This window comes from Dipteris shenzhenensis, chromosome 19, assembly GCF_047967505.1.
Source record: "Dipteris shenzhenensis isolate YYH24624 ecotype China chromosome 19, Dip_SZ_1.0, whole genome shotgun sequence".
Lineage (NCBI taxonomy): Eukaryota > Viridiplantae > Streptophyta > Polypodiopsida > Gleicheniales > Dipteridaceae > Dipteris > Dipteris shenzhenensis.
The window spans coordinates 49,252,666-49,313,610 of NC_141614.1; the positions used below are offsets into that span (position 1 = coordinate 49,252,666).

Here is a 60,945-nt window from a genome sequence, read left to right on the forward strand (position 1 = left end):
GCACACTGTTTGAAAACCTAGCTCCAAAATATGCATGTTTAGATCATCAAGATACTTGTATGCAATCCATATAGATGGTCCATCCTTGTGGCGATGACTAGTATAGCCACTATTTGCCATAGCCACCTTGCAATGCGATGGTTTACCACCACTTCTCTTATAAAGCATGGAACACCAAATGGGGAAGAATAATAAATTAGAGAGAATAATAAAGTGACATATTTTTAAACTCCAAGATCCCCTTCATACAGGGCATTAACACTCTCCCAAGTCCTCTCTACAACCCATCATATGTAGGATAACTCCTCTTATGACACATGGAATTCTCCTCCAATTCCCCATAAAGGTCTCTCCTCTATTCTTCCAAAAGGCAAGGTAACACCGTACCCATAATACAATTTCCCATTCCACTAAACCATTCATGATCCCAATGAATGCAAAATAATAAGATAAGTAAACATGCTTACCTCTTTATAGGATAGACACAGGAAAATGTCGATGCATGCCCACAAGCTAGCACCCTAAAAGACACATGTTTCAAACAAAAAAACACTTACATCCCAAACGTGCATTCACCATCCCAATGAATGCGAAATAACAAGATAAGGAAACATTCTTACCTCTTTATAGGAGAGCATTAAAATTGAAGGTTGGCTTGGAGAGACCACCACACTAGTTCTTGCCATGATAATTAGACGCAATCTATCATTCTGAACATCGTCACAGTGCAGTCTCTGGCATGACCATCTGTCATCATGTAGCCTTTTTTCTCTTCTTTGTCGGCAGCCCATGCAAATCATAAAATGGCTTAGAGAGACCACCACGCTGGTTTTTGTCATAACAATGAGACACAATCTATGATTCTGAGCATCGCCTCAGTGTAGTAGTCTCTGGCGTGACCACTTGTCATCGCTCAGAATTCAAGGTTGTCTTGGAGAGACCACCACGCTGGTTCTTGGAGTTATAGCTCCATTACCTATTTTTACATATTACGGGAGGAGATCTATGAAAACCACCATGCTGATTCTTGGAGTTACATATTTGTGTACCAAGAAAATGTATTTCGTTGTGCAACCAAGCAAAATGCAAGTGATAATATGGCCCTTGAGGGGTCCCCTTTAGGGGCAAGGGCCATATCTACATGCATTATATAATATCCAGGATGCCACTGGATAGAAATGGCATGTCATTATGTCCCTTGCTCCTAAAGGGGACCTGTCAAGGGCCATATCGTCAATTGCATTTTTTTAAAGTTTAATTGTATTTTTCTAGATGTATCTCCATGCAACCACAATGGTGGGGTCGTTGGAGTTATTTTAGCACTATTTTGGTCATAAACCAAGGAAATTGTCATCCTTCTTTCTTGGTATTTTAGTCCTTGAAGCAGTAAATATAAATGATGAAAAAAGTACAATTTATTGAGTGAAAATTGAGCAAAAGAGATTACAATGTACATTTACGTCCTATAACAGGTTACATAAAAATTATCAACTTATATCGAGCAAAAGTTGAGCAAAGGATCTTGCATTTATAAAAACTCGGCAATTGCTGAGAGCCTTAAACAAAAGATTATAGGTAGCAGCCATAACCATTCAAATACAAATATAAAATTTAACAACAATGCAAACTAAGAGCCTCAAATTGAACAAAAAGAGATTACATAACATTACATCCAATGAGCCAAAAGATTGTTGAGCTCGCCCAAAAGAATACATCCAGCCATTGCTGAGAGCCTCATCTGAGCAAGAGGGAATTTGTACAACTTAGTTTTTCGCCTATCTAGCTTATTGCATTAAAAACTTTTAGGGAGCCAAAGGAGGATACGATGGAGAGGTCGAAGACCATGCACATTGCGAGGACTCAGATTATGGCCCCCCCAGCAAGTCGAGAGTACTCTGCTCTGAAAATATTAAGGGCTTTGTCAACATCTAGGGGGAACCCATACATCACAGCCATAAAGAGGCCCTTTGTGAGCATGTTATCTAAGGTGATGACATTTAGATGTGTGGGGAGTCGCCTGTGGGAACAAAGGGTCTCCACTAGTGTGAGCATTTCTACTCCACGTGAGTGCAACACAATCACCTTATATGAGATGGCAGATATTATTGGGATCATAGAGCATCGAGTGGGGGACAACTAGGCATGCTGAAGATGAGTGGGTGAGGAGAAGATGAGCAAGGGAGTAGATGTAGTGACGAGATAGAGGAGGGGCGTGGAAAAGAGATAGAGGAGGGGCATGGAGCAAAGTAGCATAGTAAAATGCCAAACGCCACAGATCTTATATATATTATAAAGTTCGAACCACCACGGCGGTTGGAGCCTGGGGTTCCATCCATATTAATTGTAGGCCACTGCGATGGAATGCCCCAGACAGCTTGTAATCATGAAGAAGATGCCATGTGGTGCCACTCCGATGGCTGGTAGTTAACTTAGCCACCACGACAGACATGGCTGATGAGAGCCACCACCACCAGGCAGCAATTCTCATTACCATGTCTAATCACTCATTACCATGCACGCTAGTTCTCTACTGAGCATGTGAGCCTGGTGACTAGTAATTTTTACTGCACTTGTAGTGATCATGCATGCTAAAGCGCGGTGGTGGGTGAGCGGTGGCACGGTGGAATCATAGCTATGACAGATGTCACTGATGACCGCCACCGCCATCCGGTAGTAATTCCCACAAAAGTAAATCATGAAGCCTAAACACCTCTAATCCCTCATTACCATAACTTACTACACTCGTAGTAATCATGCATGCAAGCCCGGTGGTGGTAACTAGAAGTTGAGTAATTGTGGGCCATTGCAGTGGCTGGTAATTAACTGATAGCCTGATGGATCTTAGCTGCCACCACAAACATGGTTGGGAATCTTAGATGCCACCACCTCTAATCATTCATTACCATGCAAGTCAGTATTGCCGCCTTGAATTATTCAAAATTCGGGCCAATGACCATGGTGGCTCTCACCTTGACAGTGTAGTCGGCTATTCCATTCCCTTAACCATTTCCTCTTATATCCCTCTTGAACGTTTCATTCTCCCTTGCAATCTCAAGCCTGTGGCTATTCCATTTCCTTTAGTGCTTAAAAGTGCTTTCAATCTTCCGCAAATTTGCAATGTGCTACAAGATGCATATGTACCAATGCCTACCATTGAAGTAATTGAGGAGACATATGATTTTAGATCATATGCAACTGGACAAGGTGTCTATGAAGCATCATTTGTGTAGATCAATGATCATAGCTTTCAATATCAATCTAAAATAGAGAAACAGGATGGAAATACTCTTATGTGGAGCAAAAAATATTCCAACTTTGAAACTTGGCTCCCACAAGAGGGACTCAAGTTCTTATTATCCATTCTAGCATGTGCAATAGTTTGAGCTAAGCACATGCTACTCTCTTCCACAAGTGAGACAGCAAGGTCCCAAAAAGATAATTGTTCAATGGATTTTCCTCAGTGCTTGAATGAAATTAAGGAGGTAGTGTGGGGTGCACATGCATATTTTCCAACAAGTACACTACAATGGTGGAACAATTTTTTGTACAGGAATAGAGACTCATTGAGGAGTTCAAAAATGATGCAATTCAGCTCAATGTACCATTTTTGTGGTGTGAAATCAAAGTTTCTAACACAAGCACCATGGATTGTAGTGCAATAGTCAATGACATGCCAATTAGAGAAGAGTTATTAGCAATGGTCCATGGAGAAACAAGGGAAATGTATGTTGGCCCTAGCAAATCAACCAAACATCGTCTACAAGAGAAGGAAATGTGGGACGGGAATGAAAATGAGCTAAATGAGGGCACAATGATAGCAGCTCTTGCTACTGATCATGAAAACAATGATCCATTTTGGTTGGCCAAAGTCACAAAGCTTATCTATGAGGCAATGTTGTTACTGTTGTCGAAGTACATTGGTATAGAACTCATTCAATTGATGCACTAAAGGGAAAGTATGATCCAGAGATGATTCAACAAAGAAAAAAAGGAAAGAAAAGTGGGATGCGTCAATTTTACGAGCAAAAACCTATGAGCAGGTTTATCCGAGCGTGTTTTTCAAGAGATTTTTAAAAATGTTTTTCTTTAGGAAACATGGTTTTTACACTTTTATTTTCACTAGAACTAGATCCCTTTATCATAAAAATATACAGACTAGTCACTCATTCATTTTTACACAACATAATTTTCTTATTTAGAGACATCGCTTTGTACCCCTGTTATTACCTTAAAAAAGTATTGATTCCTTTAAGAAACATTCCTCATAATCACTCTCAATGTAATAATACTATGCATATATAATTACTTATTAACACATTTATATCATATGGCAATATCTTTTTAGTGTTTTTATAGCATATTTATGGACATGTTTCTAAAGAAGTTTAAATTACTATAAATAAGTATTAACTTGGGCTTATATATCACTCTCATAAAATACATGTAATATTTAATACTATATATGAAAGATTTTCCAAAATATAACTCCTTAGATGTGCTCAAATGGGGTGTTCCGATCAATTTGAGTGGCTGAATGACTATATTTGGACATTGGATATGAAAGTTATGTCACTTTTGAAAGTGCTGTCCAAGGTAGTTTCGCCAGCGAAACTACCTTGGGAGACTTGCTTCAAAGGGGTTTCGCTGGCGAAACTACCTGGATGGCTTGCTTCAATGAGTTTTCTTTAAACAAACTCTTTCATGAAGATAGGTTGATTGAGAGAGGGTTTTCAATGTCACCCCCTATTAAGTAAAAGTTGTAAGAAGGATCATAAGGGAATTTTCATAGAGAAGTCTACTCTACATGTGGGTTTCTTCAAAAGCCATCCCATTATGCTCTCACCATTCCTACAGATTCACCTAAAGATTTTTGTATAAAATAGGCATTGCTATAATACTTTGCATATTTCTAAGTGAAACTATGTTTTCTTCTGATCGATTTTCGCCATATTTATGCATAGTTGGAAGCTTTTTTTTTCCTTCGCTCGGACGCTCGGAAGATTTCGCTCAAAAAATGCTCGTCCCCAGAAAAGTGAAACCCATTGCTGTGTGGACATTCTTAATTTGTAGGATGTAGAAATTATTGTGCATGGATTTGAGTTAAAAAGTTCTGGACATTTGCACCAAAAACCATTGATATTTTAGGTTAAAAGGTGGAAGGACTCTCCTAGTTCAATGGAAGAGATTCTTATTCTTTGTAATTTGTCCTGTTTTCCAATTTGAATAATACAACTCTTTTTGTAATTCAAAATTTTAGCATTTTTGGGTTCTACAGTCAAACAAAAGTATTTTATGCATTCTTTTCTCATAAAAGTAGTGGTTTTTAAAAAATGTTTCACATGGAAGTATATTTTTTGTCCCAAAAGTATGAAAAAAGGTACACTTTTTGGTGTTTTCCCCCAAAATGGAGTTAAGTTGTTGTTTGCATGATTTTGTTATCATTTTTTATAACTCGCTGCTGTTAAGGGGGTTTGAGGGACTTTGGGGGATTAGGGTGTTTGGGTGTTTGACTTGACTGGGGGGTTGGTTTTGGATGTATTCAAGTGGACAGGATGAGTAGTGACAACTCATCAAATAGGGAGCCACCTCTCGGGAGTTTGGAGTGCCTTTGTGAGAGATTGCCTTGTCCTTGCATGCATTGTAAGCAAGGGGTTTGTTATAAGTGCCGTATTGTCATGCGCCACTTGCAAATGTATGGATAGTTGCCACCAAAAGAGGATATGGATTATCATGCTAGTGCATGATTGGCAAACCCATTATATTTGAATGATTCATGGATATTTATATTGTTTGTCCTTGTTGCACACACTAACCTTGCATCATTATAATAGGATGAGGAGAGCAACGAGGGAGCACGTGCACCATTACCATAGTTCGAGCAAGATCATCTTGAGGACGATCCTCTAGAGGAGGACGAGGGTATGGCGGACATGATGGATTCTAATTTTGGAGGCATCATGGGAGATGGGGGTGAGATGTCTAAGCATGAGACTACGATGCAAGATTTGGCATCAACATGCTTGTATGGTGGTGCAAGGATGACAAAACTACCAGCTTGCCTCGTGATCTTGAATTTGCAAGCAAAGTATGGATGGTCAGACACAAATGTCTCAACCTTGATGAGGTTTGGAGCGATAATCTTAGTATCTCATTCCTAATTGTTTTAATTAATTAGTATCTCTTTACAAGTTTTCTTGGATATGAAAATTATAAGAGGTTGCTCCAAAAGATGTTGAATGTCCCAAATACCATGCCCAATTCTATAGACGAAGCAAAGAAGATGTTGATGATGGTTGGGGTGGATTATGACACCATCTGCACTTGCCCTAATGATTGTTTTTTGTTTCGTCATAAGTATGGTGATTTGGTTAATTTCTTGGAGTGTGGAGCACACCGCTACAGACAGGACTTGCTAGGGGAGACAATCCCAGTGAAGGTCTTGAGACATTTTCCAATCATCCCCAGAATACAACACATGTTCATTGTGGAGGTTCCCCAAGGTAAAGGGGTTGAAAGAATGATGAGCAAAGAGAAAAGAGAGAAAGTCGATAAGTTTTGTGTCCTTAATATTCCTCAGATGCAAAGATGGGTGGAGACCATGTTTGCCTGTCAACTTAGAGGGAAACATTCACCAATCCCCCAATTCGCTTTGAGCCATGTCACCATTTATATATCAAGGCTAGCAATAAGACTAGGAAACCATAATTACATTTCTCTTAAAGAAAATTTTCCTAACACTTTGAAGATTTGTTAGAGAGGATTATGGTTTTGCCATAATTTAAATGTAAAGGCCAAACTCTTCCTACTTTAAGAGAATAAGATCATTCCTTAGACCACTGTACTGTAGTAGCTCAAAGCTGCCTTGAAATCAAGGAGAAAGGATTGGCAAAATCCGTCAGAAAATAGCCCACTGTCTCCCCAAAAGTTGGTACAATTTGTAGACAAACCACTCCACAAATGTAAAGTGAAAAATTAGAACAAACTAGAGTAAAAGGATGGACATCCTAAAACTAGTAGAAGTACTAGCTTGATATTTGCTCCAAAAAGCGGAAGGGAGCAGTAGCAAACTAGTTGCCAAAATAGAATGGTAAACTAGTCCATCTAGATGGTAAAGTAATGCCTTAACCGATTAAAGTCTAGATGGTAAAGTGTGTCCATCTAACTTAGCCATCTTAAATCTCTTTGTATCTGCGAAGGTATTCGGATCTTTTGAGGTAGTGGATACATGCTATTTCATTCTTTGATACTTTTTGAGGTAGTGGATACATCCTATTTCATTCTCTAATAAAACACCTAGTTTCATGGGCTATCAAATCCTCAACCACTAGGGTTACAACCAGTTATAGGAGACATGGCAGAAGTTTAGCAGTAGCAACACAGTCCATACGGCAATCATGTAGGCTACCACCTCAACCAACGATGATACATATCACAAACAGTCAAGTATGGCATTAGGGAAATTTGGAGCTCATTTTGGGCCCCTCTAAAATCTTCCCTTGAGAATATTCTCTCAAAAATGGAGGCATGGATAATTTTTTGTAGACTAGGTCATACTTGTCAGACTTGGCAGTTTTAGAACCTACTCTTTGAGGTCTTTCCAATGATATATACCATGATGGCGTTTGGACATGGGAATGGAAAGATACAGCGAAGATTCCTTTCTTATAGGAGTATCTTTAGTCTGACAAGTTTTGAGCTAGTCTGCAAAAAATTATCCATGCCCCCCTTTTTTGAGAGAATATTCTGAAGGGAAGTCCTTAGAGGGCCCCAAAATGAGCTCCAAATTTCCCTAATGCAATACATAGCAAAAAATAGTAAGGGAATGACCCTGCCATGCTTTTTTACTACAGCAGTATTGTTTTCCAAATTAAATATCATAAGGATCCTCCTCCTTGCTCCCACGCATACAATAATAACAAATATATCATAAAGCTTGTGTTGCCTAATCCAACGCGTAGTGCTTTCAAAGGTAATGGGAACAACATGGAGCTTCTTTAGTAATAGGGAGTTCATCTATCAAAGGAACTGCAATAAATTTAGAGTCAAGGGACCCATGCTCCCTTTCAAAGCCACTCAAGACCTCTCAATCAAAGGTAGCAGCAGAAGGAGAGAGCACTGCCACAAGTTATCCTACTGGGGGCTAACATGGGGGGAGCATGGGGAACCAGTCAAGTGAAGAAATTTGCAACTACTATATTTTATAGGCATGTTCAACTTCCCAAAGTTGAAGCTAAGGGTGGATTGAAGTGGCTCCTAAGCCATGAAGAGGCTCTTACCTTGCTCAATTCCGTCATCCAAAGGGTTTCTTGTACCTTTCCCTTTTTCTTGCTTCTCCTTGTTGAGAGCCCTTGCTGCAGCTCACGTCTCACCTTAGGGCTTAATGCTATTAGTTAAGGAAGCATGATGCTCAAAGACCAATGAGCAAGGTCTTGAACGATCGAATAGTCTTCTTGCCCTGAGCCAATAGGAAAATTCGAGGGTGACCACTTACTCCTACGAGATCTTTTAGTCTTCTCTGTTGGTGGGTCTGCCATCTCAACATCTAAGGGCTCTAAGAAGGACACCTTCTTCCTGGGGCGGCCCGGTCCACAGTTTGGAGAGGGGTTCGAGGTGGTACAACTTCTCTTCCCGAGGTCAAGGATCTCTACATCAGAATCTTCGGTGCCTGACTCACTTAGAAGATTCACCCTTGGAATATTGGGACATTCGGTGCGATAATGACCCTTCTGGTGGCACTCATAGCACACAACATTGGGACGTTCTCTTGGAGGGCCATTGGCTTGATTTCTGATGCCTACCACCTCAAGCCGAAGATCATTCAGGGCCTTAGCTAGGTCATTGACTCTGGGTTCTTTAGTAGGAGGGGCCGGGGGAGTAGGAAAGAGGGGGGCTCATGGGAAAGGTTGGAGAAATCTTCCAGGCAGAGGGTGAGGATATACACCTTGTTGAGGGTAAGCATCTAAGGGAGGACCATACATTTGAGGTGGAGGCAGTGGATACATCCTTGATGAGGGGTGGGTGTATGCCCCTGAGTTGGACCCCCCAATTTATTGTTGCAAGAATTGAGGGGGTTGCGGAGGGACAATCATCTTCTTTGAAGCAGGGTTAGATTGAACTTTATCCAAATTTTGAGCAATCTCATGTGCTAGCACCATGGTTTCCGGATTCTCCAATTTAAGCTTGAGGTAGAATTTGTCACTTGCTCCTGCTACCAGGTAGCCCAGCACATGCTGAGTCATTCCAGCTCGAAATCCGGCATTGTACTCCTGTGTGGCAATGAAACGGTCTAGGAGCACGATCGCTTGATCCACATATCAACGCGCCATCTCACCTTCTGACTACTTCAAGTTTGCCACCTATAGGTACACATTCTTCGGCTCCTATTCTTTGCCAAAATACTCAATCATCGCTGTTGTCAACCTTGGCTAGCTTTGGCAAACGCCTTTGGCCTGCTTCTCATACCACACTTGAGCCAAACCCTCTAGAAATGTGGGAAGAACCAACAACCATCTATCTTCAATAAGAAAGTTGAGAGAAACACAACGGCGCTTGAAGGCCACAAGATACTCCTTTGGATTTTCTTCAACCCGTCCACAGAACACAGGAATGTCAGCCATGCTTGGAAAATGGAAAAGAGAGAGACGAAATGAGGCTTATCTATTGGCAAACAATGGAAAGAGGTACCTTGAACTAAAAATCAGGTGAAGATACATCCACAAAGCACACATAGGCAGGGTAGGGTGTGATTGGTGTATTGTGAAATACTACACAGGAAGAATCTTCAGCATAGAATAGCTCATAGACAATCTTAAAAGGACCAACCCTCATGATATTGCATCCATCTTTACAAGCAAGGGTTAGAGACATGGCGCTGCATGAGGTTGTTCATCAAGGCAAACAAGAATGACATGACAAATGTCAACGAATGGAGAGCTTGCACATCCCCTTCAGCTTCTTCCAGTTCTTGTAGTTGCCATGCTATTTCTTCAAGGGGTGTGCAGTTTGGCATCCTTCTTTTTAGCAATGTCCTTGAGGACCTTTCTGATGATCTTCCGAAGTCGATAAACTCGTATCAAATATACCCAACACTTAGTTTCATGATGACCACAACCTTTGCATTCCTTACAAATGATCACCCTCATTCGTGGCTTGCGGCTTTGTTGGGTGTTGATAGTTTATCTTTAGACAAAAAAGAATTACAACTTGAAGCTCAAAATGAGGCACATAGGGTTGATTAGATACAAAGGGATTCCTTGGTCGAAACATTACCCCTAGAAACCTTTGTAGTGAGATCAAGAAGAAATCATTCAAGACAAGCTTATCCATAGGAATTAATAAGCAGATGCGCTAAATCTCCCCCCAAGCTTGGGGAACATCCCACCCTTCGAAGAATGTCACCCTTTTAATTACCTCCGATGCAACAAGTAACTCGATCACTGCACAATGAGTAGAATTGAAATCAAAGTCCTCCCAATGTATCACTAGTTCTTCACCTTGAATCATCCACAGTGTATCATCTCACCCGTTATCTCCTTGAGCAATGCATTATACAATTAGTTCTTGAAGATCGACATGAAGATCAAGAAAGAGATCTTGCTAATTGGTAGCCGTAATGAGCGGAGGACCAAGCACCAAATCCTTGAACTCGTTGAGGATTGACATAAATATCCACCCTCCTCGTGTGGTGTGCATCCAAGTAATGAACTTGAAAAAGTTCAAAATCTGTGATCTAGTATGAGATATGAATAGAGCACATGAAATGAAGTACTTTTGATTTTTACAACAAGAGGAAACTCCTTACAGTTAAAGAGTTACAGTTCATGAAATTTCACCATATAAGCAATATCATTACACTTCCATCACTTCCTATTTGTTGGCCCATTGGTAAGTCTTCCTTTTGTGAATGGGGAGGTCTTGGGTTCAATTCCCACTCCTTAATAAAAAGAGAGGAGAGGAGAGAAGAAGAGAAGAGAAAGAGAAGAAGAAGAAGATGGGGGGGGGGGCGCGAGGTCTGTTGCAGATGTGCAAGAGTAGTTTTGCATGGTGCCACACAGAAGATGCGCAAGAGCGGTGCGCGAGGTCTGTTGCAGATGTGTAGGAGCAGTTTTACATGGCACCGCACGAAAGATGTGCAAGAGCAATTTTGCAGGCGTGGTCGACCAGAAGACACGTGGTGCCGCACAGAAGACGTGCAGGAACCCAAAAGATGTGCAGGAACCGCAAGCTGAAGTCGTAGAAACTGAGAGTTTTGTAGCTATAGAGACGGAGAACTACGAGCAGAAGACACAGATTGGAGGCGCAAAAGCAGAGAACTGCACATGGAAGGTGCTGTAGAACTACACCCAGTTGTAGGAGTAACGAATTTTATGCCACTAGCCGTGGAGATTTCGATCCCAGCGGCCATACTAATTCTACAAACTAGAAAAGAAATCAAGGCATGAGGCTAGGCGCTAGGCATGGCAACACTCGAGGGCTATGGAGGAAAAGGGAATGTGAGGGAGAAGCATTAACATAGGTGGGGAGAAGGGATTAAGAGGGGTGGGAATGAAGAGGGGGACTATGGCACAAGGGGGAAGGAAGGGGGGGAAGAGGAGCATGTACATGATGGGAGGTGGAATGTAGAGATGGAGACATCAAGGGAAGAGAGTCATGCTTTATTTGAAAGGAAGGATGGGGGAAATCAAAGTACTAGCTAGGTGGCTTTACAAGAATGAGCGTGTCCCATCAAGGAATAGCCCCCTCCTTTTATAGCCAAGAGAGGGGGTCTCTCACAATAAATGCATCCTCCCACATGCATGGTGTGTGTGGAAGAGCCTCCCATGTGGGCTAGGTGGGTGCGCACTCTCAATTGTGTGCGACAACCCTTTGCCTCATTTTTTCACATAAATCAAACCCCATATCCCAAGTCTAAGATACTCCCTTGCCATCTCCTCTCAATTTTGTTCAAACATTTAGGAGGACAAGTGGAGGGCACAAGAAGTCTTGCCACCTCATCCTACTTTCCCAATTATTTAACTTGCATTCTTTGACTATCTACACCCCTGCCACATGGGCCTATCCTACATGGAGGGAATAATCCAATATAATATCCATCTCCACCTATTTTATATTACTTCTCCCATGGTCCTTGGGCCATGTCTCACTAAATGTAGGCATGGGATCGGAGGGGTGGCACATGGAGGAACCATGCCACCTTAACATTTTATAATATTACTACCATGTATTATGTACAACACACCTTATGGGTCCTCTTACATGGAAGGGTGGCACATGGTCATGCCTTGCCACCTCAACCCTGGGCCCTATGCACACCATATTGTATTATACTATTGCCACACATATAAGCACACACATATATTTATGCCTTTTACCTTGGTCAAATTTATCCATAACAACACACACACACACACACACACACACATAGACTAACTTATCCTTGACATACACTTTGTGTAGAGATGGAAAGTGAGGTACATGTATATATCTATCTTATCTGGGCCACTCTTTGGGCCTCATGTTCAGTTCACTTTTTTTCATGCACTTCAAACAAACATTTGATTAATTTTGGACACGTCACTCTCCAAATTCATTTTTGTTAGTAATTTTGTAAAGTGCACTCTCCAAATAATTTTTATACTACATATTTTTGATGAAATGAGGATTAAAAAATAAGACAATGTTTCAAGGTTTTGAAAGTACAAAATAATAGAAATTGTAAATTTTAACATAAGATCTTATACACCAAAGGATGATTGTGAAATTTAACCTAACATCTTATACAAGGGACAATTGTGAAACTTAACCTAACATCTTATACATCAAAGGGAGAGAAAGCATTGCTAATTTCTCAAGGTATTTTTTGGTGGGGTTAACAAACACCTTTGATCCTCCTTAAAAATTATGAGAAAATGCTCCTCATGTATACACATTTTCTACATATTACAAGAATAAAGCCATGTAAAGAGACTAAGAAGATATCCATCTATATGCTTGGCATGAAGTGGGCTCTTGCAAAGCTTCGTGTGGAGGTTGTCGTGCTTCATCTAGAGGATGTGATTTTGTTGGTGCTTCATGTGGAGATTATGATGAATCTGTTGGTGCTTCTTATAGAGCCTATGATTATTTTGGTGTATAGTCAGTCTTCTCTTCTTGAGGTGCAAGTGCCAACAGAATCTCCTTTGAGTGTGTTGGAGGTAGGAAAGCTATCTCCTTTGCTTTCATAGTAGGTATAAACTCAGTCTCCTCCACTTGAATTGCAGGTATAGTCATAATATCATGCTTTCTATTTTCAAGGACAAGCACAATATCGTCCTCTTGATTTTCAAGGACAATGAGAATATCATCCTCTTGAATTGCAAGGTGTTCCCTAATAGTAGCAATCAGGTATTGAACACTCACTATCATAACTTCATGTAGATCTACCTCTCTATATGCTAACAATGGTGGGTATGAGTTCAAATAAAAAAGGTGGTTTAGGAGCAGCATGGATTTATAGCACACTCTCCACCCACAGCTGTGGCCATCTTTGAGCCATCTTTTTGTTGTACTTTTCAGCATTGAAAGTAATCCTTTGTGTCAACTAAGTCACCTCTCCACCATCGAGTCTCCATCGGTGCATGACTACCTCAGTGGAATATATCAACTTTTTTGAAGACCTGCCAATTATAATAATATATAGCACAACTTAGCATGGATATTGTATAGTATACTTAGCATGGGCATTGCATAGGGTACTTAAAATTCATTGTATACTTACTATATCACCATGCCATGACAATATACCATTGAGTTAAGAAAGGAACATTCTGTGGCTTCCAAGTCCACACATAAAAACTCCAATGCAAGTTGTACCATTAATGAAGAATAATTACTATTTGGCAGAGTTTTCAGCACATCATAAAAAATGAGTATGCGGTGTTACTTACTTATGGAAATATGCCACAAAAGCAACTCGCATGTCATAAAAATTTATAGACGGTACCATGTACAAACATCTATTATGGTCTTTTCATTATTGATAAGTATTGTTGAAAGGAGAGAATCAAGCATACACACTCGACTTTGTACTGATAGAGGTAACTATGTTATGACCACAGTTCAAGGGTGTCATTGAAGTACAAAGACATGAGAGTATTTGTATCCAACCTTAGAATATCCATTGTAACTTTTTTATTGACCTCTTTACTAGGATTAGAATCTCCTATGTACCAAATGGAAAATCTTGAGGTGTATTTACAATGAAAATCAAAACATTGAATGAGCTACCCATTCTCACCAATGCATCCATGTTTGTAGAATTCATCTTTTTGATAATCTCTCTCATGTCCTTGTCTCTCCTTCTCTCCTCCTCATGAAGTCATCATCATGTCTCTCTCCTGTCCTTGTCTCTCCTTCTCTCCTCCTCATCAAGTCCTAATAAATCCTCATTCTCGATCTCTTGTATAGCATAACCATCACTAGGTTTCTGACCAGCCAAAATTTGAGCATTCAAAAGAGATGTAGTAGGAACTAAAGAACAAACAAGTTCTCCTAGAGGTGTTCCCTTCAATATTCAAAAGATCTGATTTTGGAGCCCTTTTTATGTCCACCACTTCATTGATACTCTCATGAAGCATCAATAAATCTTTCTAAAGCTGTGACTTTACAAACATGGGTTGCTCCTTTCCTCTTCTTCCCATAAACAAATAAGAAAGTTCATTAAATTCAGCATGCAATCTTGCATTCTCCTTTGACAGTGTACCCTTCCACTCATGCAGTACACCTTCTTGCTCCAAGTTGAACTTTCGTTGATCCTGTGAACTTACAAGCTCCCATTTTGTTATAGACATGCCTACATTACATTCATGCTTAATACACATGTTGTGCAAGCTAGCCGAGCGCAAATTCATGTCTCTATGTTGAGCAAAGTCATCCCAATCCACATCTACTCCATGAGTAGATGCAGCGAATGCCCGTGCCAACACTGTACCAACTTCATTATTTGTGACTGTTTTTGAATTGTAAATCCTATAGTAAATCTTCATAAAATCGTTCAACAACGATTTCTTCAGCCGACCTATATGAAAGCTGAGAGTGCTCTCAACGGAAGTAAGAACGGAAGAGGGAGATAGAGAAACAAAGAGCCACACAAGTTTTGGTGGGTGTAGAACCATCCTAATCTTCTTATTCATTCATTTATATGTGTTTGAGTATTGTACATAACCTAGGTAAAGGCACAGTGACCTTTAACCCCCACAACCTCCCACTTAAAGGAAAATGTGTCTTTAAGGGAGAACAACTAGTGAGCATACCATCCAATGCCCATCAATACACGACAATACTCAAACTGCTGACTAGGTAGACTCTTCGTCAGCATATCTATAGGGTTATCATCTGTATGAACCTTGACAAGCTCTATGCGCTTGTCCTCAAGTACCTCCCTGATGAAATGGTACCTGACCTCAATGTGTTTGGTCTTTTCATGAAAGACCGGATTTCGTGCTAGCTGAAAAGCACTCATGGAATCACTATGCAATGTCGATACACCTGTATGAATCCCCAAATCTCCCACTAGCCGATCAAGCCATATAGCCTCCTTGCAACCCTCTGTGGCTGCAAGATACTCAGCCTCTATGGTAGACAAAGCAATGCACTTCTGTGCGCGAGACATCCACGACACTGCACCACCTGCAAAGGTGAACACATAACTAGAAGTGGATCTCCTACTATCCACATGCCCTGCATAGTCTGAATCTGTGTACCCAAGTACATGCATGTCTCCTCTACCAAAGCAGATGCACATCTCCTTGGTACCCTTCATGTACCTCATGATGCACTTAACTGCATCCCAAGGCCTCTTTCCTAGATTAGCCATATACCGGCTAACAACTCCCACTGCAAATGCAATGTCTGCTCTAGTAGCTATCATAGCATACATAAGACTCCCAACTACTGATGCATAAGGAACCTTGGCCATCATGGCCCTCTCCTTATCTGATTTGGGACTATCTGTATGACTCAGTTTCACATATGGAGGCAATGGAGTACTCACTGCCTTCCCCTCCTCCATATTGAAACGCTGCAATACTTTTGCTTACTTTTGTAACATACTCTTTTTGTGAAAGCCAAAGGAGTTTCCTACTCCGATCATGCGTGATGCACATACCAAGAATATGACCTACAAGTCCCAAATCCTTCATATCAAAGGCCTCATGCAACTTGGCCTTTAATACATCTAGCTCATAAGTATTCTTGCTAGCCAATAGCATATCATCTACATACAGTGCCAAGATTATCAGGCTATTATCCTTAGCCCTTTTAGTGTAGAGGCAGTGATCAATTTCACTCCTTCTAAAACCGTTTTCTTCAAAGCCTTCCGGCTGCACCATGTAAATTTCCTCATGCAAATCCCCATGCAAGAAAGCTGTCTTGACATCCATCTGCATAAGCTCCATATCCTCTGATGCCACTAGTCCAAGCATGCATCTAAGTGTGGTCATCTTCACAATCGGAGAGAATATCTAATCAAAGTCCACACCCTTCTCCTGCTTGAACCCTTTAGCAACCAAACGGGCCTTGTACCTAGGCACATCATCACCTGTGACCTTCATTTTGTAGACCCATTTACATGGCAATGCTTTCTTTCCATGTGGCAAAGAAACCAAGTCCCAAGTCTTATTCTTCATAAGTGAACTCATCTCCGATTGCATAGCATACTCCCACTTGCATTGATCCTCGCGCATCATAGCCTCTCTGTAGCAAGAAGGCTCCCCACAATCAGTAAGCATCACATAGTCTACCCCTGGAACAAACCTATCAGGTGGCCTAGACACTCTAGATGATCTTCTCAAGGCGTTTCAGCTTGTTGTCCCGCCTGCATATCAGCCATATTTGGCTCATCATTTCCATTAATAGATGATCCATCATCTACGCTTGATTGTATACCTGTGGGAGTACTTGGTGGTACCATTTCTTGCACTTTTGGTGCATGGACAGCTTGCTATCTCTCAACATATGTAGGTGGATTCACATCCTGGAAAGTGATTCTCCTCATTTCCATATCCCTCATGGGTGCCTTATGCATCTTCTTCTCATTGAAGACTACATCATGGCTGCGTATGATCTTTTTTGCTTCTGGATCCTAGAGACGATAGCCCATCTCTCCACTTTCACCATAACCCAGAAAGATGCATTTCCTAGACTTGGGATCTAGCTTCTTTCGAAGCTCTTTTGGCACATGTGCATATGCCTCACACCCAAATATATGCAAATGAGAGTAAGAGGGCTTCTTGCCACTCAATGCCTCTTTAGAAATACCACCATCCAAACTCTTACTAGGTGATCTATTGATCACGTGTACTGTAGTCTTCATTGCCTCAGCCCAAAAACCACCAGAAAGACTTGCATTGGAAAGCATGCATTGCAACCTTTCTTGAATGGTATGGTTCATCTTTTCTGCAACTAGATTTTGCTCTAGAGTATGAGGGGATGTGAGCTCCCTCTTAATCCCACGTGTATCATAGAAATGCTAAAAGTCATGAGAGAGATACTCTCCACCATTGTCAGTCCGTAGGCATTTAAGCGTTCTACCTGACTGATTCTCAACCAAGGCCAGCCATTTCTGAAATACCTGGAACACATCACTCTTCTGAGCTATAGCATAAGCCCACACTTTCCTAGTTGCATCATCAATGAATGTCACATAGTATTCAGCCCCGCCTAATGACCGTGTAGGCATGGGACCATATACGTCTGAATGCACCAAATCAAGCTTTTCAAACCCTTTCTTTCCCCTTCTTTTATGGGCTGATTTAGTCTACTTCCCATAGAGACAGTACTCACAAAATTCAAAATCAGAGAAACTCAAATGCGGTACATCACCCAAATGGCATAAGAGTTTCATTCCATTCTGGCTCATGTGTCCCAACCTGCAATGCCACAAAGAAGTGATTGGCTTCTAGGTTATTGCAACAACATGATCAAATACCCTTGATACATGTAAGGGATACAAAGTCCTACACTTGGCACCCCTGGCCAAAAGCATAGAGCCCTTTTGAATTTTCCAACTCTGAAAGCCAAAAGTGGTGTGAAAACCAACATCATCTAGCTGACCCACTGAAATAAGACTCTTTGTCAACTTAGGCACATGTCTCACATGTTTTAAAATAAATGCAGACCCATTTGCAAAACAAAACTTTATGTCACCTACTCCCATTATGTCACATGCATAGTCATTTCCAAGATGCACACAACCTATCTTTCCACTGTCATAAGTGGAGAACCATTCCCTATGGGGAGTAACATGGAATGAAGCACCAAAATCCAAAATCCAATCCTGGGAATATGCATCATCTGAAGTGGTAAGCAACTCTGCAGATAAAGTAGACACGAAGAGAACATCATTGTCACTATCATGTGTGACTGCATTGATCTCCTCGATCTTCACTTTTCCTTTGTCCTCCCTTGGACTCTCTTCCTTCTGATTTGCACCCCAATTTGCATTCTTTTTCTTATCCTTTTTCTCTCTTTTCAGCTTGTAGTAATTCTTTTTCATATGGCCCTTCTTGCCATAGTGGTAAGACTCAATGTTCCGTGCCCTGGATTTGTTACGAGACTTCCCTCTTTCTCGGGACTTCCCCCTGAACTGTGATCTGCCCCTTTGCACATTTAAGGTTGCATCCTGCTTGTTGCCATCCATAGACTTCCGTCTAATCTCCTCAGCCAACAAGCTACCCATAACATCATCAAATTTCAGTACTCCACCAGGTGCAGAGTTACTAACAACTATATGAAAGGTATCCCATGAGGATGGCAATGAACATAAGAGAAATATTGCCTTAGTCTCCGCATCAAAATTCATCTTTTGAGCCTCAAGCTGGCTGAAAATAATATTGAATTCATTCAAGTGAGAAGCAATGGAGACCCTTCCTTCATCTGTAGCTCAAACAACTTCTTCATGAGGTAAACTTTATTAGAGGCAGTTTCCTTTTCATAAGTGGCACACAGTTTCTTCCACAAATCTTCCGTAGTCTGCTCATTTACTACTGTGAAATAAACTAACTCTGCAAGATGAAGTCTAATAGTAGATTTTGCTAATGCATCCAACTCATTCCAATCATCCTCAGACATATTTGCAGGCTTAGCTTCAATCCCTACGAAGGGTTTAATCTGCTTCTTTTGAATAAGCACATCCCTTATCTGTTCTTTCCACAAAGAAAAGTTTGTCCCATCAAACTTTTTAATGTTGAAAAATTCCTTTTCAGACATGGAAGAGGATGCAACAATAGAGTGAAATATCACCAAAACTCGTCTCAAAGCATCTGACTCATGTGCATATACTATGCATCCATATGAGCAAATCTGGCCCAAAAGAAAATGCCAACTGCAATGGCAATCCAAAATGCCAATAAGTGCAAAATGACTCAAGCATATGCATTAATAATATCTCATCCAAGAGAGCATAGCACTATCAGTGCATCACCTGCAATGTGCCAAAGCTGTCCCTCAGCATAAAATAGCATCCATGTGCAAAGCGTCCATAAAAATAGCATCCCACAAGGCAATTTGGGCCTATCAGCACATCCAATAAGGACCACAATGCATCCAAATGGCCTATGAATCATCCACTACAACCCAATGCACACCACAAAGGAGCACACACTGCTCAAATTGCAACCAGAGTGATCTGCATAAGGTATGCTCAAGAAATCATAGTCTCACGGTAATGACCGCTACTGAAAATAGAACCTGAGATGCCTCAAAACATGGGCACCATTGCATAATCGGACTCAGCAAGAAAATCTGTAAATATCTCTCTTCTGCCAGAACTCCAAAATCCCAACTGATGAGTGAGAAATGGGAATCAACACTTATCCACTGCCATGTGGCATAAATCTAAGGTTTCAAAACCTTAGAATGAAAAATGCATAACAGAGAGACGAAATCGAATACACAGAGATCTATAACTCTGAAAAGACTCCACCGAATCGCGCAAGAACTGACAGGTAGGGGTTTTTGGGCGTCCGAAACGCAATGGGCTGTAGACGGTTTTGGAAACCGTGGTCTCAATCACTGGGTCCAACACACAGACTGAAAAACGTTTTTGGAAACAGAGCTATTTGTAAACTCCACGTGCGAATGATGAGCAACATAGAAGTCTTAGGACCTCCTGAGACCACCGGAACCGACAGATCTGCAAATGGTTGCTCCAAACTTGAGTTCCAATACCCGGGCAGAAAAACGCAGAAACTGACATAGTGAGTCAAAAATCCAATGAAATGATCCCAGATTCAAGAATGAAGGTGTTTCCAAGCTCCTGAAGTGAAGTGGACACCAAAAGCAGGCAATAGTTGCCTCTATAAGTCAATATGGAGTCTCTGTCATTGAACGGAACAAGGAAAAGCTCAAAAAACGACTTTTTCTTTGAAAACACTTGAAAGGCTCTCAAAACCACTTCGCAAAGCCAAAGTGACTTTTCCAAAGGTTCCTCCAAGGTCTCTACACACTCGGATGCAAGTAAAGTCACTCACAAAGCTTCCCATAGAGCTTCTCCTTCCTCCCACAGAGCTGATGAGCTTCCAGGCATTCACGCACACTCAGCTAGATCACCCAGGCTCTGATACCAGTTGAGAGTGCTCTCAACTGAAGCAAGAACAGAAGAGGGAGAGAGAGAAACAGAGAGCCACACAAGTTTTGGTGGGTGCAGAACCACCATAATCTTCTTTTTCATTCATTTATATATGTGTTTGAGTATTGTACATAACCGGGGTAAAGGCACAGTGACCTTTAACCCCCACAAAAGCCACGCCGGCTCTCTTTGTTGTTGTTTCCCCGTATTTCTCAAATCCAGGTGTCCAACTCCAGATATGAGTCTAGATTCGCTCTCAGGAAAAATCTCCATCTAAGACTGACTCTAGTCGGAATTGCTATTGGTTTGGTGTCCTTAGTCTTTGGCTTCTCTTTGTTGGAGTCGGAATAGAGGCCGCTTTGCTGTTCGTAGCCTTTGTCTTCTCTTTGGTTGTAGACTTCCTGGATGGAGTGTTTCTTCTTGGAGAAAGGACATCAGGCTTCTTGGAGGCGAGAGATGTGATGCCTTTGGGCTTCCTTGGAGACATGGCGGTCTTCAGTTACTACAAAGAGAGTAACATTTTAGTACTAGGTTTCACATTAAGTTGAATTGGAGTAAAATAACAAAGAGAGAGAGAGAGAGAGAGAGAGAGAGAGAGAGAGAGAGAGAGAGAGAGAGAGAGAGAGAGAGAGAGAGCAACAACAAAAGCAGAAAGTTTGCATGTTGACAAAAGGAATGGCAAAAGACAATCGCATGCAGGTCTGAATATTGAATTATGGGAGGAAAGCATTTAGAGAATGGAAGAAAAGCAAGGAACGAATAGAGAATGGGAGAAAAGAGAAGAACGAATAGAGAGAGAGAGAGAGAGAGAGAGAGAGTACTCACGAGAGAGCGACCCGTGTCAACGTCTTACGAGAAAATTTGACGTGAAAATCAGAAGTTCAGAAGTTCAAAAATGGAAGCTGGAAATTAGAAGTTCAGAAGTTCGAAAGTGGAAGTGATAGAGTGCAAGTTCGTAGCCTTTGCCTTCTCTTTGGATGCAGACTTCCTGGATGGAGTGGAGAAAGGACATTGGGCTTCTTGGAGGTGGGAGATGTGATGTCTTTGGGCTTCCTTGGAGACATGGCAGTCTTCAGCTACTGCAAAGAGAGTAACATTTTAGTACTAGGACTCACACTAAGATGAAACAAAGTAAAATAACAAAGAGAGAGAGAGAGAGAGAGCAACAACAAAAGCAGAAAGTTTGCATGTCGACAGAAGGAATGGCAAAAGACAATCGCATGCAGGTCCGAATATTGAATTATGGGAGAAAAGCATTTAGAGAATGGAGGAAAAGCAAAGAACGAATAGAGAATGGGGGAAAAGAGAAGAATAAATAGAGAGAGAGAGAGAGTACTCACAGAGAGCGACCCGTATCAACGTCCTGCGAGAAAATTCGACGTGGAAATCAGAAGTTCAAAAGTTTAAAAGTGGAAGCTAGAAATCAGAAGTTTAGAAGTTCGAAAGTGGAAGTGATAGAGTGCAGGTTCGAAAGTGAAACACGTGAGAGGAGACGCAGTGCATGAAAATGTGTGTATGAGCATGAGAATGCGTACGTGAGAATATCTTGTGCATGAGAATCTGTAATCAATAAATATATTAGTGCACATCGATTCGAGAAATCTCTCCATATAGCACACTACTTAGTACTACCACATTCTTGCCAATAGTACATACATCGTAGCATGCTTTCACCCTCCATGCTCTAATTGAATATGAAGAACTTGTACCAAAACTAGCAAAACTATATGAGACCATATGATAGGTCTCCTTACTAAGCCCATGCAACAATAATATGCAGCCATTACTATTGGAATGATGGATTTAAGATGTGAGAAAGTCAATGATGGCTTGTTTGGACGAGTATACGTTGAGATTTAGGTGCATAAAGAGCTTGACAAACCTAGAGGCAAACTAACAGCACATGTTTTAGCATTCTTGCATTCCTTAGCATGCAAGAAGTAGGCAACCTTGAAGTTATGTTCTCAATTGTGATGATCACTAGATTCATGAAAAACTTACGATGCCCAAGGTGTTCTAGGTAGACACAGATGTGGGCGTGGAGGGATTTTCTAGTGTGGAATAGCTTAATACAAATTCAAAGGGAGCGGAATATGATCACTCCGTAAAGAGTGGTGATTATAACCAACGATGAGAATTTAGTAAACGGACGAGTGTGCAAAGTGGCAAGATTGTAGTTAACTAGGAAGGAACCACAAAGAAGAACCCAATTATACATTGCTCCTATGCAATGACATCAAGCTTCCCCATAGGTTTACTGGGAATAAACTGTAAGAAAAAGTGGAGTAACGATCACCATTTTTGTTACAAAATTCAGGGCATTAAGATGTCCCTTACATTTCTAATTTGAATCACGCAGTAAGATGTGCCTCACATAATTTGAAACCCACTGTAGGAAGATGTCTCTCAGCCGAAATGCTTGCTTATCCTCACCACCAAAATGCTTCCACTGACGTAAGTCTCTAGAAATCGAAAGGTTCTTTATTGTAGAAGAATTGTCCGGAGGGAAGTGTTTCCTTAGCAAGAAGAGCAACCCACACAATGCCTTCAGCTGATTCAGAGACCGTAAACAGCCCGGTGTTCCATGATAAATCCGTCTTTACCCAGCCAGGATGGACAACATTGGCATAGATCTTGTGCCCTTGGGGCCTGGTTGCCAGATCGCGTGCCAGAATTCGCGTGTAGGCATTGAGCGCTATCTTGGACATCGTGTATGCTGCGTAATCTTCCGGCCACGCCCTTTCAGCCAGTCGCCCTTCTTTGAGATCATGGAGAAACGTTTTGATAGTATCCTCCACGAATTCTTCTGTGAGTGCATCATGATTGTCAAATTGTTTGCGGAGAGATTCGTTGGGCAGGTTCTGCGGCAGATAACGAAGTTGCAGTAAAGATCAGTCCCAGATTTTGGAAGCGAGAATGGTTATCGCTTCGCTGTCGAATCTCATTAAACTGACAGGGATACCCACCTCCAGCTGCCCTAAGCGAGACGAGATATTTATGATACGAGCTCCTGCAGGCGATGGACGAAACAGAGGAAGGAGAGCTGCGACGGTCCTTTTGACTCCGTAGTAGTTTATGTCTAGGCAATTGTTTCCGATTTCAAATTCGTTCGAGAGCACCTTCTTTCTGGCATCAGGGTCAGTCTGCATACGAAAAACGAAGCTTCATAGCTCATAGAAAGCATACGCTAGAAATGCAACGGAGCTTTTGATTGGTATGCACTTACGATTATTTTTTCTGGCCTGATGTTACGTTCTTTCGCAACGGTTTCATTGACCACCACTGCACTGATTGCAGCGTTGTTAATCTGCACAATCAACTCACCGCATAAATTAGCCAAATACAGAGAAACAGAAATGCCTCAGATTCATTCAACATATATGGACCGGTCGGCGCACATACAAGGATATCTAGGCCGCCATATTCTGTCTTGACCCAATCTGCGAATTGCGCAACGGAGTCGGGGTCCTGAACATCGAGCTGGTGGAAGGCGACGTTGTGCAAGCCTTCGTTGTGGAGGGAATGGCAAGCGTGGGTGCCAGCGGAGTGGTTACGGGAGGTGAGGACGACGGAGAGGCCACGGCGGGCAAGCAAGCGGGAGACGGCGAGGCCGATACCACGATTGCCTCCGGTGACAACGGCGACGTGGGAGTTGTTCCAATTACTGCAAAATCAAAACCAACAATGTGATCTCACTGCCAAATCATATGAGAACAAAAGAATGAAAGGGATAGTATGCACAAGAACAGAGCCAACCTAGAAGCCATTGCATGCATGAGAAGAGGGGAGGAGAATGCTCCATAGTGTGTTTCTTATCTTATTTATATTAATATAGCCCTTCTCTAAGAGCCGTGCAATTGTGGAGTGTAGGCCTTGGTTGGCTTGGATCCCAAAAGAGAAAAGGATAAAAGAAGGGAAGAAAAATATAGTTTAATCTCGACTATCTATTCATTTTTTCTTTTGGAAAGTTGGGTAAACTCGAATGTCAAATTAATTTAAAACTTTGCCTTAAATGTTTTGACTTCAAAGGTGCTTTTTATACGTCACCCATGAGCAATGCATGTACATTTTCTTTTGGAAAATAATGTTTCTCACGTAAGAAGTTATGTCAAGCACAACATATCATACTTATTCAAACATCATGATCCAAGCGATAGCAATATTTATTTGTTCGCTCCCAATATAAAGCTACGAGGCAACAACCCGAGTAATCTCGTCATGAATCGTAACAACTTTGCACTAAGCAAGATTGAGAGATGATTTATTGTAAAAAACGGTGTAAGAAGTTTTCAATGTTCCACCCTGCGATATTCCAGTAATCATGGTCTTTGATCCCTCAATGTGCTAGCAGTTCACATTCCATGGTTGAAGGCCTTCGGTGGCTATGAGAATGCGATTGAGAGAAAGTTGAAATGGCGATATTTCAGTCATCATGGTCTTTGATCCCTCAATGTGCTAGCAGTTCACATTCCATGGTTGAAGGCCTTCGGTGGCTATGAGAACGCGATTGAGAGAAAGTTGAAATGACTCGAAAGTATCTCTTATAGAACATCACTCTGTATCACCCCTCCTGTATCCTTATTTTATAAAGTGCATGCTTGATGAAGGCTTTAGCCATTTTGAGACTGAGCATGTTGTAGTAACCCACACAAATAACCGAGGAAGAGTCCAACATAGCTATCGCCATTTTAATCTCCACTGCACATCTTGACACATCCCTCTACTAGTATTCACCATCCGGCCTAAAGACATACGCAGATTTAATCCTCATGGATGCTTTGTTGAGGATATGAAAAATAATGGTCGCTTGATAGCAAAAGGAAAGAAGAAGGGCAGGATGTTTACGTTGGATGTGGACATGCCTGAATTGAGTGCAGCAATGTTTGCACATGGGACCGGTGTAGTTGCAGATATTGATATCTGGCACAAACGCATTGGTCATGTTAATATACAGTGACTTAAATCAATGCAAGCCCAAAATATTGTTGCAGGATTTGAAGCCTGTCAATTTGGGAAACAGGTAAGGAAACCTTTTCCTAGGCATGTTCAAGAGAGGAAAAAGCCATTGGGATTAATCCACTCTGATGTGTGAACTACAAAAGCTGCATCTATTGGAGGCTGTCACTATTTTGTCACATTTATTGATGACTTCAGCAGAAAACTGTGGGTGTATTTTATGAAACAGAAAAGTGAAGTGTTTGGGCACTTCAAAGCTTTCAAAGCTATGGTTGAAAAAGAAACAGGCCTGCAAATAAAATGCCTAAGGTCAGATGGAGGGGGAGAGTACCTCTCAAATGAGTTTGCAAGGTTCTTGCAGGAGCATGGTATAAAGCAGCAATATTCATGCAGTCATACCCCACAGCAAAATGGAATTGCAGAAAGAAAAAACAGGCATATTAGAGAGGTATCTCGGGCTATGCTAAATGAAAAAGATCTACCAGATTATTATTGGGCTGAAGCAGTTGCTACAGCAGTCTATATAATGAACAGGACTCCCATTGCAGCAATACATGGCATGACGCCAGAGGAGATGTATACTGGTAGGAAACCAGATATTTCTCATTTGAAGATTTTTGGTTGCATTGCCTATGTCCATGTGCTAGATGAGTTGAGGTCCAAGTTGGATCCAAAAGCTGAGAAGTGCGTCTTTTTGGTTATTCTCTGCAGCAGAAAGGGTATAGATGCTATAACCCTTCTACACGAAAGTTCACAGTGAGCAGAGATGTTGTTTTTGATGAGATGAGCAGCTGGTATAAACCAGTAAATGTGATGATTGATGTAGATGCACAAAATGGTAATGCTGCACAGAATTCGCAGCAGCAATCACAAAATATCAGTGGACCTAGAGTGTCCTCTAGCAGTGGTTCACATACTTTGCCATGGACAGGCAGATTGAGATCAGGAGAATCTCCTCAAAGCAATGCAGAGAGTGGTACGCAGGTATCACGAAAAGGAAAAGAGAAGGTAGATCAGCCCATGTTTGATGTGAATGCAGGTCACTCTTGTGTGGATGGTGAATCCAGTGGCTCAGAACAGAGCATTGATGATGAGTTGGGTATTCCTTCTGTTGTTACACCTGGAGTAAGGAAGACCAGGGATGTTTTGAGAGCACCTGGAAGTGAGCCTATTTTGCGTAGGTCTACCAGGGTTAGGTATCCTGTGGATAGGCTGAAATATGATGGATTTACAGCCATTCACTATGCCTATATGGTCAAAGTGATACAGGAACCAGAACCCACTTCTTTTGAGCAAGCGAGGAGCAAGCCATGGGAAATGAAAAATGGGAGAAAGCCATGGATGAAGAAATGGATGCCTTGGATGCTAATGCTACATGGGAATTGGTGCCTTTGCCTAAAGGCAAGAATGCAATTGGTTGTAAGTGGGTTTATAAGATCAAGCACAATGCAGATGGTTCTGTGAATAGATACAAGGCAAGATTAGTTGTCAAGGGGTATGCACAGACATATGGCATTGATTATGAAGAAATTTTCAGCCCGGTTGCAAGGATGGCAACCGTAAGAGCAGCCATTGCTATGGCTGCATCAAAGGGATGGTCTTTACATCAGATGGATGTAAAGAATGCCTTCTTGCATGGTGATTTGCAAGAAGAGGTCTTTATGGAGCAACCAGCAGGTTATGTTCATGCTATTCATCCTGAGTTTGTTTGCAGGTTGAAGAAAGCCTTGTATGGCTTGAAGCAAGCACCTAGAGCATGGTCTGACAAGATAGGACAGTATCTTGTCACTATTGGCTTTTAGATTTCCAAGGCAGATTTCTCACTCTATGTGAGAAAAACAGAGAAAGGGATTATGTTGCTGGTCATTTATGTTGATGATTTGATCAGCACAGGTGATAGTGATGAAGATATCCTTCATGTGAAAATGCTATTGAGGCAGAAGTTTGAGATGAAGGATTTGGGAGAGCTGCGTTATTTCTTGTGCATTGAGGTGATTAGATCACCAAGTGGGATACAGCTCTTGCAGAGGCAGTATGGATTGGACATGCTATCCAAATATGGGATGACAGGCTGTAAGCCTATTTCAGTTCCTTTGGAGCAGAATGTGAAGCTGAGCGCAGATGCAGGTGAGCTTCTGGAGGACCCTACTATGTACAGACGCATAGTAGGAAGTTTGATTTACATGACTATTACCAGGCCAGATTTGAGCTATGCTGTTGGGTTGGTAAGTCAGTTTATGCAGGCTCCAAGGAAACTGCATTTGGATGCGGCTAGACGCATACTCAGGTATGTGAAGTCCACATTGCAATATGGACTATTTTATGAGGCTGGGGTTCAGATACAGTTGCATGGATACACTGATGCTAATTGGGCTGGTAGTATTTCTGATAGACGATCTACCAGTGGATATGTGTTCTCTTTTGGGAGTGCTGCAGTCACTTGGAGCAGCAAGAAACAGCCTACAGTTGCCTTGTCGAGGACAGAGGCTGAGTACAGGGGTGCAGCAATGGCTGCATGTGAGGTAGCTTGGTTACATCAGCTACTCTATGATATGCATCAGTCTACAGATGGGCCAGTTGTCATTTATTGTGACAACATGAGCAGTATACACTTGGCAAAGAACCTAGTCTTTCATGCTAGAACAAAGCACATTGAGGTGCATTATCACTATGTGCGGGAGAAAGTGTTACTAGGTCTTATTGATCTAGTTTATGTCAGCACAGAGGATCAGGTAGCTGACATCTTCACAAAAGCATTGGGTGCAGAGAAGCTGTGCAAGTTCAGAGACCTGCTTGGTGTGCAAGAATTGGGATTGAGGTCGAGGGGGAGTGTTGAGATATCGAGCTCCACTCACGATATGCCAGGGTGACTGTTGTGCATTTATGTCACTGACTTGTTAGCTAGAGATGCGGTTGGTACAGTGCCCACGAATAATAGCTGGATGACAGCTATCCTTATCTACACTAGTTCGTGGCTTAGTTAGTATGCCACCTTAGTTAGTTGAGTTTGGTTTGAGACCCACATATAGGGTTCTTCTATTTCTTTGTACTAGAGGAAAACTGTTTTCAGCCTCCACCTTTGTGTGTATTCCCCCATTGTGCATGTGAGAAAGCCGCAAGTGAGACTCCTTCCCTCTCTCCCACTATCTTCACATGGGGGAGAGATGAGAGAGAGAGAGAGGGAGGGGGTGGTGGAGATGGAGGGGGAGGGGGGAGGGGGAGGTGGAGATGGAGGGGGGAGGGGGGAGGGGGAGGTGGAGATGGAGAGGGAGGTGGAGATGGAGGGTGGAGGGGGAGGTGGAGATGGAGGGGGGAGGGGGAGGTGGAGATGGAGGCAAAGTGGGGATGGGGAGGTGGAGATGGAGATAAAGGGGGGAGGGGGAGGGGGTGGTGGAGATGGAGGGGGGAGGGGGGAGGGGGAGATGGAGGGGGGAGGGGGGAGGGGGAGGTGGAGATGGAGGGGGGAGGGGGGAGGGGGAGGTGGAGATGGAGGGGGAGGTGGAGATGGAGATGGAGATGGAGGGGGGAGGGGGAGGTGGAGATGGAGGGGGCAGGGGGAGGTGGAGATGGAGGGGGAGGGGGGAGGGGGAGGTGGAGATGGAGGGGGGAGGGGGAGGGGGTGGTGGAGATGGAGGGGGGAGGGGGAAGGGGGAGATGGAGGGGGGAGGGGGACGGGGAGGTGGAGATGGAGGGCGGAGGGGGAGGGGGTGGTGGAGATGGAGGGGGGAGGGGGTGGTGGAAATTGAGGGGAGGGGGGAGGGGAAGATGGAGATGGAGGGGGAAGGGGGAGGGGGAGGTGGAGGTGGAGGGGGGAGGGGGAAGGGGGAGATGGAGGGGGAGGGGGGAGGGGGAGGTGGAGATGGAGGGGGGAGGGGGGAGGGGAAGGTGGAGATGGAGGGGGAGGGGGGAGGGGGAGGGGGAGATGGAGGGGGGAGGGGGAGGGGGAGGGGGAGGGGGAGGTGGAGATGGAGATGGAGATGGAGGGGGGAGGGGGTGGGGGTGGGGGAAATGGAGGGGGGAGGGGGAGGGGGAGGTGGAAATGGAGATGGAGGGGGGAGGGGGTGGTGGAAATGGAGGGGGAAGGGGGAGGGGGAGGTGGAAATGGAGGGGGAAGGGGGAGGGGGAGGGGGGAGTGGTGGAAATGGGAGGGGGGAAAAAAAGAGAGCAAATAACAAACTTGACGGATAGAAATCGAAAGGGAGGGAGAGGTGGTCACCTGAACACTCTCCAAGTCTTTCTCGATGTAACGGGATTGTTGTGGAACAATGGACGGTGGGTGGAAGGCTGGGTTATCGCTGCGAGATGGGCTCAAAGTCACTTACAAAGGTGGTGGTCGATGGAGAGGGAGGAGTGTCTTGCGTAGGGCTCGGAATGAAGAAGAGAATGGAGGCAAAAAGTGAAAGATGAAGAATGAGGGGGTGGAGTTGGTTTTTATAGGATTTGAGTTTAGGTTTAGGGTCTAATTTTAGGGTTTAACCCTAAACTCTTCCCGAGCCATAACTCTTTATGGATAGCTCAGTTTGCTTTTCTGCAAAAAGGTGAAATGATTGAAATTGCAAGCTCTACGCATTCATGTCCACTACCTAGCCTGATTGTTTATCATGTGTCTTCTATTTAAGAAATAAAGAAAATTTCTTTAGGTAGTAACCCAAGATTGATGCTTGGGGTTGATATGTTTGGCTAGAAATGGGAAAAAAAATTTACTCTCCTTGCCCTTGAGTGTTATGTTCATGAAAGTTTGAAGTAGTTTGTTTTTTACACATACCTACATATGTTTACTCACTACTTGAGACGCTAGTCTCCCCGGCAGTGGCACCAAATGTTGACTCTTTCCTACTACTTTCGTAGGAAGAGCTGGGTATTCTATGTTTACAGGGTTCCGAGGCTTTTTGTCACCTATAGATATATTGGGATTGTCGGTTGTAGTATATGTGTAGCTTAGGACCTCGAGTTGTGTTTTGGTGAGAGATGTAGGCTTAAGTGTGGTAAGCAAACAAAGTGCATGCATGTGTAAAAGGAACGTAAATCATCTTTGTTGAGGTAATGAAGGCTTTCGCCTTCATTGGGGGTTGTAGGGTTTAGGAGGAGTTTAAGGGTTAGAAGGAGGTTCCAAGGTTCAGAAGGAGGTTCCAGGGTTCAGAAGGAGTTTCTAGGGTTCAGAAGGAGGTTCCAGGGTTTAGAAAGAGTTCCAGGGTTTGGAAGGAGGTTCTAGGGTTTAGAAGGAGTCCAGGGTTAGAAGAAGGATCCAGGGTTTAGAAGGAGGTTCCAAGATTTAGAAGGAGGTTCCAAGTCAGGGTAGAGTACATGGTGGAGAACTCGTCTCCCTCATAGATCATGGAGTTTTAAGGGTTGAGGAACAAAGGGTTTAGGGGAGCATAGGAGTGGGAGAGGAAGAAGGTGTAAGAGCATGGGGGAAAGAAGAGAGAGGAGGGAGGAGGAGGAGGGAGGAGGAGAGGGAGAGGGTGGGTTGCAAGGTTAGAGGAGAAGGGAGGAGGAGTTGCAAGGTTAGGACATGCTTTTGGACGTGGAGTGCAAGGAAGCATAGACACTTAAGACAAATGCTTGGAATACCAAAGTAGACTCAACACAATGCCCCAAAGAGTGTGGGCTTCATTCCATTATGGGGTATTTATACAAGTTGGAGAGCTTCTCTCTCTGCACAAAGTTGTATCACAAAGTTGTAACACAAAGTTGTAACACATTCTCTTTCTACATGTAGAAGTTGTAACACAAAGTTGTAACAAAAAGTTGTATCACAAAGTTGTAACACAAAGTTGTAACACAAAGTTGTATCACAAAGTTGTAACACAAAGTTGTAACACATTCTCTTTCTACATGTAGAAGTCATATGTAGAAGTTGTAACACAAAGTTGTCACATTCTCTTTCTACATAAGTTCATGTTGGCACAGAGTCAACAGTTGTAGTATATTTTGGCAGAGTTCCACATTGTCATTCTCTGAAGTCTATTCGGATTGTTGCCCTTCCATGCTATCCTCATTGAGAGTACGTGGAGGGTCTAATTTCCATTTTGGTGATAATATCAATGCTTCAAAGTCCTGTATATCTTGTGTTGAGAGGGGTGTAGAGTCATTCTCTTGCCATATTGCAAACCCAATTATTATGGCCAATAGATGGGCAATGTAGCTTTTGCCATTATGGGTAGTGGATACATAATTGGTTAGCAACAAGGATATGTGTTGAGCCCAATCTTGTAGTTTTGCTCTACCAAGGAGTGTAAGAGTTTTTACTGACATATAGTTTTTTCTCACTCCTGAATGATTGAAAATGTCAGCCAAAAACTTAGCAGCCCCTTTGCATATGGGGTCCAGAATCATATCATGGCATATTCCCTCACTTTGTGACTTTGTGTTAGGTGGGAATAAATCCTGAATTTCAGAGAATCTTGCATCCAAATGTTTCTTTGGATATTCTTCTTGTGCATTCGGAAATGAGAAAGACTCCTACGTACTAGATCTACTGAGGTAGATTTGTAAGGTCTTTTCTTTATATGTTACTATTCCATACTTATCTTTCTCCAACTCTCTGATTTGACAAGCCATGCAATCTCTATATTCCATTAGCAATGCTTTCAATTCTTTTTCTTCTTCTAGAGTGAGCTATTCACCGATGTACACAGGCTTTTCTTCTTCACCATCCAAGGCAAGATTCAATTTCCTTGTCTTGGCTGGTCCTTCATAAACTGGGGTTTCCTCAATATTATTTGTTTCTTTGAGCTTTGATTCCCTGACTAGCCTAGGCATTGCTATTGTTGCTTCTCCTCTAGTATAGTTTTTGAAGTAATCGAGAACTTCCCTTAGGCCTTCATGGCACTTTGAGGTGCTTACTTGGCTGCTAGCTCCACTGGAATATGTTTGGTCCAATTCACCTGTGTTCCCTTGTTCTTGTTTTTTGTTACTATATCCACCTTTTCACTTACTCTTCATTCTCACATTGGGTTTGAACTTTCTAAGGTTTTTGCTTAGTGAGACTAGTGATGGATTTTCAATAGGAGTTGCACTCCCAAGGAGTGGTCCTTTGGCCATACAAAGACATTCAAGCCCTTCAAGATCCCATTTAAAATTTGGGGACTCAGGTGCTTTTGTGGGCTTAGTCAAGTACAATTATACCACGCTTGTCTGTATTCTTTCGAATTCATTGAAATGCTCTGTCTTGGCCTTGTAGCACTGTACACCCTCCTTCTTTTTCCTAGACCAGTTGCTTTTGGATTGTGATGGAGGGTCGATCTTGGGGAATTCAATGGCCATGAGTGCCTATAGGATTGCCAAGTCATTGTCAAATACTTGGCCTTCCAAGGATGCATTATCAGCTTCTGTTTCCAAATCCTACTCTATGTTGGCACCGTAGCCTTCTATCATGTACTCTTCAAGGTCGCTGTCCCATTCGACACCTGTCATGAAGACTGGCATTTCCACTACTTCTGATTCATCATACCAGATTGGTGCTTCTAGTTGTATCATTTGGGCATCCACATCTGGCAACATTAGATGTGTTGTTTTACAATTATCTATTGTAGCCAACGTTTATATCCAATTGTTGATGTCACTTTGTGTATCCCCTTCTATGGGCTTTTGTGCATTGGTAGGTTCAGGGGATGCATGACTGGTGGCTGTTGTGGAAGCAGTGTCTTCAACATTTCTAGGAATAGTGGGTTTAATTTCCCCTGTTCCCAAATTTATATTTACAGTGGTTTCTCTATTTTGGATAATGATCCTATCGATGCCCCAATCATGGAGTATCAATGCTTCTCGAAGCCATGGTCTTCCCAACAATATCTAGTATGATGTGGCACCCTTGGGAAGATCCAAGATACTAAACTGGAGCGTGAATCTTACTCCATCAATTTTTGTTGATGCACTTTCAACGATACCCAATGGCTTCATTTTCATGTGGTCAGCTAGGCGGATGTTGAATGTGGCCTTTTGCATTGGATTTTTCATATAGCTCTCTTGCCAAAATGTTTACTCTGGCTCTGCTGTCCACTATTGCTGGGTATTGACCAAAGGCTTTATGCTCCAATCGGATGGTTACATTTTTTATGTCATCCCGAGCACCAAATTTTACCGAAATTGTCTTTTCCTCTTCTTTAGGTGGGGGGAAGTATTGTGAAGATTCGATCCATCCCTTGAAACTTTCCCACATTGTAGGGCAATTTCTTAGTAAGGTCCCAATTGGCATCGTGACTGGGCAGCTTATCAAGCTTGCTAGTGCGGTGCCATCCAATTGGGGATGTTTTGCATGTTGCTCTATTACCTCTTGGAAGTTGTTGGGATCAATCACTGTGTTAATGCTAGGTGTTGATGGTGCTCTAACCTCTGCTGCTACCATCCTATCTGCCTCAAATTTTTCTTGTTCTTGTTGAACCCATTGCTTCAAGGCTTGGTAGCGCATCTTTTCAGTTTCAGCATTGGGGTATGCTTCCTTAGCTCCTTGGGTGGCACTTTCCATGGATGTGCTAGGCATGGTCTCACTGTGTTGTGGGATTGGCATGGCTTGTTTTGCCAGAGGACTCTTTTCTTTTTGAGCAAAAAGAAGTTTTTGCCATGCCTCTTCTTTCTATTGTCTTGTTAAGATCAAGACCGGCTATGATGCCACACTTCGTGTTGCCACACTATGATTTTCCACACTTATCATCCCCAGGGGTACTTCAAGTTTTACTTCTGTGGTTGGCTGAGGCTTTATTCTTAGTGGCCAATCCATGAAAGCATGCCCAACTCTGCATTCCCTACGCATAGGTTGGAATGAAGTGGGGTTACCCTTGTATGGGCATTCTGCAGTCATTTTCTCCACAACCAAAACACTTGATGGGTGTTTGATATGTGGTGGGTCTTACTTGATTTGCATACACCGGGATGAGTCCTTTAGCACCATCCATGTAGTACACAGGGTATTCTGTTTCATACTCATAGTGAGGTTCCTACTCTTCAGTTTGGAGTTGTTGCACAAGAACTACTGGAGCAAGATTGGGAGCCCGTGGATATTAGGGAGGATTGGGATTCCTCATTAGTTGAGGCACTTGTGTTCTCATCGGGAGTGGGTTGAGACATTGCACTTGTGCATTAGGTGCCTGTCCCAGTTGTCTATACACTGGGATTTGTAGTGGCTGTTGGTATTGTTGGGGCCGGCGTTGTGCTACGCTCATATTGTAGAAGTAAGTATTTACATCATGCCCTATAGCATTGCAAATGGGGCACCATAAGCATGGGGGCTAAGCCACTTCTGGTGGATTGAGTGTGTTCCTCAAGATCAGGCATTCATTGGCTGTATGGTTGGCCATACAATGTGGGCACCAAATATTTTCTCTCCATGGGTATTGTGGTGGCTGAGAGACACACAACTTTTGCTCGATGGCTTGCATCATTGCATCTTTTACTCTTAGGGCCATGGCTTCCACTCTGTCCTCGGTGGTGCAATCTTTGTGGGAAGTGCTTCCCTTCTTTGAGGATTTCTTGTCGCGATGACTTGATTTATAGCCATCAATGTCCCTATCAAAATCGGTAACGCCATCCTCAATGTCAATTGCAGCTTCATGAGCATCGCTGAAATGTGCATAGCTGCTCACTTTTTTCATATCCTTGCGAATGGATTTTTTTAGGCCAGAGATGAACCATGCTATGAGGTACTTGTCGTCCGGATGGGGATCACATTTTGCTTCTAATCTTTTCATTCTTCCTAGGTATGTTCTGACCTTTTCTTTCTTGCGCATATCTATATTGCCGAGTTGTAATATGCGGTCATCTTGCAGCCTTTCTATTTGGAATCTTCTTCTGAATTGCTCAGATAGCAGTTCCCATTTGGCTCTCACCTCTACGAGAAGGTCGAGGTACCATTCCGAAGCCTCATCGGTTAGGGCCATGGGGAACCAAGCGGCTTCGGTTTCATATGACTGGTCACCGCCAGCACAATATGCTGTGTCGAAGAGTTGAAGGAACCTGGCAGGGTCCCCTCATCCATTGTACTTTGGCATTTCCACTTTACCAAAGTGTCGTCTGCCATTGTTGTTGTTGTTGCAGTTGCATCGTTCTTTAAGGTGTTCTAAAGGACTTTGATCGTCACTACTTATTGCTTCTTCAATTGTAATTTCCTCCATGTTGCTTGTCGATGGTGAGAGGTCAAATTCTTGAAGAGCAGCAAGGGTCAAAGAAAGCTCTCAAAAGCAGGTAGGTTCTAGTCTTTTTCCTGATCTCAAGTGCATAAACAAGTCCTATTTGTGATTTTCAGGTGGGTGCATATGACTGCAAAGTCCGATTATGATTTCGGCCTTTGTGGACCCAAAAATGGTCAAAAATAAGCAAGCGGTGAGTCAAAATCAGTGCCTACATGAGGTGACTACTGGAGCCTAAAATTGATGGTTAAACACATCAAAACACTTCATTTACAATAGATCTTTACATGCATGAAATCTGGGTTCAATCTGGGTGCAATTTGTTCTTTAAATAGCCGTGATACGAGTTCCCAAAAAAGGAGTCAAAATTCTTAGGGGGGTTAGAGATGCCTCAGTGTCATAGGGACTGTTGTGTTAAAAACTTGCCTAGGATTATTCCACATGAGTAGGAAAATGTGCTGGTGTAGACAGATTATCAATCGGAGGTCTCGGCAGAATTTTATGAGCAAACTAGTGTGAAAAAGTCACCCACACGGGGATGCAAACTAACGTGTTTTATGGATGCCTAAATGATGTGGGATTGGTTGGAAAAATTTTTGGTAGCTCAATGGTTCTGTGTGTGAAGTTGTGGTTCAATCTGGGTCCAATTTGGGTCCTAAACAGGCAAGATATGGACCCTCAAAGTTAGGGGATTTTTAGGGGCCCTTTTGTCTTTAGGGCCAAGTGTGAATGGTCTTAGGCCTTTGAGCTAACTAGGGTTTTGCACTAACTGCTAGTTAGTTTGGACTTAGTCGCCATAACTAGGCCTTAACCTAACCTAGTTATCTAACAGAATTAGTTAGTGTGACTGTAGTTAACCCAATTAACTAAAGTTAATTACTAACTGATACACAATTAACTTAATCTAGCCCTATAGTCAATTAACCTAACCTATGGACAACTAGCCTAACCGGTGGTTAAATAACCTAACCTAAGTTCAACTAACCTTACTATGGTTAGTTTTTAGGGCTACTTTAACCCTCTCTTTTTTTTTTGGAGAGGGGGAAGGCTGGCGGGCTCCGAGCATCGCCGCGTGGCACGCGGGCGGGTGTCACCTCATGGCGCACGGGCATCACGCTTGGCTAGTGGGTTTGTCCAAGCCCAAGGCCTTGGGTATTAGAAAGAGTGGGAGAAGGGGGAGGGAGGGAAAAGAGAGAGAGAGAGGGGAGGGGAAGAGAGAGAGAGAGAGAGAAGGGGGGTGTAAAAAGGGGGAGGTGGAGGTGGAGATGGGGGGGGAAAGAGGGAAAGGGAGCGGGGGGGGGGGGGGGGGGAGGTGGAGAGAAAGGGAATGGGGGGTGGAGGTGGAGATGGGGGGAAAGAGAGAGAGAGAGAAGGGGGGGTGAAAAAAGGGGGGGGTGGAGGTGGAGGTGAAGGGAAAGGGAATGGGGGTTGGAGGTGGAGATGGGGGGGAAAGAGGGAAAAGGGGGGGGAAATGGGTGGTGCAGGTGGGGGGGGAGGGAATGGGGGGTGGAGGTGGAGATGGAGGGGAAAGAGGGGAAAGAGGGGAAAAGGGGGGGGAAATGGGTGGTGGAGGTGGGGGGAAATGGGTGGTGGAGGTGGAGGGGGAGGGAATGGGGCGTGGAGGTGGAGATGGGGGGAAAGGAATGGAGGTGGAGGTGGAGATGGGGGGAAAGAGGGAAAAATGGTGGAAGGACATGGGGATGGAGGGGGTGGGGGAGAAGGGGGGTGGAGGTGGAAGGGGATAGAGAGAGGTAGAGAGATAGTGGAGTGAAGGGAGTGGGGGATAGAGAGAGGTAGAGAGATGGTGGAGTGGAGGAAGTTGGAGATGGGGGGTGGAAGAGGAGATGGGAGATGGAGGGGGAGGGGAAAAAGGGGAGATGGGATGTAGAGGGAGGTAGACAGATGGTGGAGATTGGGGGGTGGTGGAGGAGATGGGAGATGGAGGGGGAGGGGGAGGGGAAAAAGGGGAGATGGGGTGTAGAGAGAGGTAGAGAGATGGTGGAGATTGGGGGGTGGTGGAGGAGATGGGAGATGGAGGGGGAGGGGAAAAAGGGGAGATGGGGTGTACAGAAAGGTAGAGAGATGGTGGAGGGAAAAAGGATGGTTACCTTGAGTGGGGGAGATGGGGGATGGACGAAAAAAGTGGAGGTGGTCGGGAGGAAGATGATGGGAGGTGGAGATGGAGATGGTCATCCACGGTTGCATGGATACTGTGACAGTGGCTATGTCGGAGATCATGAGACTAGAAGATCGACACAGAGATATGCATTTTTCCTTGGTCAAGGTGCTATATCATGGTTGTCAAACAAACAACCAACTGTTTCTTTGTCTTCGACTGAAGCAGAATATAGAGCACTCACTACCGATGCATCTGAGGCTATATGGCTTAGAAGACTATTGTCAGAAATAGATTACTTTGATGAGTCAAAGCCAACAACAATATACTGTGATAATCGATCGGCTCAAGCATTGGCCAAGAATCCAGTATATCACTCCAAGACAAAGCACATTGATGTCAGAGAGCACTTCATCAGAGAAAGAGTGTTACTTGGTGACATCACACTACAGCATTGTGATAGCAAAGAGAATGTTGCAGACATCTTTACCAAACCACTCGGTAAAGAGCTATTCGAGAAACACCAACGTAGAGGAAGGACATTCCCATTAAAGGGGTGTGATGGAATGTAATGCTCAGTCCTTCTTCGATTCCCCAAAATCATCATCTTGAGGGAAGGTCTACTTCATGATGTTGATCTTGAGGGAATGTGTTGAGAGTTCACGCTCAACATCATGTGATCATGTGTGCATAGCACCATCATGTGATCATATGTGCATAGCACTAACCTTATAGAGTGCCATAAAGGAAAGGGTTAGATCCCCTAACCCTAACCCTCAATGGGTTTGTATATATTCTATTTTTTCAACTAAATCTAGTGTATAGTTAGTCATATAGTTAGTCATTTGTGGTGTGCTCTCTAGCTGTGCCCTCTCTCCTCATCTCCACTCTTCTCCTCTCCCCTCTTCATATTTTGTCATAGTCAGCACTAGGTGACTAGAGTCCGTTCTTGCATTTTTTATAAGTGCTGATGTTCTTGCACGCTGACCTTATTGTCACGTCACATAACACAAGTGCACTCCGATCTGCCCACATTTCCCCTACCCCACTCCCCCTTCTCTTTTTTCCTATTTTTACACAAGCACTACCCCACCGACCATCGTTGAAGCATTCACCATCGACCGTCGCCGAATCGTTCATTGTCGACTGTCACGATCACAATCCCCACTAGGTCGTCGTCATCCAACACACCCCGTCTCGCCATTTGGATACCGCATCAGCCGAGGCCTAACATACTTCACACCGACCATCGCCATCAAATTTAGCACCGACTGTCTCCATCAAATTCAACGTCAACCATCGCCATACCAGTATCCCATCGGTTGGCAGGATAGAAATCTATAAAAGTAGGCCTACCCCGTCAGGTCAGCACCATAGCTGTTGCAACCAAACTCTGTCAAAATTTATCCAAAAATCTGACAGTTTCTTGTCCACCTCTTCTCCACCCCCCACCAACAAATTGATGTCCTCTTGTTCCTCCTCATCCACCGATTCCCTCATCACGCAACTTCCACTTCTGTTTGCCATCGAGTCTGAACATGACTTTTCCGAATTCGAGATGCACTTGGATCTCCACCCTCGCCCTATTCTAGAGGCCACAAGACCCTCAAATTCTTAGAGCACTCCTTCAGCCAAAATTTGAATGCCAGACAAAATACCCTCGGAGGACTTACAGCACGAAGAAACCTCCACCAGATAGGTGACTCAGGAAGAGCCAGCCACAAAAGGCACAACCCCCACAAAAACATGGAAGCGCACCCCGATGCCCACCGTTGGCGAATACAAGATTGTGCATTCACAAGCGCACTCACCATTGGGAGAAGCATGGCTTCAAGATCTAAATGCTTGCATCATCCACTTGCGGTTCGCCTTCGAGGGTCGTGACTACACCCTCCACTACCACACTGTAGCAGCATACGCCACTCTCCAGGACCCAGTAGTCATGGAAGCCCTTAACTTTCCAGGCTTGCAGAGAGTAGCAACCCACTTCCCATGCCACCTGGACATGAAGCTACTAGCGGAATTCCTCAAGACATACAACAATAATAACACCAACATCGGTGTCTTGAGAGATGCAGCAGGCAACCCCCACCACTACCAAATCAATCAAAACATGGTACAGGCTGTATTCAACCTGCCAGTGGTGGCAGAAAAATATTCCAAGCAAAAGAAGAGCCTTGACTCCCTAAAGACAGTCTATCCCTATGACCACCACAAGTGCAGAGGCTGCATCCAGTTCAACACCATCTACAAGCCCAAGGTAGAGCGCCTAGCAAGAGCCCTACAATGGCTCACTCAAGTGAAGCACACGAATCATCATCATCATCCTGTGGTGCCCAATATCTTGCTACGAATAGTGAACATGCAGCAGACGAACTGGGCTAGCTACTACTACATCCAGATGAGAGAGGACCTCAACACCCACGGGGACGTCATCGGCAATCCAATGCTATACATGCTAGTCCTCTATTACCTCAAAAGGTAGCATCTACCCATTGGCTTTGGACTTGCCAAGAAATTTGCTAGTGGTCCCGTATGGACCGAGCAGGAAGAGACAAAAATTAATCCGAAGAGAGCGAGGACAATGACAAGGGCCACTCCGGTCACCCAAGTGCAACCGAAACCAAGTTAGCCACTCAACTAGTATGAGGAAAGCTAGTTGTACGAATTCATGCAACGACAACTATGCATGGAGTGGATAGGTCCTCAAGATAAGGGCAAACAGGTGTAGGGAGGGCCTATTCTCATTGAAGACCCCTAGGGTGATGACACCATCAAAATCAACCTCCATACAAGAGTCGAAACTATGCTGACAACCCCCGTTGCACCCTTTGTCTCAATCTCCACCACCCCTCAGGAGACAACATCCTTTACCATAGGCATCTCTTCCACACCATGGGCAGGCCTAGCAGAGGCCATACAATTTTGCAGCATGCCCCAATACATGGAAACGGGAGGCTATAGCCATATGATGGTAGAACAGTTCACGTGCCGACGTCATGGAGATGAACCTCTTTGAATCCATGGCACAACTGTCGCAAGTCACTCGCATGATCTTACAAAGGAGGCAGGAGCAAGCCTCACAACTTTCCTCCAACCTCGTCCCAGCCCAGCTCTTGGCACAGGAAAGCCAGTCGACAATGGTCGTAGCGCAAGCAACAGGCCTTGCCGCACTACATCGAGCCGAAGAATACCGAGCTAAGGTGTAAGAGCTTGAGCTCACTCTAACAAAAGGCAAAGATGACCTCGCCACTAGTGAATCCTTGGTCCAGACGTTTATGGAATAGGCGAAAAAAGCAAAAGTAGCCCAACACACGACGTTGGAGCAGCAAGCATAGGTAGAGCAACGGTATGCCCGCACCTAGGAGACCCATGACCAATAGATCCGCTCCCTAAAGGATCTCCTGGCACAAGAGAGGAGCCTCACGGTCTCCCTCCAAGAAGATATCGAAAGACAGTGTGCCATTGGCCACACGGAGTAGTCAGGGTTGGAAGACCATGAGCAACAGCAGGAGTTCACGATTTACCAATAGGTGTCTGCATAGTTAGCCACGTATACACTTGCACCACGCACCATCACCCAAACCCTCCAAATTCACTTCGATGTACTCCATGCACAAAACCTCACCTTCCACCTAGACCTCACTACTCCACTACCACCCAACGCCCTTCAAACTATTCTCTATCGTCGTAATCCCGACCACTATCGCCCCATCTTAGCCATGTCTTATTTTTCTCTTGACCTTTAGCCCATTGACCTTCAGCCCACCTCCCTATCTCTTCTTCACCCCTCCGATCTCCAAACCCTATCCGCCCATCCCATTCTTCTCAACTTTCAAGGCTGGTGCCGCATCATCACTGAGTCCTTTAATTATCCTGCGGACGATGAGGTGATGCAACTCACAAAGCCCGAAGAGCTCACGCCATGGATCTACACTTCCGAAAGTTTGCATGCAGACATAACTTGATGCAAACCTATGACCAATTCTCAGCAGTCCAAGCTCAAGGACACCTTGTGGCCTACCAAATCACCACCTACCAACCCCTCAGAATAATAATACTCTTTAATCAGGTACTTAATCAGGTACTACAAGCTCTCCAAGACTCACTTGAGTCCTTGGTGAGCAATTTTGAAACAATTCACATACCATTCCCTGAAGAAATAACTGAGGACAAAGAACAAAATGCAATCACCCTCTTTCATACCACCGCCCCCCTACAAATACTCCATTACTGCCTCCACTAGATCTCGCCCAGCCCACCCAACAAGCTACCCAACCTCCTCTCCCTCAGACAACACTACCTGAGTACTCGTCCAATGCCTCCAATACCACCATTGCATAGCACGGACCCTCCCTGTCCATCACCTCCAACGCTCTGGTTAACCTCCCTGATAAGGCATTCAACACGCTGCTAAAAGCAGCACATTTTGTACAAAGCACCGATGCTGCAACTCCTATAGGCCCCCAGAGACAGAGCCAATGCTGCTTGCTAATGACGAAGCTCCGCCATCCCCGCCAAGGTCTCCTCTTGAAGATGTTCATTGGTGTCCCGACTTGCAGTCCTTCTAAGAGTTGATAGATAGTGCGCTCATGCACCATTGGAAGCGCCAGCTCGAGGGCTCCAACCTCCATCTCTATGAGATTCTAGAGGTGATCCCTCTCACACAGTTCATAATGTAGTCATTCGACAACTGGCAACAAGCGCATCCCAAGTGCACGAGGAGGATACAACCTCGTCCCCGATGCCCCTATCCCCATGATCGATGCAGATGCCAATCTACAGCCCAATTGGTGGCTCCTATTTTTGAAGCTGGAGAAATTTTGGCACTACTACTGTAGTGCGCCCATCGATCATCGAGTCCACCCACTCTACATGCCCATGGAATGACATTGGACTTGGGCTGCCTTTCGAGCTCTCCAACAACAAAACCCGAATGTGTTGTACAATTTTCCTAAGTACAATTTCCCAAAAGAAATGATGCAGGAAGGTTTTTACTTTCGCCTCCAGTCATCAACGACACTTACGACTCCATCCCCGATCCAACCGTCATTGCCGCCATCCACTTGAATCGCCTCATCATCTTACTCCTCCGTGATCTTCTCGCCCACAACTACCCCATCGATGACTGCATTCACAATCTGACCAACCAAATTCTCTTCAACCTGATGTTGGTCCAACTCAATTCTAGGACCTCCGCCTCTACCTACTTCGCAACCTCCACAAGCATCACCTCTGCACTTATGAGGATATGGATGCCACCCATTTTTGGAAGTACGGATCATACCTCACTCGCCTCGCATCTAGGTAGCTGAGCCACGAAGAGTGCATGCACCTTGCACTGATCAACTTCACATTGAAAATAGCCCCGAAAGAAATACAGCTCAAACTTAGGGAATTTGTTCCCCAAATATTCCAAAGAAAAGACTTCCCGGCAACATTTAGGATTACCTTTAAGTGTCTGACGAAAGCCTAGCCTTGTCACTCCAGGTTTTGAGCCGTGTTCATGAGATTCAAACACCAAATAGGTGAAGGTGTGTGGGCGCTCAGGGAGTGTGAGCCCCATGTGGGGGTTAAAGGTCACTGTGCCTTAACCCCAGTTATGTACAATACTCAAACACATATATAAATGAATGAAAAAGAAGATTAGGGTGGTTCTGCACCCACCAAAACTTGTGTGGCTCTCTGTCTCTCTCTCTCCTTCTTCCGTTCTTGCTTCCGTTGAGAGCACTCTCAACTGGTATCAGAGCCCGGGTGATCTAGCTGAGCGTGGGTGAATGCTTGAAGCTCAGTAGCTCTGTGGGAGGAAGGAGAAGCTTTGTGGGAAGCTTTGTGGGTGACTTTACTTGCATCCGAGTGTGCAGAGACCTTGGAGGAACCTTTGGAAAAGTCACTTTGGCTTTACGAAGTGGTTTTGAGAGCCTGTTAAGAGCTTTCAAAGAAAAAGTCGTTTTTTGAGCTTTTCCCTGTTCCGTTCGATGACAGAGACTCCGTATTGACTTGTGGAGGCAACTATTGCTTGCTTTTGGTGTCCACATTACTTCAGGAGCTTGGAAACACCTTCATTCTTGAATCTGAGATCATTTCAGTGGATTTCTGACTCACTGTGTCAATTCCTGCGTTTTTTGCCCGGGTGTTGGAACTCAAGTTTGGAGCAACCATTTGCAGATCTGTCAGTTCCGGTGGACTCAGGAGGTCCTAAAACTTCTATGTTGCTCATCAATCGCACTCCGGTGGAGTTTACAGATAGCTCTGTTTTCAAAAACGTTTTTCAGTCCGTGTGTTGGACCCAGTGATTGAGGCCACGGTTTCCAAAACCGTCTGTCCCATTGCGTTCCGGACGCCCAAAAACCCCTACCTATCAGTTCTTGCGTGATTTCGTGGAGGATTTTCAGAGTTATAAATCTCTGTGTATTCGATTTCGTCTCTCTGTTATGCATTTTTCATTCTAAGGTTTTGAAACCTTAGATTTATGCCACATGGCAGTGGATAAGTGTTGACTCCCATTTCTCACTCATCGGTTGGGATTTTGGAGTTCTAGCAGAAGAGAGATATTTGCAGATTTTCTTGCTGAGTCCGATTATGCAATGGCGCCCATGTTTTGAAGCATCTCAGGTTCTATTTTCAGTAGCGCTCATTACCGTGGGACTATGATTTCTTGAGCATACCTTATGCAGATCACTCTGGTTGCAGTTTGAGCAGTGTGCGCTCATTCGTGGTATGCATTGGGTTGCAGTGGATGATTTATAGGCCATTTGGATGCATTGCGGTCCTTGTTGGATGCGCTGATAGGCCCAAATTGCCTTGTGGGATGCTATTTTTATGGACGCTTTGCACATGGATGCTATTTTATGCTGAGGGACAGCTTTGACACATTGCAGGTGATGCACTGATAGTGCTATGCTCTCTTGGATGAGACATTATTGATGCATATGCCAGTGGACGGTGTTTATGCTTGAGTCATTTGGCACTTATTGGCATTTTCTTTTGGGCTAGATTTACTCATATGGATGCATAGTATATGCACATGAGTCAGATGCATCTTTTGATGCTTTGAGCTTTGAGCTTTGGTGATATTTCAGTCTATTGTGGCATACACATTTGGGTGCACCTAGTATTTGGTGTGATTCTCTCTTGTAGGCACTAGCATTTGGGATTTTGTTTTATTTGCATCATGGCATCCTCTTCCATGTCTGAAAAGGAGTTTTTCAGCATTAAAAAGTTTGATGGGACAAACTTTTCTTTGTGGAAAGAACAAATAAGGGATGTGCTTATTCAAAAGAAGCAGATTAAACCCTTGGCAGGTATTGAAGCTAAGCCTGCGGATATGTCTGAGGATGATTGGAATGAGTTGGATGCATTAGCAAAGTCTACTATTAGACTTCATCTTGCAGACTCAGTTTATTTCACAGTAGTAAATGAGCAGACTACGGAAGATTTGTGGAAGAAACTGTGTGCCACTTATGAGAAGGAAACTGCCTCTAATAAAGTTTACCTCATGAAGAGGTTGTTTGAGCTGCAAATGAAGGAAGGGGTCTCCATTGCTTCTCACTTGAATGAATTCAATATTATTTTCAGCCAGCTTCAGGCTCAGAAAATGAATTTTGATGCAGAGACTAAGGCAATATTTCTCTTATGTTCATTGCCATCCTCATGGGATACCTTCCGTACAGCTGTCAGTAACTCTGCACTTGGTGGAATACTGAAATTTGATGATGTTGTGGGTAGCTTGTTGGCTGAGGAGATTAGACGGAAGTCTATGGATGGCAACAAGCAGGATGCAGCCTTAAATGTGCAAAGGGGTAGATCACAGTTCAGGGGGAAGTCCCAAGAAAGAGGGAAGTCTCGTAGCAAATCCAGGGCACGGAACATTGAGTGTTACCATTGTGGCAAGAAGGGCCATATGAAAAAGGATTGCTACAAGCTGAAAAGAGAGCAAAAGGATAAGAAAAAGAATGCAAATTGGGGTGCAAATCAAAAGGAAGAGAGTCCAAGGGAGGACAAAGGAAAAGTGAAGATCGAGGAGATCAATGCAGTCACACATGATAGTGACAATGACGTTCTCTTCATGTCTAGTTTATCTGCAGAGTTGCTTGCCAATTCAGATGATGCATATTCCCAGGATTGGATTTTGGATTCTGGTGCTTCATTCCATGTTACTCCCCATAGGGAATGGTTCTCCACTTATGATAGTGGAAAGACAGGTTGTGTGCATCTTGGAAATGACTATGCATGTGACATAGTGGGAGCAGGTGACATAAAGTTTTCTTTTGCAAATGGGTCTACATTTGTTTTGAAACATGTGAGACATGTGCCTAAGCTGACCAAGAGTCTTATTTCAGTGGGTCAGCTAGATGATGCTGGTTTTCACACCACTTTTGGCTTTCAGAGTTGGAAAATTCAAAAGGGCTCTATGCTTTTGGCCAGGGGTGCCAAGTGTGGGACTTTGTATCCCTTACATGTATCAGGGGTATTTGATCATGTTGTTGCAATAACCGAGCAGCCAAGCACTTCTTTGTGGCATTGCAGGTTGGGGCACATGAGCCAAAATGGAATGAAACTCTTATGCCGTTTGGGTTATGTACCGCATTTGAGTTTCTCTGATTTTGAATTTTGTGAGCATTGTCTCTATGGGAAGCAGACTAAATCAGCCCATAAAAGAAGGGGAAAGAAAGAGTTTGAAATGCTTGATTTGGTGCATTCAGACGTATGTGGTCCCATGCCTACACGGTCATTAGGCGGGGCTGAATACTATGTGACATTCATTGATGATGCAACTAGGAAAGTGTGGGCTTATGCTATAGCTCGGAAGAGTGATGTGTTCCAGGTATTTCAGAAATGGCTGGCCTTGGTTGAGAATCAGTCAGGTAGAATGCTTAAATGCCTACGGACTGACAATGGTGGAGAGTATCTCTCTCATGACTTTCAGCATTTCTGTGATACACGTGGGATTAAGAGGGAGCTCACATCCCCTCATACTCCAGAGCAAAATCCAGTTGCAGAAAAGATGAACCGTACCATTCAAGAAAGGTTGCAATGCATGCTTTCCAATGCAAGTCTTTCTGGTGGTTTTTGGGCTGAGGCAATGAAGACTGCAGTGCATGTGATCAATAGATCACCTAGTAAGAGTTTGGATGGTGGTATTCCTGAAGAGGCATGGAGTGGCAAGAAGCCCTCTTACTCTCATTTGCGTATATTTGGGTGTGAGGCATATGCACATGTGCCAAAAGAGCTTCGAAAGAAGCTAGATCCTAAGTCTAGGAAATGCATCTTTCTAGGTTATGGTGAAAGTGGAGAGATGGGCTATCGTCTCTAGGATCCAGAAGCAAAGAAGATCATACGCAGCCATGATGTGGTCTTCAATGAGAAGAAGATGCATAAGGCACCCATGAGGGATGTGGAAATGAGGAGAATCACTTTCCAGGATGTGAATCCACCTGCATATGTTGATAGGCAGCAAGCTGTCCATGCACCAAATGTGCAAGAAATGGTACAACCAAGTACTCCCACAGGTATACAATCAAGGGTAGATGATGGATCATCTATTGGTGGAAATGATGAGCCAAATGTGGCTGATATGCAAGTGGGACAGCAAGCCGAAATGCCCTTGAGAAGATCATCTAGAGTGTCTAGACCGCCTGATAGGTTTGTTCCAGGGGTAGACTATGTGATGCTTACTGATTGCGGGGAGCCTTCTTGCTACAAAGAGGCTATGATGCGTGAGGATCAATGCAAGTGGGAGTATGCTATGCAATCAGAGATGAGGTCACTTATGAAGAATAAGACTTGGGACTTGGTTTCTTTGCCACATGGAAAGAAAGCATTGCCATGTAAATGGGTCTACAAAATGAAGGTCACAGGTGATGATGTGCCTAGGTACAAGGCCCGATTGGTTGCTAAAGGGTTCAAGCAAGAGAAGGGTGTGGACTTTGATGAGATATTCTCTCCAGTTGTGAAGATGACCACACTTAGATGCATGCTTGGACTAGTGGCATCAGAGGATATGGAGCTTATGCAGATGGATGTCAAGACAGCTTTCTTGCATGGGGATTTGCATGAGGAAATTTACATGGTTCAGCCGGAAGGCTTTGAAGAAAAGGGCAAAGAGCATTTAGTTTGCAAACTGAAGAAGAGTCTCTATGGTCTTAAGCAAGCACCTAGAGAATGGTATCAAAAGTTTGATGCTTTCATTCGGTCCCAGGGTTTTAGGAGTGAAATTGATCACTGCCTCTACACTAAAAGGGATCAGGATAGTAGCTTGATAATCCTGGCACTATATGTGGATGATATGCTATTGGCTAGCAAGAATACTTATGAGCTAGATGCATTAAAGGCCAAGTTGCATGAGGCCTTTGATATGAAGGATTTGGGACTTGCAGGTCATATTCTTGGTATGCGCATCACGCGTGATCGGAGTAGGAAACTCCTTTGGCTTTCACAAAAAGAGTATGTTACAAAAGTATTACAGCGTTTCAATATGGAGGGGGGGAAGGCAGTGAGTACTCCATTGCCTCCATATGTGAAACTGAGTCATACAGATAGTCCCAAATCAGACGAGGAAAGGGCCATGATGGCCAAGGTTCCTTATGCATCAGCAGTTGGGAGTCTTATGTATGCTATGATAGCTACTAGACCAGACATTGCATTTGCAGTGGGAGTTGTTAGCCGGTATATGGCTAATCCAGGAAAGAGGCATTGGGAGGCAGTTAAGTGCATCATGAGGTACATGAAGGGTACCAAGGAGATGTGCATTTGCTTTGGTAAAGGAGACATGCGTGTACTTGGGTACACAGATTCAGACTATGCAGGGCATGTGGATAGTAGGAGATCCACTTCTGGTTATGTGTTCACCTTTGCAGGTGGTGCAGTGTCGTGGATGTCTCGTGCACAGAAGTGCGTGGCTTTGTCTACCACAGAGGCTGAGTATGTTGCAGCCACAGAGGGTTGCAAGGAGGCTATATGGCTTGATCGGCTAGTGGGAGATTTGGGGATTCATACAGGTGTACCGACATTGCATAGTGATTCCATGAGTGCTATTCAGCTAGCACGGAATCCGGTCTTTCATGCAAAGACCAAACACATTGAGGTCAGGTACCATTTCATCAGGGAGGTACTTGAGGACAAGCGCATAGAGCTTGTCAAGGTTCATACAGATGATAACCCTGCAGATATGCTGACGAAGAGTCTACCTAGTCAGCGGTTTGAGTATTGTCGTGTATTGATGGGCATTGGATAGTATGCTCACTGGTTGTTCTCCCTTAAAGGCACATTGTCCTTTAAGTGGGAGGTTGTGGGGGTTAAAGGTCACTGTGCCTTAACCCCAGTTATGTACAATACTCAAACACATATATAAATGAATGAAAAAGAAGATTAGGGTGGTTCTGCACCCACCAAAACTTGTGTGGCTCTCTGTCTCTCTCTCTCCTTCTTCCGTTCTTGCTTCCGTTGAGAGCACTCTCACCCCAAATCACCTAAGCCTAGGAGTGGCGAGGCTAACACAAGCACTATTTGGGAACTGGTTAGGATCACCTCCTAATACTAGGTATGTCCCAAGCACTTTAATATGGTTAACACAAGCGCTATTTCCACTAGTAGGGAGAGTCGGTAAGAATAGCAATATGCCTTGGTGCCCTACGAGCCCAAGAACCCATGGTTGTAAGGTGAAAGAGAGCGCTAAAAAGGAAAAGGGTTGGCCCTCCCTTCAAAAGGTGACTTGTATAAAAGGCCAAAAGTTTGACTTTGGTCTTCATTATTGTTTGCACAAGTTTGAATACAAGCTCCCTCTTCTCTTCTAAGAGAGTGTTTTGGGTGTTCTCTTGTTTCCATTGTAGTGCCTCTATGGTTGTCACTCTATCCCCCTTCACTCCCTTCTCCTTCTTCCCTTCCTCCTCCTCCCATCTCCCTCCTTCTTCCTCTCCCCTCCCCTCTTCCCCTTCCCTCTTCCTCGCATGAAACCACATTGCAACAATCCAAAGGCCACTTGAGTGACACTTGCGGATGGCTCGTGCTATGCATTGCTCCCACAAGGAGTAGCCGGGAGTGGAAGCTCCGTCGGCATATCTTTAACCACCCCATGACACGTGAGTCACCATAAAACCACACCACAAGTGGTTTGAGCAACTAGGTCTCCATACGGATAGACTTCCTCCCTTCCAGTATAGCATTGATGTGTTGTTTTTCCCACTCCGATATCATGAAGTCGGCCAAGTCATACATGAGGATCGTTTGCAGTTACACACACTCCAAACCTAGTTGGAACCAAATGAGCTCCCAGTGAAGCGTAGCCTCTAGAATGATCATTGCATACATATGTAAAATGAGGGATTTATTGACCCACCAAAATATACACGAATTTATTTACCCCATTCACTGAGGATCTCAATTGGGTAGATTTAGATCTACACTCTATATTGAGAGTAGCTAGGCAAAGCATATACACCTTACGTGGCCTACAAAAGGTTGAATCTGAGGAGTATTTCATTTTCAGATGTCTAGTGTTTTGTGAGATGTGATGATGATTGTACTGTCTATTCAGAGATAGTTCAAGGATGTGATCCCAATTCCTCTATTTCCCAGATCAGAGATGCTTGGTTGTATTCATTCAGGAGGCAATTAGACATTATGAGCACCTACTTCGATCACAGAGATAGGAGGAGCATATCCTGGTAGACTATTCTCATAACATGATCACAGAGTTCTTCCAGCCAGACCACATAGGCCCCCCCTATAGGCCCTAGAGACAATGGGGACCCAGGGCCAGTGACACGACAACTCAAGCAGAGTGTTGATGCACAAATTATTCTTTAGGAAATTCCATCCTTGTTTATAGTGGGAGCATGCCCACTCGAGGTCACTATCACCATTTTTTGACGTAGAGCTATGAATACGAGACAACACAAGACTGTGCCCATAGGCAACCACTGCCGTCGATAGCATTCTATCTCATATTTTATGCTCTCACTTTCCCACCCTTGACGAGGGGAGACAATAGCGACATTGGATCATGTATGCACAAGTCTCCACATTTTCCACTCATAAGGCATGTCTATAGATCACTTACCATCATATTCATATTCACTAGATGCTCTTATTGCATGTGACATAGTAGCAGATCATCAAGTCCTTAGGGAGGATCTATGGTAGGTATATACCATAAACATGGGTATCCCCCTACAATTGTATGCAACAAAAGTCGCCTTCCGTAGAGAGCATTTCCCCATCTCAATGATGACAGCTTCATCTAGGCATTAGGGTCCCACCATACGGATCACCATGGGTTATCTTAGGACTTCGGCCTGTAGGTTTCAGCATGAGCTTGGCCATGAGAACAGATTTGAGGCTTTGAGCTCTTTGTGACACGAGAGGTGGAGATGGGGGAGCATGTTTTGATGTGATGACCCATATACGATGAGATCCGAGGAAATATGATTGTCTTTCCACCCATGGATACATAGACATAGGTAGAGTCAATAATTATTAAGCCCATAGATGTGCCACACTAGTGTATTCATACACAAGGTTACCCGGCTGAGGTCTAAACTTATGAGCTTGTTACAAGACCTAGCCCCAGACATTAGGAGATCATAGATGTTTTCATGAGTGAAGACAGACATTGTGATGATTGAGACCCATGACTTTGAGATATGCTAGCTCGATAGGAGATTGAATATACAGATTATCCATCCATTTTTACGTATTGTCCTTGCAACATCTTGACATTAGGTCATCTGATAACACACTCGAGTACAGTCTACACAAGATTCATTACATGTCAAGAGCATGTCAACAATAGATCTTGGATATGTCCAAAAGAGATGATAACTCTCAGTGAGACTCAAGTCAGTCCCACATAAATCTCAAGCTACTCATGATTGGCACATGGCATACATACAAGAGACATAACATGACATGATGGGATCCACTCTTCACACATGGAGTTTTTTCCCTATTTTTTGTGGTAGCTCATTGAAGGTGTGATAGACACCTCTAGTTCATTGGAGCTATGATTGGTCAACACCTCTAGTTCTCCCACCACGGGGGTGATACACTCATGTTATAGGTCTTGGTTTTTTTGGCCTTCTATAGGTGTTAATAAACCTCTCTCTCTCTCTCTCTCTCTCTGGTACAAGATGTTGCCACCAGATCCTTTCCCATGACTCGATCCATGCGGTTGCCTCAAAACCCTTGGTTCGATGACAAAAGCAATCGCAATATTCTATCTCACACAGGAGTGGTCTTTGGGTCATCTAACATCATATAATATGTCGAGGATCTTTTGACGATTGGCACCCCGTAAGAAGCACGCCTTTCTCCCACACATGATGGATGAGATTGTCGGATCTTTTCAAGGAGGAGACCCGACCACTGGATGTGGGAAGACATGTATTCCCATCATTGACCTAGGTGTGTGGCACACATATGCATTTATCCTCTATGATGCCCCCTAGATGCAGACACCATCGGACATGTGCTCAGGCCCACCACTTGTCACTTGTTCACCATACAGAATGTATGTCGGCTACACAATCGGAGAGCACAGGATCATGAGGGCCTATGGACTGAGCACTTTGCACATGGGCAGCAGGTCTTAGCTCCGGTCCTAGCTTTGATGTTAAATCAGGCTGTGTGTCACAGGCTCCCACATGCTTGGAGCACCACCACTATTGTGCTGATATACAAAGCCGGGGACCCTATGGATACTGGGAATTATCGCACCCTCATGATTTGCCACAATTTGGCCAAGATTTATGGATTAGTATTAGAGAGGGAGCTCAGCAGTCACATAGAGGCTTGGGGGAACTGGGCACTAGGACAAAAAGGATTCTAGAGGCAACACTCTAGCCAAGACCACATATTCACTCTAAGGGCTATCGATGAGGAGGCAAGGTGTAGACATTAGAAAGTATACACATGCTTTGTAGACTTTCAAAAGGCCTTTGACACTATCCTACGCTCCCGCATGATCAAAAGACTATAGGAGATGCAGATTTCAGAGACACTGGTATGGGGGTCGACAAGTCTATATGAATCAAATAGAGACAGAGTTCATGCCCCAGGTCTATTGGATTAGGTCGAGAGTACAATCGGGGTGAAGCAAGGATGCCCCCTCTCACTGACTCTTTTCAGGCTTTACATCAATGAGATCATTGCCTTCATAGACCGCCTAGGAAGTGAGGGCTCTTTACTGGCCAATCTCATGATACAAATATTGCTATACGTTGATGACATAGTCCTTATCTTCATACATATGGAGGCCCTAGAGGTGTTCTATAGCTCAGTTTCACTTATCGTGATGAGCTAGTAGAGATAGGCCTACACATATTTCGGAGCAATCTTCACAGGGCCCCTTTTCACTGTGACCCATGCAGTGTAGGCATGGCTCACACCAGAATGGAGTGCTCTGGCTGGGCGAGAGAGATAGTGCTTCCAGGCACAGTTCTAGGATCCATCGATGAAGTACTTGTTGAGATATCGAGCTCCACTCGCGATATGCCAGGGTGACTGTTGTGCATTTATGTCACCGACTTGTTAGCTGGAGATGCGGTTGGTACACCACCCACGAATAATAGCTGGATGACAGCTATCCTTATCTACACTAGTTCGTGGCTCAGTTAGTATGCCACCTTAGTTAGTTGAGTTTGGTTTGAGACCCACATATAGGGTTCTTCTATTTCTTTGTACTACAGTTCTTTTGGCTTACACAACTAAGAAGAGGAAAACTGTTTTCAACCTCCACCTTTGTGTGTATTCCCCCATTGTGCATGTGAGAAAGCCGCAAGTAGACTCCTTCCCTCTCTCCCACAATCTTCACATGGTATCAGAGCCTTGTTCGTGGTAAGGAGCTCAAGAAAGCAAGCCAAGTTCGTGGTGTCCTGGTAAGAGGACCAGTGTTGCTTTCCTATTTCGAGTTTGGGAGCAAATCTCTACAGGTAGCACAGCCAGAAGTGCAAGAGTGCACTGATTGAGACGCCCTTCGCGGTGTGGCGAGAGCGCAGTATATGCTGCGGGTGAGGGCCAAGCCCTTAGTGACGTTATTTTGCTGATTCGAGGTCATTTCGGGGCCCGTTTTGGAGACGGAATTTCTCCGTAGGCACTCAAAAAAAGGCCCTGTTTTTGCTGTGCGACCACTGTTCTGCGGGTCGGTGAAAAGTTACCGCAGAAATTGCATCGTATGCCTTTGTGCAGAGATATTGGGAGTTGCAAATTCATGCTTGTTGCCTGTTGATGCAAAATCGTCACTAGGAAGTGACTGTGTGGTGAAATACCACTTTCGTCAGTTTTGCAGTTCTGCCCGTGTGAGGCAAAAGCTGTGTTTTTTGCAGTGACAGAATATTTTGCAGTGTTCTGTAATGGCATCTGATTCTCTTTCACAGATTGTCACTAAAAAGCTTGACAAGAACAACTTCCAGGCATGGAAGATTAGAATGACGAATTTCTTGATGGGAAAGGCTATTGGGAGTTCATTACAGGAAATGAAGAAGAACCTGTTCTTCCTAATGTTCCCAGTCAACAGGAAATGCAGGCATTCAAAGGATGGCATGAGAGAGCCAGGAAAGTTATGTACTGGCTGTCTATCAATATTTCGGACTCGATGATTGTGCATATTCAGGATGCAAATACGCCAAAGGAGGCATGGGATACTTTGGCAAAAATGTATAGCACAAATACGCAAGCCAGGAAAATGCAACTCAAACAGGAGTTGCACAATGTGCAGAGAGAAAATTTGAGCATAAACGACTCCACATGAAAGTGAAGAAAATTGCAGATGCACTTGCTTCCATTGGGTCGCCAGTGGATGATGACGATTTGGTTTCTGTGACCTTGAATGGTCTAGGAAAGGATTATGCACAGTTCCGAACATCCATTGCTGTTCGTGAAAAATTTCCTGATTTTGAGGAGCTGATTGCTCTTCTAATTTTTGAAGAGCAGAGAAATGGTGGTGCATCTTCTTCAGCAGGAACTTCAAAAGAAATTGTCTTCTACTCAAATGCTGGCAGAGGTAGAGGCAGAGGTAGAGGAGGCCGATCTGCAGGCCGTGGTAGAAATCAGAATATGCAGCAAATGCAAGAAAACTAGTCCTATGCAGGAGGACGTGGTAACTCTAGAGGCAGGGGGAGCCAAAGAGGCCGTGGTGGATGGCAGAGAGGCCAAAATGCAAACAGCAATGTTGAATGCTACTATTGTGGCAAAATGGGTCATATGGCTAAGGACTGCTATAAAAAGCAAAATGACATTATGACTGGAAAATTGCAGCAAGACAATTATGCATCTTCTAGTAGGCAGGGTGATGACAGAAATGAGCATCTATTTATGGTGTAGCATATGAACAATTCTGTGACAAGAGCAGAAGAACGAAATGATGTGTGGTATGTTGACTCAGGTGCATCAAACCACATGACAGGTCATACAGAATGGATGCAAGGATGCAAGGAAAATGAAAAAACTAGGATTTGTGGAGACTAGTGATGATACTTCACATCCTATTGTGCAGATTGGCAAAATTCCTTTGTCTATGCAGGATGGGAAAAAGAAATACTTGTCTGATGTATTTCATGTCTCGAACATCACCAAGAACCTGGTTTCTGTTGGTCAGATGGTTGAGCAGGGCTTGCAGGTCAGATTTAATCCTCATGGATGCTTTGTTGAGGATATGAAAAATAATGGTCGCTTGATAGCAAAAGGAAAGAAGAAGGGCAGGATGTTTACGTTGGATGCGGACATGCCTGAATTGAGTGCAGCAATGTTTGCACGTGGGACCGGTATAGTTGCAGATATTGATATCTGGCACAAATGCATTGGTCATGTTAATATACAGCGACTTAAATCAATGCAAGCCCAAAATATTGTTGCAGGATTGCCTAAATTCAAGGTTGCAGAAATGCACAAGGTTTGTGAAGCCTGTCAATTTGGGAAACAGGTAAGGAAACCTTTTCCTAGGCATGTTCAAGAGAGTAAAAAGCCATTGGAATTAATCCACTCTGATGTGTGGACTACAAAAGCTGCATCTATTGGAGGCTGTCACTATTTTGTCACATTTATTGATGACTTCAGCAGAAAACTGTGGGTGTATTTTATGAAAAAGAAAAGTGAAGTGTTTGGGCACTTCAAAGCTTTCAAAGCTATGGTTGAAAAAGAAACAGGCCTGCAAATAAAATGCCTAAGGTCAGATGGAGGGGGAGAGTACCTCTCAAATGAGTTTGCAAGGTTCTTGCAGGAGCATGGTATAAAGCAGCAATATTCATGCAGTCATACCCCACAGCAAAATGGAATTGCAGAAAGAAAAAACAGGCATATTGGAGAGGTATCTCGGGCTATGCTAAATGAAAAAGATCTACCAGATTATTATTGCGCTGAAGCTGAAGCAGTTGCTACAGCAGTCTATATAATGAACAGGACTCCCACTGCAGCAATACATGGCATGACGCCAGAGGAGATGTATACTGGTAGGAAACCAGATATTTCTCATTTGAAGATTTTTGGTTGCATTGCCTATGTCCATGTGCCAGATGAGTTGAGGTCCAAGTTGGATCCAAAAGCTGAGAAGTGCGTCTTTATTGGTTATTCTCTGCAGCAGAAAGGGTATAGATGCTATAACCCTTCTACATGTAAGTTCACAGTGAGCAGAGATGTTGTTTTTGATGAGATGAGCAGCTGGTATAAACCAGTAAATGTGATGATTGATGTAGATGCACAAAATGGTAATGCTGCACAGAATTCGCAGCAGCAATCATAAAATATCAGTGGACCTGCAGTGTCCTCTAGCAGTGGTTCACATACTTCGCCATGGACAGGCAGATTGAGATCAGGAGAATCTCCTCAAAGCAATGCAGAAAGTGGTACGCAGGTATCACGAAAAGGAAAAGAGAAGGTAGATCAGCCCATGTTTGATGTGAATGCAAGTCACTCTTATGTGGATGGTGAATCCAGTGGCTCAGAACAGAGCATTGATGATGAGTTGGGTATTCCTTCTGTCGTTACACCTGGAGTAAGGAAGACCAGGGATGTTTTGAGAGCACCTGGAAGTGAGCCTATTTTGCGGAGGTCTACCAGGGTTAGGTATCCTGTGGATAGGCTGAAATATGATGGATTTACAGCCATTCACTATGCCTATATGGTCAAAGTGATACAGGAACCAGAACCCACTTCTTTTGAGCAAGCCATGGGAAATGAAAAATGGGAGAAAGCCATGGATGAAGAAATGGATGCCTTGGATGCTAATGCTACATGGGAATTGGTGCCTTTACCTAAAGGCAAGAATGCAATTGGCTGTAAGTGGGTTTATAAGATCAAGCACAATGCAGATGGTTCTGTGAATAGATACAAGGCAAGATTAGTTGTCAAGGGGTATGCACAGACATATGGCATTGATTATGGAGAAACTTTCAGCCCAGTTGCAAGGATGGCAACCGTAAGAGATGGCTGCATCAAAGGGATGGTCTTTACATCAGATGGATGTAAAGAATGCCTTCTTGCATCGTGATTTGCAAGAAGAGGTCTTTATGGAGCAGCCAGCAGGTTATGTTCATGCTACTCATCCTGAGTTTGTTTGCAGGTTGAAGAAAGCCTTGTATGGCTTGAAGCAAGCACCTAGAGCATGGTTTGACAAGATAGGACAGTATCTTGTCACTATTGGCTTTCAGATTTCCAAGGCAGATTTCTCACTCTATGTGAGAAAAACAGAGAAAGGGATTATGCTGCTGGTCATTTATGTTGATGATTTGATCATCACAGGTGATAGTGATGAAGATATCCTTCATGTGAAAATGCTATTGAGGCAGAAGTTTGAGATGAAGGATTTGGGAGAGCTGCGTTATTTCTTGGGCATTGAGGTGATTAGATCACCAAGTGGGATACAGCTCTTGCAGAGGCAGTATGGACTGGACATGCTGTCCAAATATGGGATGACAGGCTGTAAGCCTATTACAGTTCCTTTGGAGCAGAATGTGAAGCTGAGCACAGATGCAGGTGAGCTTCTGGAGGACCCTACTATGTACAGACGCATAGTAGGAAGTTTGATTTACATGACTATTACCAGGCCAGATTTGAGCTATGTTGTTGGGTTGGGTTTTACCTGTCTCATGCTATAGTGGCATGGGCAAGACATGGTCTCCTCAATCTTTCAACTCGTTGAGCTATTTTCAGAGTGACCCCTCGTCTCACGTGGTCTGCTTTGAGGAAAGCTGTAATATGCCGGACGTCAATAGAATGCGCTCTGGTCACTCTTTGTATTGCAGGTGGCCTTTGCGTCACTCTCTTGCTAATCTAGACTACCCACATATATCAGCTATCTCCTTCTCCACCCCGTTGTGTCCTGGTGCTAACTCAAATGCATAAAAACATGTGACACATCATTGTGTTTGGTCTGCCTCTGTATCATGTGGTTTGGTTGCCTCCTTCTACTCTCTCATCTGTCATAGCAGAGTCTCCCTATGTTGGCACATATCAAGCAAATAGGGCCCAATGTAGACCTAGTCATGGAAGAGAATCAATCGCGTGATAGTGGGCTGAAGTCGCTCCCATCCTGATGTAGGCAATGGTATCGCCCTCTGATCTCATGATAGGTTGGGCAGGCACATAGAAAATGGTCCTCTGTCTCAAATCACTCCCTGTGTGCATAGCATATGCGGATCCACTGCTCCCTAGGTATACATGCTGCTCTCCTTGTCTCAATCCTCAGTTGATGTGATAAAACCCACATTTGACCAATGGCGATTCTCAGTGCATGTGAGACTCCTTTGTCCTCGAGATACTAGGGTTTGACGATGAACCAATCCTCTGATACTCTCAAGACATGGTTGCGGTAGAACTGGGTCTTGGTGGGGAGATCCTGATCTCCCCTCCAAGTCCCAAATGTGTGAAGCTAGAGGAGATCTAACCATATGATACGGTTAATATCATCTTGTGGATTGAGAAGGGGTGTATCCATACTGTATTGAAAGGGGGGGAGCCTATCCATTTGAATCTCGTTTCGGTTCAATCTCATCTTGTGGGATTGACTCAGGGAGTGCATTCATATTGTACTGAAAGGGGGGATCTTGTCCATATGAATCATGTTCCTAGCAAACCATGTGGATATGCATGCATACAATGTATCTATTCGACCCTTAGCTAGTCATCTGGATGCCTCTAGGACTAGCCTTGGTAGTCTCCATTTGGGTAAGTCCCAGACTCTATGAATGAATGTCACTACCTAGAAGGTGGCATCAACTTATAGTGTGTCATGGTGAACTCTGCCTGTACTATCTCATGTGGAACTTGAGGCTTACTCTGAATCATCTTGAACCCCGTAGTCACATGTAGCCGCTCAAACGTCCTCCACTCTTCCATCAGTAGATCACATCCCCAAAAGGGTGTTGCATGCATGGCAGTCAGTCGCACTAGTGTATAAAAAGGCTAGTACTGTGAAGATTGTGGGAGAGAGGGAAGGAGTCTCACTTGCAGCTTTCTCACATGCACAATGGGGGAATACACACAAAGGTGGAGGCTGAAAACAGTTTTCCTCTTCTTAGTTGTGTAAGCCAAAAGAACTGTAGTACAAAGAAATAGAAGAACCCTATATGTGGGTCTCAAACCAAACTCAACTAACTAAGGTGGCATACTAACTGAGCCACGAACTAGTGTAGATAAGGATAGCTGTCATCCAGCTATTATTCGTGGGCGGTGTACCAACCGCATCTCCAGCTAACAAGTCGGTGACATAAATGCACAACAGTCACCCTGGCATATCGCGAGTGGAGCTCGATATCTCAACACTCCCCCTCGAGCTCAATCCCAAATCCTGCACACCAAGCAGGTCTCTGAACTTGCGCAGCTTCTCTGTGCCCAATGCTTTCGTGAATATGTCAGCTACCTGATCCTCTGTGCTGACATAAACTAGATCAATAAGACCTAGTAAAACCTTCTCAGTCCTCAAACTCTTCAATTTTACTTTCTCGTTCACCCCCACAATATGCATACATGAATACCATACTATGGGCAAAATAGAGAGCTTGGACTTTAACGACACCATGTCATGCTATTGAGTGTGGGACGTCAATCTAAAAAATCAATATCATGAGCATCCTCAGCCCGTGGCATGCTGAACTGCCACGTGCTTTCCAATCAGCATGCAACAACCACATGTACTGCAACCACGTCAACCAACTCTCACGTGAACTGCCACATAAGCAACAAACAAATCAACAGATCGTACAACAGGTGCCACATCAACAAAGATGCCACATCAACGATGACATCAACAAGTCAACTGCCACTCCAGCAATGACAACGGGTCAATGAACAGAGCAATCTAGTCAATGGGCAAAAAGATGCTTGGGCGATCAGTTTGAGGCCCAAGTGGGCCTATAAAGCAACCCCCTTGGCCTTCACTTCTCATCCTTTCTTCAAGCCTTCAAGCCTTCAAGAGCAACAATAGCCAAGCTTCCAAGCAGCAAACCAACAAGTGCCTCAACCTCTCTTGGGATCTAGTGAGGAATCGCCTCCTCTAGTTCCTCTTCAAAGGTCCACTACATTTCTCTCCCTTTGATTCCCTCACTTGCATCCACAACATCACTTTGCATATTGAGTGCATCATCTTGCAGTTATCAATTAGTATTGAGCAGGATAGTCAGGATAGGCCGTCTCCCATGACAAAGAACTAGCATATGTAGTAAAGCATGAAGAGAAGTCAAAACAGCAAGAGTAGCAAGAGTAAACTCGTCTGGTTGCTGTGGAATGAAGGCCACTTAGCGAAGTGTTACTATAGAGGGCCACATCATAGTTGGTTGAAGCAACACTAATTTTGTAGGCTTGGTGGTTACAACAATAGGAGATTACACTTTCTAAACCTTTCAAATGATTTCCACTTTTCTGAATGGACCTTTACTTGTTTGGTTGGTCAAATTTCATGTTTTGGAGCTTTGCCCAATGTGGGTAGCTCGGATGATTTCATTGTGATCTACTCCAATCTAGACAATTTCTTTATACAATTTATGATTTAGTGCTTTTCTCTCTATGTGGGTAACTCAATCATCATCTAATTCCCCTGCTTGGGTTAAGTAGGGGATTGTAATGCATGTACCCGTGTATGGGAATCAAAGCAGATTCAAATGGAACAGAAGTGGTTGCCATGTAGATGTAACGCGACATTATGAAATGCTTGCAGA

The 60,945-nt window shown here is 43.8% G+C and overlaps 1 protein-coding gene across 1 annotated transcript; it reads right to left on the reverse strand.

Moving 5' to 3' along the window:
- Positions 1–23,067: 23,067 nt before the first annotated feature.
- LOC147890585 (short-chain dehydrogenase/reductase 1-like) lies at positions 23,068–39,005 on the reverse strand. Its single transcript, XM_087390322.1, has 5 exons — positions 38,917–39,005; positions 24,008–24,269; positions 23,832–23,912; positions 23,572–23,748; positions 23,068–23,466 (listed from the first exon to the last, which is right to left on the reverse strand). Exons 1-5 carry the CDS (start codon positions 39,003–39,005, stop codon positions 23,068–23,070), a joined length of 1,008 nt encoding a protein of 335 aa, XP_087246448.1.
- Positions 39,006–60,945: the final 21,940 nt, after the last annotated feature.

Coding starts and splice junctions, on each gene's coding strand:
- LOC147890585 (XM_087390322.1), bottom strand. CDS start 39,005: ATGGCGAGACGGGGTGTGTTGGATGACGACGACCTAGTGGGGATTGTG. Junction 24,270..38,916: donor CGATTCGGCGACGGTCGATG/GTGAATGCTTCA, acceptor TTGATTTTGCAG/TAATTGGAACAACTCCCACG. Junction 23,749..23,831: donor TCAGGCCAGAAAAAATAATC/GTAAGTGCATAC, acceptor TTTCGTATGCAG/ACTGACCCTGATGCCAGAAA.